Source organism: Boleophthalmus pectinirostris, unplaced genomic scaffold (assembly GCF_026225935.1).
Source record: "Boleophthalmus pectinirostris isolate CB_2022bp ecotype Guang Dong unplaced genomic scaffold, ASM2622593v1 HiC_scaffold_4, whole genome shotgun sequence".
Classification (NCBI taxonomy): domain Eukaryota; kingdom Metazoa; phylum Chordata; class Actinopteri; order Gobiiformes; family Gobiidae; genus Boleophthalmus; species Boleophthalmus pectinirostris.
Genome location: NW_026571353.1, coordinates 37,538,328 through 37,603,327, shown reverse-complemented (window position 1 = coordinate 37,603,327; position 65,000 = coordinate 37,538,328). Strand labels below are relative to the sequence as shown.

The following is a 65,000-nucleotide window of genomic DNA, read 5'->3' as shown; positions in this document are numbered from 1 at the left end:
AAACAAACATGACGTGGTTTGATGCTCACTTTTTTTGAAAATCCTTCCCAGTATGAATTTGGCGATGACCGGAAGTCTGAAATTCGTGATGCATCTATTATCAATCTGCCTGTTATATATTTTTTGTCCACTTGATGGTGCAGTGGAGCAAATGAAGCACCTTGAAGCGTCGCCTCAAGAGTCGAGCAAATGGAGTTAACGCTTCAGTGCTTCGTGGGGCTTCATCTCACCGTCACTAAAAATAATCATGTCCGTGTTGTTTCCAGACGAGTGCGTTCTCAGCGTCAACAGTCAACTGCGCCACATCTTCGACGCAGAGCAGAGTTCGGCGCCCAGAGTCTTCGTCACCGTCTGCGTCCTCCTCATCCTCTCCGTGGGCGCGGCCATCTTCTACTACCTCCAGTACGTCCGCCTCCGCTCCGCCGCGCCCGCGACCAAAGGGGGCGGCTACGAAAAGCTCTCGCCCAACGGCACGCTGGCCTCGCCCACCACGGAGTTCGACGAGCAGAGCCGCCGCATCATCGAGTGCGACGACGACGACGACGATAACGGCGAAGACGAGGACATTGTGTACATGTCTCAGGACGGGACGGTCTACAGGAAGTTCAAGTACGGGCTTCTGGACGAGGAGGAAGTGGATCTGGAGTACGACGACGAGAGTTACTCCTTCAGGTGAACACCAGGGGGCAGTGTTCAGGTTTAAACAGGCTGCGCTCACGGGACGGCAGGAAAATCTCGCGAGTTTAACGTGAGCTGCAGGTCAGAACTCTCTCGTGGAGTTTTTGCGTTAATCCGTGTGTCATTCGTTCATTCGTTTTTCAAAATAAAACCAAAAATAAGAAAATGAAAAAACAACGATTTTCTTCATTATGTGACTCCAAAACCAAAATGAACCGTTTCCCATTTCTGTGGCTTAAACTGTGATGCTGGACTAAACCAGGACTAAACCAGGACTAAACCAGGACGAAACCAGGACTGAAACAGGACTAAACCAGGACTAAACCAGGACTGAACCAGGACTGAAACAGGACTAAACCAGGACTGAAACAGGACTGAAACAGGACTAAACCAGGACTGAAAACAGGACTAAACAGGACTGAAACAGGACTAAACAGGACTAAACCAGGACTGAAAACAGGACTAAACCAGGACTGAAACAGGACTAAAACCAGGACTAAAACAGGACTAAACCAGGACTAAACCAGGACTAAACAGGGACTAAACCAGGACTGAACCAGGACTAAAACCAGGACTAAACCAGGACTAAACCAGGACTAAACCAGGACTAAAACAGGACTAAACCAGGACTAAACCAGGACTAAACCAGGACTAAAACAGGACTAAACCAGGACTAAACCAGGACTAAAACAGGACTGAACTAGGACTGAAACAGGACTAAAACGGGACTGGATCAGGACTAAACCAGGACTAAAACAAGAATGAACCGGGACTGAGCCAGGACTAATAAAGGACTGAGCCGAGACTAAACCAGGACTAAACCAGGACTAAACTGGTCTCAGTCCTGGTCCCGGTCTGGTCCCAGTCTCAGTCCTGATCACCCGACAGTCTACACAGGCGCACCTCCGGGCCTGTCCTGACACTCCTGGTTTAGTCCTGGTTCAGTCCTGGTTCAGTCCTGGTTTAGTCCTGGTTCAGTCCTGGTTTAGTCCTGGTTCAGTCCGGCATTGCAGTTTAAGTCACGGAAACAGCATTTCAACATTTGTGGATCAGAAGTTTGGAGATTTAGATTTAGATTGTAGAGTTCTGTAGACCTCTGCCTCCGTCCTCAGACACGGCCTGTTTGAAGTGAAGCTCAAAAAAATACCTTAATTTGAAAACATGTGATTTGTGACGTGTTTTCAGTTTGCACTCCTCATTCAAGATGGTATTTTAGGTTTTATCCATTAGAAATACATGTTTAAATATACAAATGTACCGTCACACTTTCTTTTAGGACAATGATATTACAGACTGTTGAATTGTACTCATATAAAGTAGCAGAGGTATTTAGTTGTGAAATAAATGACCATTAGTTTTAAATCAGGGGTGTCAAACTCATTTTGGTCCAGGGGCCGTATCCATCCTACTTTGATCCTAAAGGGGCCGGATCAGAAAACTCATGTCATATAAACTCCAAAAATAACAAGAAGTTCAAATATTTGTGCAGAGAAACACAAATCTATTACAGAAATCTTTTTAAATTGATGAAGTATTTCTTAGTAAATTTTTCTTGGAAAATCCTGCACTCAGCTCCACTTTTCTCATGTTGGACATTTTTCTGATGAGAGTGTCACGGTCAACAGTCAAAACGATCGTCCTTTAAGAGCGTTTGGAAAGAGACAAGTCTTCATTTGTGCTGCTCTGGTGGGAGGGGCCACGTACAGAGACGCTGGAGACGCTGCTGTGATAAACACCACAGAAAATTACCAATATTTTAATACAAAATATAATTTAAATATTTTAGTAGAAAAAGGTCTTGGAGGGCCGGATCCAGCCCCCGGGCCGTATGTTTGACACCCCTGGTTTAATCAGTTATCGTCAACATTCTCTGGGTGAGTGAATTAAACTAGAGCAGGAGTCTCCAACCTGTAGCTCGAGAGCTTCAGTATCTCTCCACCCTCTTACAAGAAGCTCGCCAAAGGATTTCTGAATTGTACAAACTGTACTGAATAACTCAAATTTGTGTTAATTTGAACTTTGTGCACTAATAAATGGATAATGTTCTTATGTTTTATAAGAATTTAACTGTACCACAAGTGGAGCTGGGGATCATTAAGAAGTTGCCGATACGGTACACACCTCGATACACAGGCTGATACGATACGATACATATTTCAATACAGTGCACTTTTCAATTCCATACAATTCAATAATAATGGCTGTGATATTAAAAGTCTTTGTTAAACCACGTCTTGTACAAAGTTCATATGAAACACAAACATTTTAATCATCAAAACTGTAAAATGTCAAATGTGTCACATAAATGAATTTCTTTCCTCTAAACAAGCAACAAAACTGTAGCTGGTAAAATATATCAAAAAATACTCTTGGTGATGTATCGATACATCAGCCCACCATATCAATACTGTATCATCACATTAAACGGTTCGATATATCGATATTTCAATATATTTGCACACCCCTAACCACAAGACCTGCCCTCCTACATTTACAGGTAAAATGACAAGTTCTTTTTTCGGCATTTTCCTTTTGTAAACGTAGCTCACCGGACACAAAAGGTTGGAGATCCCTGAACTAGAGGCACTGCTCTGTAAGATATACTTTAATCTCAGCTTTTTTTTTTTTTTTTTTTACACAATCTGACCATAAAGAGCTGATTTAGCTGAAACTACAACAGATACATCATCATTTTCTTTAAAATAGTGAAATCTTATTGTAATGACATTTTGAATCTTGTTTTGTGACACTTCATCATCATTGTAAAACTGCAATTCTGTTTTAATAAAAAATAAATAAAGAAATACAACGAGAGGTTTGTTTCCTAAATACTTTAATCAGAGCATTCACGTTTAAAATCTAAGATCCAGACTTTATCATTTATATAATTATTTACAAAGTTCAGACAAATGTACAGAGTTAAAGTACGTTTGGTGGAGTCTCTTCAAACGTCTGGAAAACGTCTTGATATAAAATGTATTTAGTGTCAGCTGCTGATTGGAAATGACAAAAAAAAAGACAAAAAATAAATGTAAAATGAACCAATAAATAATGTCACCAAAGCAGCGTACAGTTGCATAAAAGACAAAACAGAAAACAGACGATCATCAGAAGTGTAGAGAGTCTATGACAAGCCAAACTGTTCACATTTACACATATATTTAACGCATTTAACACCTTATTTGACGCGTATTACAAGCTTATTTGATGCGTCGAATTATTCTACATATAATGATCCTCCCACTGTTTTTCCCAATCAATGAATTTAAAATGCTTTCAGCCAATCACTGACCAAGACAAAGAGTCCAGAACAGTCCAAGCAGCAGCAGCCTGAGTTTGTATGTTTAATATTGTCCTGCTTTGACAATTGTAAACAGACAAAACACGCATCAAGAATCTCGGACTTCCGGTCATCGCACTGGGAAGGATCCTCCGAAAAAGTGAGCATCAAACCGTCGTGTTTGTTTTCCCAGTGGGATGTGTCTATTGACAAAGTCGATCTTTTCAAGTCTTTTGAACCATTTCACTTTTGTTTCTGGTTCTGATATTGTCATATTTTAGTTTTGGGATTCGGACATCGTAACTGTGTGATTGTTGGATCCTAACAGCGGAAAACAACTCGAGAAATGTGTTTGCGAACTCCATAGATGCAAAAGTGAATCAGATGTGTGTGACTCAAACCTCTGTTCAAGCTGTTTCTCTTCCCAACAGAATTGAAAAATAGTGAAAGGTGAAGGCGATGGGCAGAATTGATCCACAGGAAGAACCAAAAAGGAAACATTTGTCTGTCTAAATCAGGGGTGGGCAAACTTTTTGACTCGCGGGCCACATAAGGTCCTAAAATTTGCCTGAAGGGCCGGACAGAACACAGGACATGACGTGTTAAGAGCTCAGCTGCATTATATTCGTATTTACGCTTATGTAGGAAGCGCACTACGACATCGCCGTGAAAGATCAGCAACACACAAAAATCAACAGATCCGCTCCACTGCACACCACAGGCGAAGGTGAATTATGAGGAATTAAATTTTACTAATTAACAGGACTTTTGAGACGTTCTGTGGGTTAAGTCCTATAACACAACATCTGTACAGTTCTTGTTTTTGATTTTTACCAACTCAAAATGGAAGCAGTGCAAAGTTATATCTTGAACACCACTACTTCACTCATGGTCCGAATAACTCCTGTAAGAACACTTTCCCATAATGTATATTTATATAGTGCGCCATCTACTGGGAAACGCCGGAAATGCATGAAAAATAAAACATCAACAAGGTTTATTATTGTAATTTATTCCAGTTCGGTGGGCCGGATTAAAAGGTTTAAAGGGCCGCATATGGTCCCCGGGCCGTAGTTTGCCCACCCCGGTCTAAATCATCCCGAGTTTACAGTGAACATTTTGTACATGGAGCACCAACAAAGTAAAATCCTGTTTGTTAATGGAGAGGAGCAGAAGACAAACAGGCTGAGCTGCACTTTGTTCTTGTGGTTTTACAGAAACATCACGTCTTGGTCTCTTTGCAGTGGAAGGTGTTTCCTGGTGAACAGTTGGTGCCTTTCACTTTGGCATAGACTTTTTAAATTTGTAACCGAGGTTGAGTGAGGGATCAGGATTTTGCTGACTAGAAATTGGTAACTCTCCGGCATTTTTGTTTCGTAAAGGAGCTCGCTGGAGAAAAACGGTTGGACACTCCAGTTTCAGACTCGCTCACGGTGGGAAGAGGAACCAAGTGCTGTTACTTCAATAAAAACATTACTCAAGTAGGAGGAAACATGTTGCTAGAAACGTACGACTTCTTTAAACTGTAGTAAATAGAACTTCTAATGAAAACATTGAGAATAACTTATAGTTCAGCTGTTATGTAATCATATATATGTGTGTAAAAATACAGATTTGTGCTATAATGTGCTTAAACGTTCTTGTAAATCTCTTAAAACACAAAGTACAGAAAAGCAGCGTTAGGCTTTTGTTTACATAAGTGTGATGTGTGGATAGTGACTTCTTTTCCCCTCAAACTTTGCATAAAAAGTTTCAAATCAGTCCATTAAATTAAATATAATTTAGTAATTATAACTAAATTTAACAAAAACGCACTTAAAATCATTCTATTTAAGATTCTACTAAAGGTTTTTTAGGCTTCATATTTGTCTTTCTGACTGTAAATGTGCAGCGACGTTTTTATTTGACAAGTAAAAACATAAGAAAACTTATAAATTTAGTTGAAATCACGTTTAAAATGTTCAAAATAACGTGTTTTTTAACGTAAACTTTCAGACTTTGAGAATTTTCCCAGTTCGATGTCATTGGTGTGTTTTAGAACGCTCCACTTTTTGTCATTTTTTTCAACATATTTTTCAACTTTTCTTCACTAATCGCGTCTTTTTGATTTGCGTAAAACTGTCATTTATAATACTTTTTGTATTTCTATTATCCCGACAAATTACGCAAAAATTTGAAAATCGTCCAAACTCAAGTCAAATGTTTTTTAAGAGTTTTGAACCATGTCGTATTATTATTATTCCTTCGACAATAATGTTACAGAGGAGGTTTCTTTTGTAGATATCGAGACACGTTTTTGAAATAAAGACATTTCTGTTCCAATTTTACATTAAAATTGCGAAAACAGAAACCGCCGTTGAAACTTTCTCCGCACCGAATCACTCCTGGACGAACGAAGGATCAGTCAATATAAATATAATACTTCCGAGTTACTAAAGTTGTATTTTCATTCATGCACGTTTGATTAATTCTGTCAGTCATTGCTTTAAAAAAAAAAAAAATCTGTTTGCACCTACCACCTATCCCCGCCCACAGCTCTGTACTGATTTTCCATTTGTAAATTCAAACTTTGGCTCATACACAAATGATAAAAACAAAAAAGTCGGTTTACCACTTCTTTTTCCACAATTAAAAACATCGTAAACGAAAATCTGCTGCTTGTGACAGCGGCGAAAAGGCAGCGACAACGGAAGAGAATTTAACTTAGGCTATGTTCAGACTGCAGGGTTTAAAGCTCAATTCGGACTTTTTTTGTGAAATCAATCCACATTTCCAATTAAACGCGACTTGTGATCTCGAGCGTGAACTTTAAACGCCCCAAAAGAGGAGATTTTAAAGCTGCTGTCGAGCCAGAACACGTACAGATTATTTGTTTTAACGGGACAGTTCGGAAGTTTGGACATAAAACCAGAGTGTTGGAGACGTCACATGTGGAGACACTTTTTAAAATATTCCATCCAGTCCTTGTATTTGCAGAGGTCACTGGTGCTAGACTAGTGCATGTCAATGGTCATAGTTTATCCTGCCACTAAAAACAGTCTTACCCACTCCACAAAACACCCGAGACAAATCTGTTATTACACCAGACTGTCCATGTGAATGAAATAAAACTATAACCTTGCGTCGCATGAATCGTCGCATGTTGAGGGACTATTTTCTCATATATCAGTCCGCACAACTCGCTGCTGCTGCTGCTCAGACATAAATCCTTCAAATACAAAGTTAGTTTTACTTCTAAAATTATTCTACCAACACAGACATTCACATGGACAGTCTGGTGTAATGATAGATTTTCTTCGGGTGTTTTTGTGAGGAGAAAAATTCAGTTTGTCGACTGGACAAAAGTTAGTTTGGTTGAAGACGTTTCGCAGCTCATCCAAGCTGCTTCTTCAGTTCTGGTCAGACGCTGGTGGACACTTCCTTATATCTGTCTGCAGGGAGGAGTGAACTACACTGAAACTAACACACCTACTTGTTTACAGTTTCTGTTAGTTAATTAGGCCTACTGACCTGTACAGGGTGTTTTGTGGAGTGGGTAAGACTGTTTTTAGTGGCAGGATAAACTATGACCATTGACATGCACTAGTCTAGCACCAGTGACCTCTGCAAATACAAGGACTGGATGGAATATTTTAAAAAAGTGTCTCCACATGTGACGTCTCCAACACTCTGGCTCACTAGGAAATGAGGTCCTATGTCCAAAATTCTGAACTGTTCCTTTAAAGGAGGAGATTGAGGAGAAGGATGAGGTTTTTGGGGTTCATGGCGTTTTGTGGGGCACCAGCAGCAACGTCCGTAGAAAGGATCTGTACTTCACTGACACGGAGTTTAGACACAATTTTCGTCTGACGAGAAGAACGTTTGTGTACATTTGTGACGTGTAGGTGTGGTGAACGTGACCTGTCCGTTCACACTGAAGTCGCGTGTCAAAAGATCGGATGTGTATTGGTTTTAGGAGCACATATCCAAGTGTCCTGGGTCGCATTTAAAAAAAATATATAAAAAAATCGGATCTGTGTCGTTCAGACTGTCATTAGAAGATCAGATACAGGAGCATAGAGGCGGATTTGGGTCACTTCAGGCTGCAATCTGAACGTAGCCTAAAAAAGGTGCACTGTGTAACTTTTCTGGTCTCCATGGAGATGTTAAAACTTTACGTGCGTCAGGTTTGTCAATCTGTAATGGTTATGTATCGTTTTGTATTTTGCTTTTGTATATTTATCGGACAGAATCTTAGAGCTTTTAACCGTAAAAAGGGTTCGAGTTGGGCCCGGGAGAGATCTCTAGATTACTCAAACATGTATGGGTGACATCTAAAAACGTCTTGAGGCAAGTTTTTGATGAAATAATGTGGTAAAGAGCTCAATTTCGCAATTTTCCTGAAACCTCCACCTGAAAAGTTCCACGGTGCAATTTAACACGACGTCAAAAGGACCAGTTTAATTTAATTAAAAAAAAAAAAAAAACACAGTTTACAATGAACAAAATGTGAAATAATAATTTACATTTTCAAATCACTGAACACCATGAAAAAGATCTGATTCCAGTTCTCATTTATATTCGCGGATCATTTCCTGAAAAAAAGGTCCGAAAACATGAACAAAACCGTCAGCTGCAGGTGAGTGCTCGTCGCCATGGAAACGTCTGAAAGTAAAGCCACGGCGGCGGTCGAGGTCAGGAGGAGGAGGAGGAGGGTGGTGGTCAGTGTCCGTTGATGATGCTGCTGTTCCCGGCTGTAGTGGCGGCGGACGGGCTGTGGGGGGCGCTGCTGAAGAAGTTGTCGGTCTTGAGTTTGAGGTGCTCGGGTTGGTCCAGCTTCACTTTGGCCTCCTCGATGTCGCCGTTTATGGCCGAGATCAGCGCGTCTGCGGGCGAGAGGAGAGAGAGAGACGCCGTTACAGTGTGTGAACGTGTTTAAGACTCAAACGAATCACCGTATCGGAAACGATCTGCGTCCAGACTAGGGATGGGCATTCGATGAAATTTTCTTAAACGATTAATCATTAACGTTTTTATATTAAAATGATCATCATTATTATTACTATCTGCACTACTAATCTGCATAAATAAATTCAACTTTACGACATATAAACCTAACGACTCTAGAGCCACATCAGCCCGTTTGACATTATAATGTGTTTAATTCAGTTTTGTTCAACTGTCACAGAAACAAAACTTAAAACCACATCGCTAATTTTCATAAACTAAGCAAAGATAAAACTCCAGCTCTTGTGTCGCTGATGTGGTTCATTTCTGTTGGATTAAAAGACATGACTCAGGTGAATACAGGTTAGTGTGACCAGATTTGCGTTTGTCAAAAACCAGGACACCGTACGGGGGGAGGGAGGCGGGGCCTCGTCATCCACATTGTGCGACTCTCACCTGGAAAAACTTTTTCCCACTGGACACAGAAACATATGTGCTGCTTTATACACTGTGCACATGGACTCACACTTGTCCCAACGCAACGGAAAGTGTGGAATTTCTTGTACAAATCATCGTTAAATCCACATTTGTGCTTCGGTTACGTTGCAGACTGATCGACCACTGTTTGTGTCTCGCTCCTTCTGATGCAGAGACACATGTACACACCTGTTTGGTCACGACTACACACAGCAACTTACATTCGGTTTGTCGATTAAAATTAACGTAATCGATGAAATTCTTAATGATCAATTATCGATTAATCATGCCCATCCCTAGTCCAGACACGTCGTTTCTGTGTCGGTGAGCCTTCCCTACATCGTGCTTCAAAATGTTCCTTCAGCGTCTCTGGTCCAATCCCCACACGTTTATCATGACAGTTAGGATGTGTTCAAATTAGAGACGGGCAAATAAGTCGGAGCTCCGGAGCACGTCTCGCTCTTTCTGAAACAAATTGTTCTGAAGCTCTGCCTCGGAGCTCGTCTCGCAGCAGCCGCTCACGTGACCAAAGTGTAGAAGCATCGGTCCCTCCCCCGACTGCTTCACTCTGCATGTCAATCACTTCAGTGTATCGAAGCGTTTGATTGGCTCGGCGAATGTTCCGCTCTGCGATTTGTTCAGAGCACTTCTGTGATTTGACAAGCGCTAAACTGCTACAGTATAAAAGATGCACCAATATTTCTTAAAAACGTTGGGTAGTGAGGAGTATTGTGTGACGTTAGTGGTGATTTTGGCGATTTTTGGCATTTTGTTTCATTTTCGATGGCGTCTACAAGTGGAAAAAAGTGATCCATGGTTTGGCATCACTTTGATTTAATTCCACCGAACAAGGCAACACCTATTTTCTTATTTACAGCATGTTATTTATGTTGCTCTGTACATATTATTTTAAATCATCATTATTGTTGTTGTTAGGTACGGTGTCGCTCTGCACACAACTGTTGTCTTATGTGGTTCATTTCTGTCGGATTAAAAGACATGACTCAGGTGAATACAGGTTAGTGTGACCATATTTGTGTTTGTCAAAACCAGGACACCGTACGGGGGAGGGACAGGTGGGGACTCGTCATCGACATTGAGCGACTCTCACCTGGTAAAACTTTTTCCCACTGGACACCGAAACATACTTCATCGATGCTGAGAACACCTGCGTGACAATGGTTAAATTTGTCCACTAGAGGTCAGTGTTTCTCCGAGGCCTCAGACATGTTGAAACATTTGAGACATTATTGCGCCTGACGTGTCACTGCTTCACGAGGCTCCGTTCGCCCGTCACTAGTTCAAATGAAATGAGACGTTTACTCCACTGACTCCACGTCTCTGATTAAAAATACACATGGAGGATTTTTGACGGACACCGCAGTGGTACAAATGACTTTGTACCAGCTGTTTTAAGCCGGTCTGACCTCGCAGCATTAGGATTCGTTCGCTCGACAGTAGGTGGGTATTTTTTTATTTAATCAATCGCTGCTGTTTGGTCGAGACGTATGTAATGCGCCGGAACGCTCAGTAATGTCCAAGTAATTGCTGGCTTCACAGCTCGTCTAGTGTATTCTGATTCCTGACCTGGTCACTGGAGAGAAATTAAAAACCTGACATGAACATCAACACTGCACAAAACTTTATCTGTAGGTGGATTTCAGTTTTGCTCGTGTCTCTCGTGGACATGTTCAGGATTTGTTAAGTAAATTGGTGATTATTAAAAGGTTTTAAAATGGCAATTGTTCTACAAATTTCAAAGAAATACCGGACGCACGCACTCGATGTACACTGGAATGTGTGACACGGCCGTACGCACGTTTGACCAGATGAGCAGGTCTAAATGAGGCGTTACCGTGAGAACTTCACAGATCTGACCTGTAAATTGGCCTCGTGGCATCACCTGCTTGTCTCCACGGAGATACAAAAGTTAAAGGACATACTGTGGAATATTCCAGACAAAGAAATGACACAGAAACAAGCAGCTGTCAGATCCAGTTTGTATCTGGATGAGGAGGAGGAGGAGAGGAGGAGGAGGAGGAGGAGTATTTACCTAAAGAGTCGAAGCTTCGTTCTGGTCTGATGTATCCGACCAACACCACACTCAGCACCTCCCCGTAGAAGTCTTCTTTAAACGTGTGGATCACATGAGTCTCCTGCACAAACACACAAACACACGATCAAACCTGGGGCTGTACAGTTAAAGCTTTTTATTTAATCTTTTCTCCATTGTGTTTGTATCGATCCTGCGTCTGACTGGATCATTTGTCACATGTTCCCCTCCTCTGTTCTCCGAAGCTCTTATCTCTCACAGACACAACTGCAACTGAAGTCTACACCAGAGCTCAGAGCGACTCACACTGAACATCACGACTAAACCCTAAACACTGATATGTGCTGATATAAAAGAACAAATGTGCGAGGTCGGTCTGTCCCTCACTGCCCTGGACACGGCAGGATCGTTATTCAAAGATGGATTACTTTTATTTAAATTTTACTTTTTTCAACCATCGCCGACACATTTTCATACTTGAGATCAACTCATAGTCACTTGTTACATTTGCATTATAAATTTGAGTATTAAGTAATCACAGTATAATTTAATTTCTCCTAGGACCCTTCTAAATCTCCCTCTGGATCCGTCCGTATGAAATCAGCTGTTTTGTTGTCTTCCCTTATAACAAGCAATTCATGTTTAAGGCTATTAAAGGTAAAGGTAATTTAACCTTGCCAACAGCTGGAAAAGTCCCTAAGTTCCACCAAAAATGACCCGTGAGAGCTCATTGTCAAAAATTCCGTTTGAAATGAAGGAAGTTAATAGTAGATGTTTTTATGACTTTAAACTAATCAGAATTTGCCAAAGTTTCTCTGGTAAAACATGTATCAACATCTAACTGTGCCCACACGGGGAACCGAGGCTCCAAAGAAGGGCCCAAAAAGATCACATCTGGTTTATGACCATATTTGGGACTCTACATCATCCACATGAAAACTCAGAAAAGTGTGAGATTTGTGTCAGAAATGGTCATTCTCTCAAATATTCAGGTTCAGCAGTTAGTGTGTAAATATCTGCTTGGAGTAAATAGATCTTGGACAGGAAAAATGGAAAAAAAAATGACCAAACCAAGATTTTGAGGGCCACCCTTAATAAAAATACCCAATATTTGACAAAAGATTTCGTATCTTTGACCAAGAATCTACACTAATACACATGTTCATCTTCCTAGCTCTTTTTTTTAATCAAGTTATGGTCTCTCAAACATGTTTATAAATTAAGGTTTCCAAAAAAGTGAGCATGGTCCCAAAATTTCAACGGACTATAACTCATGAACAACTGAAGGGATTAAGGTAAAATTTTAGATTCTTCCATGTGGTAATTTTAGACATTTTTTTCAGCCAAATCTGAGATGGATCATAGGGGAGGGCGGCTGATTTCATACGGACTGACCCAGCTCCTCGTGTGAGAAACAGGACTGTGTTTACGTGTAAGTCTGTAGACAGACGCGAGCACATGATCCTGAGTCTGATCCTGGTCACAGACGTGGAACAAACTCTGGAGTAAAATTCTCAGAGGAAAGAGACTCTGAGCAAACGAGCTAATCTCTGACCCTCGTGGATTTTATAATGTGGACATTTTAAATCATAATGCTGATGCAAAATTATTTCATAAAAGAAACAAATCCACTGACTTCCATGTTAAAAGCTCTTTATGAAATCTTGTCTGCTTGTCTGATAATTTACTTTTTTTTTTTACCTCCTCTTTGATCAGTCTCTCATGACACTAACTACATCACACATGACTTTATAATTCTGACCCTCGAGTCAACTTCAGATTTTCCAAACCACATGGAAAATCTAAATATTCTCTGCTCTTTTAGTCCTGGAGTTTCCAAAGACACTGACTAACTTTACTATTTAAATGGTGCATTATTTCAAAGGTTTAGTCACACTTATAAAATGAGAAACACACAGACTGGGCCCTGAGGGATTATTCTACACACACGAAGTCTGACGCATGAATAAATCCAGCTCAAATACTGTTCTACTATCAATACTTCTCTGTGTGGTCGTGTAAGTGCACATAGAAGCGTGGTGCGTTCACGGACCATGGACTTCTTGGTGTTCTTGTAGTACGGGTTCCAGCCGATGCTCATGACCATCTTGTAGACGTCTCCGGAGCCCACACAGGCCCAGCCGTAGTAGATGCCCGTGCTGATGTCTGCGGGCAGGTGCTCCACCACAGAGTCGGGGAAGTTGGCTGAAAACACAACGTGACAATTGTGACGGCGTGATTAAAATACACAGTTTAACATTGGTCAGAATCAAACTGCCTCTGTAAAATTTAAACATGCTGGACAGAGACTCGTACAAAAATCATGTTATTGTTGTCAAATTTGAGTTTGCAATTTGAGCAGCCCCTCTCAGACCGTTTTTTCAGTGCACCTGCAGCACTAAGAGAGCACACAGAGTAGGGATGGGCATGATTAATTGATTAATCGATAATTGATCATTAAGAATTTCCTCAATTACGTTCATTTTAATCGACAAACCGCATGTAGGTTGCTGTGTGTATCGTGACCAAACAGGTGTGTACATGTGTCTCTGCATCAGAAGGAGCGAGACACAAACAGTGGGTCAGTCTGCAACGTACCGAAGCACAAATGTGGATTTAACGATGATTTGTACAAGAAATTCCACACTTTCCGTTGCGTTCGGGACAAGTGTGAGTCCATGTGCACAGTGTATAAAGCAGCACATATGTTTCTGTGTCCAGAGGGAAAAAGTTTTACCAGGTGAGAGTCGCTCAATGTCGATGACGAGTCCCCGCCTCCCTCCCCCCGTACGGTGTCCTGGTTTTGATAAACGCAAATCTGGTCACACTAACCTGTATTCACCTGAGTCGTGTCTTTTAATCTGACAGAAATTGAACCGCATCAGCGACACAAGAGCTGTAGTTTTATCTTCGCTGAGTTTATGCAAATTAGTGATGTGGTTTTAAGTTTCATTTCTGTGAGAGTTGAACAAAACTGAATTAAACACATTATAATGTCAAACGGGCTGATGTGGCTCTAGAGTCGTTACGGTTTATATGTCGTAAAGTTGAATTTATTTATGCAGATTAGTAGTGCAGATAGTAATAATAATGATGATCATTTTAATATAAAAACGTTAATGATTAATCGATAATCGATTGTTAATTCTTCCGACGATCGATTAAGAAAATTTCATCGAATGCCCATCCCTAACACAGACATAAGCCACATGGGAATAGAAAAGAAAGTACGATCATTTAATGTTGAAAATCACATTCTGTTGTCTAAAAGTGTTTTTGTTATCATCATGGTACTGGAATCAGTATTTGAGTATGAAATCTATTCATTTCAAACAAGACACTGTGTGATTTGACAGTAGCTGAGGGCCTGTCCACACCACAACTTTTTTTGATAGTAACGGTGAAGTTTGTATTTGCTTTGGTCTTTCGTCCACATGGAGGTGGGCGAAAAACTGTTTTTTTGAGAACGGGATCTAGAGTGGAGAAATCTGAAAACGCTGGCGTTGTATTGTTGCGTGGACGAATAAACCGCAGCTTTTGGAAAACGATGACGTCGCGACCCCGTCATCGTCAGTCCTCCGATGCAGCGAAGGCAGCCCTTGAACTGGCCTCTGCGGATCACAAGACTATTGCCGAAATGTGACAGGTGCAGACTACAGGGTCGCTCCCGTCGCCCAACAACCGAGACTCGCCGCTAACCCTAATGTTAACAACACGCACCACAGATTACACACACGGATCAAGAACAAAGACTACACACTGGTAATTAAACTGTTGGATTTTGAGACCAAGTTACTCTAAATTCTCATCAAAATCTTATGGCTAAAAAAAAAAAAAGGCTATATTTCTGGGACACATCTAAAACAGACTAAATTACCTAAAGTTAATAAAATGGTGATGAGATCTGTATTATTAAATATTATTATCATTGTTAACAGCGCCACATACAGGTATGGCATGTGTATTACTTTGTTTTCACTCAGTGCTCCATTGTCGTGTCGACGTGAATATTTATTGATCCGACACGTGTGGGGACGCAAAAAAATAAAAATATCCAGGAGCGTTGTCGTGTGGACGTAGCCTGAGCCTTTCTCTGACGGAGGACAGGAGTCTGTGTGTCTGTGTTTACCACTAATTACATTTACTGTGGTCAGTTTGATAATCAGTAATAACAACCTCAGAGCAGATGCAGAAATGTAATTAAGAGTTTTATCACAAAGATTGGGTCGTTTTAAAGGGGTTAAATGCACGAGAATGACGTTGACATTTTGGGGCTTTATCAGTTTGTAAATAAAAAAATAACCACAGCGTTGACTTGTCGGCCAGTGAAATTAAAATTAAAACGCTGCTCTCAACTGTACGGAAGATTATTTTTGTTTCATTAAACTTTGAATGCTGTTGAAATTCTCACTTTGAATGTGAATAATTTTTTATCTGAAATTTTACATATACATTTTCAGTGTTTAAAAAAAAAAAAAAAATTTAAAAATCACCTTCTAAATATTCAGCAGAGGTTTTGATGAGGTTAATTCAGCACCATTTCTTGTTTTTTACTAAATTAGATCGGATCATTTTGGATTGATTCCTAAGGTCTTGGATCTTTCCTGCACATTTTCATTCACTGCAAATTTTACACTGTTGAATTTTGGCTGTCGAATTTGGGGGCTTGAAAATATTAGTGCTGAATATTTACAAGGTGAATTTTATATTTTGAATTTTTAAAAACGCTGAAAATGAATACTTCAGAATAAAAATGATCCAAACACTTATTTTCAGAGTTTAAAAATTCAAATTCAAAATCCGAAATGACAAATGATCTTCCACATAACTCATTATCCAGATGATTCATTTGTCATCATCAGTTTTCTTCAGTGAAACACCGGCTGAATGTCTGAATGATGCAAAATTACAATCGTTGCCATAGTGATTAAGAACATAACTTATTGTGTATTGCTACATAATTTTATTTTCTGAAAGGGAGAAACTAAAGTCCTGAAAATGTTGCTTTTAACAGAACAGATCGTGAGTCTCAGTGTCTGTGGCCGTGACTCGGTCTGTGTGTTTAAAGTGAATTAGACGTAAGTGCATTTGGAAGGAGCAGGGACTGAGGAAAAATGATAGAAAATGCTATTTATGCTACAATGATTATGGTTTATTTATGTGCTTTATTTTACTTTATAAACATACAAATTAAGCCTACTATTACCAGAGACAGGCACTTACACTTATTTATTTATTTATTATTACAAGCAGATTAATTATAAATCAGAAAAATAATTTACCCAGTTAATTAGGGATGTAATAAAACCTGAAATATCGTGATATCGTATCGTCAAAAGTCTCACAATATATCGAATTACAAATTCCTTTGCTTAAATACATGGTTTTATAGTAGCAACAGTTTATAAACATAAGAACTACATATCCCATGATTCATTTCAGTGCAGACAACATGAAGAAATATGTTTTTAGTTGAATTTTTGGGACTATGACGGTAATAAATCACCCCAAAATCTTGTCAAGGTATTTTAAAAGCAAAAAAAGTGTCCCATCTACAATTATATCAGCCTCTCAAAAATATCGCAATAAATATCGTACCGTGAGATGCATGTCGTGATAATATCGTACTGAGAGATTTTGATATTGTTACATCTCTAGAATATGACAATAAATGTTGTAACAATTGACTGGTCAAAGCATTTTATAAGTCTACTATGTATAATATGATAATATCGTGAGCTTTCCCAACAATATCGCAATAAATATCGTACTGTGAGGTTCATACAGTGACAATATCATATCATATCTTTACACCTCTACAGTTGATATATAATTTTGATTTGTAATCATCTGCACTCTGTGTGATTGTTACACATTTACCTGAGTAATGTTTTACAGAAATTGTACTTTTCCGAATCATTTTCTAGCAGCATACTTTTACTCCTTCATGAGTAATGTTTAACATTTGATAAAAAGTTGTTCTTCCTCTTCCCACTGTGAGTGAGTCTAAAGTAACAAAATCTTTGTGTGACAATATGAAATGATTTATGTTACTTGTGGCTCCTTCACATATGATTTAGACTTGGACAAACTTTAGACTTGCACTTTAGTTTGTCTCATTTTTGTGTGTCTTTTGAAAATACACGATTTTGTGAATTATTTAATGTTTAGTTCTTCAAATTACATAAATGTTAAAGTAGAAATCAGATGTTATGTGAAGATAGTTACTCTTTTACTTGAGTAGTACTTTTCTCAAATACTTTTCTACTCTTACTTGAGTTTCTTGGACATCCAGTTTGTACTTCTACTTGAGTAATATTATTTTGAAGTAACGTTACTCTTATATAAGCAAAATATTTGGCTACTTTACCACCTCTGACCAGTAAATATTTCTTTTAGAGTAGATTGTACCAGTTACAACACTACTGCAATATTCATGGGTTCATCTTTCATTTATAGGCAACATTTTCATTTTTAGTATTTTTAAATTGTTAATCTCTATGGCAACGGTTCTAATTGACTTCATCCATCTGAAGTCCTTGGATAAACCCGGAGCCTCCGTGTGCCCGGGCGTGCGCGGACGTCATGGCCGCGGACGGAGCTCTGTGCCCGGGCTGTCTGTGGAGGCGGCTGGGGGAAGGGGACTCACCGGTGGGAATGCCCAGCTCCTTGCTCCCTCTGCCGAAGCCTCGCACCACCTCCCCGCGGCAGAAGTACGGTAGACTCTTCATGCCTGTGCCCGGGTCCCGGCGGTGGAAGAGCGCGGCGGTCGGTGCCGATGACCTCGAATGAACGACACCAGGAAGTGGCGCAGCGCAGCTCGATCCGACTCGCTGGGACTCGGCTGTAGTTATAAGGTGAAGACACGGGATTTTACGCGTTTTTCACACCGATGTTCAGTGATTATTGACCCGGGGAGCTCCTTCACCCGCGACGACCTTGGAAACACGCCGAGCTTTTACACAACGGCGGCGGGGGAACGTTCACCTGTTGGCTACTGAGGCTAGCTCCAGATATCCGCGTAATAAACAGGCTGCTTCTGGACTAAAACGCCTTTAAATAGTCCCCGTGGTCCCGTCAGCGCCGCTCGGTGCTCTCGGTGTCTCTGGTCCCGTCCTCTGGTCCTGTCCTCGGGTCCTGGAGTTGGACTTTTGCGGGTCACAGATCGGTGATGTTGTGACACGAACCTAACGTGCACCGCCGCCGCTGCTGGTTTTACATCCCGGACGCGTCATGACGTCACGCATCACGCGGCGCAAAGGGGGCGGGGCTTTGAGGAGACGTGACTCAGCGTAAATGTGAATGAAGAATCGAGAAAAAAAAAAACTGGAGAAAAATATAATAAAATCGATTTACAGTGTTGGGGAGTAACAGATTACATGTACCAGAGTTACTTAATCAGAGTACAAATTATGAGTAACTGTATTCAGTTACAGTTACTGATTCAGTGAGTGGTAATTGGATTACAGTTACTTTGTTGGAATAAATGGATTACACAGAGGTATTTAGCTGTTTTCACATTTTGGGCTAAACCAGGACTAAACCAGGACTAAAACAAGTCTAAACCAGGACTAAACCAAGACTAAAACAAGTCTAAACCAGGACTAAACCAGGACTAAACCAAGACTAAACCAGGTCTAAACCAGGACTAAACCAGGACTAAACCAGGTCTAAACCAGGTGTAAACCATGTTGTGTGGACCGTGTCTCCTCGTCTTCTATCAATAATATTTTTAGTAAAGTCTGGGCTTTTTATTTTCTTTTAGCAGACAAAACATCTTATGCTATAATATCCTCGTCTTTGCTTCTCTACAGCAAATCAAGTAATCCAAAGTATTCAGATTACATTACTCACTTTAAGTAATTTAATGGATTATGTTACAAACTACATTTCGGGATATTTAATCTGTAATCTGTAGGGGAATACATTTTAAAAGTCACCTTCACAACACTGTCGATATTGATAAGTAACACATAGCAATTTATACATTATTTAATATTAATACATTTATTAAATATATATTTTCATAAATAAATGATCAATATGCCTCAACAAACAATGAATCAAGAATCATAAAGTGTGTAAAATCTCTCAGCCGCCCAGAATTCATGGCAAAGGAGAAATTAATTTCAGCAACTGGACAAACTTTTTCGAAAACGGTCGAAAATGTTTCGCAGCTCATCCAAGTTTCTTCTTCGTGTTCTGAAGTACAGAAGTTCAAGACAAAGTCAAAACTTTTTATATCACATTTTTAGTTGATTGATAAACTTCTTCACTTATCACTGAATCAATTATTTATTTGATTTATGAATTTGAATTAATAATTTATAACTTTTCTGTAAACCAGACCTGGGCATTGTACAGCTCAGGGACCACACACGGCTCTTTGTTTGACTCTGACCGGCCCCTTTAAAATAATTTGGGATTACAAAATAAACATACTTTATAATTTTACCTCATACATGGACTAAAGCTGCATCGCTTTTATTTTAAAGGTGTGTTTTTAAATGACATTTTTTGTAAGGCTGCCTCACTTTTTGCTAAGTCATCTCTTACCAGTCTGACCAGAAATACTATTGAGTTATAATACAGTACAATGAGTGAAGTATTTTGGCTCGGCCCTCTACAATATTTTCCGTTTATCATGTGGTCCCATGGAAAAATAATTGCCCACCCCTGTTCTAAACTAAAGTAAAAATAAACTAAAGTTGTTTTTAAAGGTCAACATATTCTGCAAAATTGACTCTTGTGAGCTTTAAGTCATGTGCTTTATCTAAAACAGGGGTGTCAAACATACGGCCCAGGGACCGGATCTGGCCCTTCAAGACCTTTAATCTGGCCCTCGGCTGATTTTCTACTAAAATATTTTAATTATATTTTCTATTAAAATATTGGTAAGTTTCTGTGGTGTTTATCACAGCAGCGTCTCCAGCGTCTCTGTACGTGGCCCCTCCCACCAGAGCAGCACAAATGAAGACTTGTCTCTTTCCAAACGCTTTTAAAGGACGATCGTTTTGACTGTTGACCGTGACACCCTCATCAGCAAAATGTCAAAAATGAGAAAAGTGGAGCCGAGTGCAGGATTTTCCAAGAAAAATGGACTTCATCAAATAAAAAAGATTTCTGTAATAGATTTGAGTTTCTCTGCACAAATATTTGAACTTATTGTTATTTTTGGGGTTTATATGACATGAGTTTTCTGATCCAGCCCCTTTGGGAAGTAGGTTGGATATGTCTCCCCTGATCTAAAACATACTGGGAGTTGTGTTTTGTTTCATTCACAAATGTTTGATAATTCCTGTGTTATTATGCTGTACTTTCTCAGAAGACTGAAGTTCATCTGCCAGAAGTTCCTGCTGATGTTCTACCAGACCGTCATCTCCAGTGTCCTCTTCAACGCTGTGGTCTGCTGAGGAGGAGGAAGTCTCAAGAGGAAGGACGCTGGGTGGTTGGATGAGCTGGCGAGGAAAGGCTGGATCTGTGTTGGGTGCAGAGCCTGACTCATTCACATCATCATGACGCAGCACCATCAGGGAACAGGAGAGCACCTGTGGAGAGAGTCTGTTGTCCTTGTCCTGCTCTGCCACACGCCTGTACAACGCTTCACTGTAACTGAACTGATGTTATTCTTATTATGTTATTATTATTATGTATGTACGGTCCTTCGGGATAATAAAGTATTTCTAATCTAATCTCCAAAACTTAAAATGTTCTGTTGCACCCATAGACTGTATGTATAAATGAACAGTGTTGGGAAGGTGATTTTTAAAATGTAATCCCCTACAGATTACAGATTACACACACCGAAATGTAGTTTGTAACGTAATCCATTAAATTACTTAAAGTGAGTAATGTAATCTGAATACTTTGGATTACTTGGTTTGCTGTAGAGAAGCAAAGATGAGGACATCTTCACATAAGATCTGCTAAAAGACAGGCTTAGTCCTGGTTTAGATCTGGTTTAGACCTGGTTCAGATCTGGTTTAGACCTGGTTTAGACCTGGTTTAGATCTGGTTTAGACCTGGTTCAGATCTGGTTTAGACCTGGTTTAGACCTGGTTTATTCTGGTTTAGACATGGTTTAGTCTCGGTTTAGTCCTGGTTTAAATCTGGTTTAGATCTGGATTAGACCTGGTTTAGTCCTGGTTTAGTCTTGGTTTAGTCCTGGTTTAGACGTGATTTAGTCCTAGTTTAGTCCTGGTTTTAGACCTGATTTAGTGTCCGGCAATGAGTGGAATTACCGAAAAAAAAAAAAAAAGGGATATAGCCCAAAATGTGAAAACAGGAAAATACCACCGTGTAATCTATTTATTTCAACAAAGTAACTGTAATCTAATTACCACTTACTTAAACAGTAACTGTAACCGAATACAGTTACTCATAATTTGTACTCTGATTACATAACTCCAGTACATGTAATCTGTTACTCCCCAACACTGTAAATGAACATATCTAACCCTCTAGTCACTGCATTCCAAGTGGGAAGTGAGCATGGGTGCGCTTCTGGCTCCATCGACTCTGGCTCCATTTCACTTTGAATTGAGAAAGTGTTGCCCTCTCTCTGTAACTGCTGCTGTCAGACTCATCGTGTTGGTCTTAAAACGTTACGCTCTACATCATCCCGGTGTTTTTATTTCTCCATTTTGTCCATAAGTGATTTTTCATTCGTACACAGCAAAAAGTGGAGGTTTAAAATGTCATGGTGAAATAGTTGTTTTTAACACAAAAAGTGTTATTTTAACTATTTGAAAGTTAAATGGGGGTTCGAGTTGGGGTTATTTGCCAGAGTTGACATGGTTGATTGATTAATTCAACTTCCCTTAGTGTTAATTTAGCGTTAATTTAACTTCCTTTAGTGTTAATTCAACTTTCTTAGTGTTAATTCAACTTTTCTTAGTGTTAATTCAAATTCCCATAGTGTTAATTCAACTTCCTTTAGTATTAATTTAACTTCCACTAGTGTTAATTCAACTTCCCTTAGTGTTAATTCAACTTCATTTGGTGTTAATTCAACTTTTCTTAGTGTTAATTCAACTTCCACTAGTGTTAATTTGGCTCCTCCACCCACCACTTCAAACTGCGGCGAGAGAAGACCAGTTTGAACCAGTTTCATACATAATTTCATCTTAAATGAACTGAAATAAAGTGTAAAAATAAAACAACTCTGTGTGCTGTTTAGGTAAATCAGGATAACTCTACACAGTGTTATCCGTTTACTCTTAAAACATTAATATAACTCTTGATTTCGGGGCTAAACAGGAACTTTGGTCCAGTGTTACTTAATGAAAAAATGTTAAATTAACTCAAGAACAGACTGGACTCATATAAACCCTGAGAAAATGTTAAAATTGTTTCTGAGAGAGTCAATTTTAACACTCCACTTAATAATATTATAGTAATATTTTACTTTTTGCAGCTCCAAATTCACCTCATAATCGCTGGCCTCGTGACTGGAGATTTGACTGGAGCCACTCACTCAGTCCACTTTTTTATACAGTCTATGGTTCCACCTTGTGATGTCATGAAGTGGTAAATAGTTTAAGTTAACAGCTCCTTTCACCTTTTGTTTAGTCAAGATTAACAATTTCAGGACTGATATTATCCAAATGATTCCAGTGAAGGTGTACAGAGTTTAAAATCACAGTGGAGCACTTCCTGTATCACCACATGACATCACAAGGTGGAACAGAGTGTTTTTGTATAAATCGTTTTGTGAAATAAAACAGAGTGTGAGGAGGGTCACGAGTTTAATGGTACTTTTACATATTTACACGTTGTTATCCTGTCAGACCACACGTGCCTACAGTGTCTTCGTCTGAACCACAGGGGGCGCACTCACTCACTCAAACACATGCATCTGATCAGCTCCAGCACAGCGCCCCCTCCTGGTGCTCAGCCCTCAGTACAAGCTCACAGTGATTCAATATAAACCCAAGTATCACAAAGTCTGGGGCAACTGGACGGAAAACACAACGCAAGAAGTCGTACGGATCTTTACTTATTTTCATGATTTTAAGTTACGGCTCAAGAAAATCCGAACTGGACCAGGGTTGTGATGCTATCTGGAGGCTCTGCTCTGTCTGAGACTCAAGTTAGACTTTAATCTGAGTTTTATTTTAACACAATCTGACCAAAAAGTGCTGATTCAGTGTGAACTACAACAGGTGAATTGACTCGTACGCTTAAACAACAGCCAACAGTTTTTTTACTTAGTCACTTTCACTTTTTAGTAGAAAATCAAACTCCTAAACAGGACCATGAATATTGAACATTTAACTCTGATTCTGAATGGCAGTCGAAAAAATTTTAAGTGTACATTTTCCAAGTGTTTAATATTCAATGTATATTAAAAAATCACCTTTAAATATTGAAACAAGATGTCTGAATTTTAGTGCTTCTGCCTTGGCATCTAGGATCTTTGCTGCAAATTTTTTTCACTACAAATTTTACTCTGAATTTTGAATATGAGGGCTTGAAAATATGTGATGGATATTTAAAATAAGGCTGGGAATCATTAAGTTGCCGATATGATACATACCTCGATACAGTGAGCTTTTGATTCGATACGATAAATGTCAAATCAGTTCAATACGGTTCAATAAAAAATAAAGGCTAAATCACAGCTGTGATATTAGAAGTGTCTGTTAAACCACTTCTTGTGCAAAAGTTCATGTGAAAATGTCAAATGTGTCACATAAACAAGTTTCCTTCCTCTAAACAAGCAACAGAACTGTAGCTCTGTAGCAAAATAATTTATAATTTTAAAATAATTTTGGCGCTCCACATCGCTGCAAACTCAGGATGATTTCTTAGGCAGCCAAATGTTTCATTTTTGGTCCTTCCTGTGGATCAATCCTGCCCATCGCCTTCACCTTTCACTATTTTTCAATTCTGTTGGGAAGAGAAACAGTTTGAACGGAGGTTTGCAGTCACACACATCTGATTCCCTTTTGCATTTATGGAGTTCACAAACTTCCGAAGCCTGTTTCTCGAGCCGTTTTCCGCTGTTTGGACATCCAACAATCACACAATTACAATGTCCGAATCCCAAAACTAAAATATGACAATATCAGTACCAGAAACAAAAGTGATATGGTTCAAAAGACCTGAAAAGATCGACTTTGTCTGGGAAATCAAACTTGGCGGTTTAGCCGTCGAACAGAGAAGCGAGTTGGTTCTTGGTTTGGTAAGTTGGCGAATCACTGATCTCTAACTCATTGCGTTGTGTTTTCAGCCCCGGTTTTTCGTTGGGTTCTTCAGTATAAACAGAATGGAGACAGACTCATGCTTCACAAACGCACATCACATTTACAGTGCAGTGGTTTTGCAGCAGTACACGGCTGTAAACATCGGCTAACACCGTTCCACAGTGAGACATGAGAGAGACGGAGAAACTCGGAATCTGGACGTAAAACGGCAGCCAGTCCCGTTAGTCTGTGAATGAAGCGTTAGTATGGGGTTTCTCAAACTGTGGTATCGCTCCCCCTTAGTGGTACCCCGGGCCCTGTGCAGTTCTGGGACAGGTTTTTAATAGGCTGCGTTCACAAGATATCACAATATTTTTAAGAACCGATCATTTAAACTGAGCTGGAGGACGGGTTACAGTTCTCAGATCACAGATTTGTTGACCTGGTTTATGGTTCATATTTCTGTAATTACTGGGCCTATCCACATGAAACAAAAACTGACGCAAAGTTCAACGTCTCATCTGTCAAAATAAAAGCACAAAAGTCAAATTATCTTTTCACAACAGCTTCAGAAAGTGGTGCCATTCTTCAAACCCAAAGACGTGATTGTGGTCAGTTTAAAGCAGTGTTTCCCAAAGACTGGGTCGCGATCCTCAGGTGGGTCGCAAGAGATTTTTTATTTTTTGGGTCGCCTTGTCCCGATCTACATGTAGGTCTGAAATATACAGTTGTGTACAGTCGTCCTTCGCTATATCGAGGTTCACCTTTCGAGGTCTCGCTGTTTCGCAGATTTTTTTTGGTGCAATTTTGTATGCTTTTTTTGCGCATTACGTGTGGGTAGTAATTACGGGTGGGTCAGGACTAAACCAGGTCTAAACCAGGACCAATCTTGGACTTAAGAGAGAGAACAGTGAGGCAGGGTGTCCACAAAGCGCGATCGGGCAATTGCCGCGCTTACTTTTGTGAGGTGTGGAGCTCTGCGTGTGTCACCTCCGAGCCCGTCCCGACAGTGAGTCCTGTTTCAGTTCTGGTTCAGTCCTGGTTCAGTCCTGGTTTAGTTCTAATTTAGTCCTGGTTTACTCCTGTTTTAGTCCTAGCTCAGTCCTAGTTTAGTCCTCCTCTTCAATCCTGAAATCAGGCCTAGGTTAGTCCTGGGTTAGTCCTGGTTTAGTCTTGGTTCAGTCCGTGGCATAGGCAGCGCAAAAGTTTAATGTAATCCCAGGTTCACGGGCGGGTGCGGGCGGGTGCGGGCGGGTGCGGTCCTGTACTGTGCGGGTGCCGGTCTCCAAAAATGGACCCGTACAGGACTCTGCGCTGTAGGGTTCCATTACGGAATAACTTAATTTCTGTTTCGTTAGATAAAGAAGGAGGAAAATAACAAAAGGACGACAGCAGCAACAAGTTTTAAGAAGGATGTAAAAAGGGTTGTAATTGTCCTGTGTGAGAAAAGTGTATAAAGTTTGTGGTGAGGGGTTTTACAGACTTAAAACAGATATAATAATTGTAAAATATAAAGTTGAATACTTCGTGGATTTCACCTATTTTTAGAACGTAACCCCCGCGTTAAACGAGGGACCACTGTACATGGATCTGTGACCTTATCATTAGTCTCCTCCTGCACCCGGACTGAAACACGCTACAAAAAAACAAACAGGCCCACCTATCTCATTAGAAATGCTGAAATGTTAAGACATGTTTTGTTTAATTTCTAATCATTTTGTAATTATTTTATTGACTATTTTAGCCTAATATTGCTGGTTCAATTGAATGTTGAAAAGAAAAAGAAATGGGCTAAGTTTAATGTTCAATCAGGCGACTTATGGATCCTTTTATTGCTGCTTCGACGACTGTTTTTCTTTGTTTAAAACTTGAGTAATACTAATTGTTCAGAGAGACACTAAAATATCCTCATTAATGTTCAGTAAAGGTCAAATCCACTTTTATTTTGTGATGTATGATAATGTCGCAAAGGTTTTTGAAATATTGGACCCCAGAAAAAAAAAAGTTTGGGAAACACTGGTTTAAAGGATTTTAAGCCGCAAGATGACAATGACAAGTTTGTGGAGCCAATTCCAAACAAATAATGAAAACGTTCAACATTTGTAGATCTGAACGTTTGGGGATTTCTTTCAAAAATATAAAAATTTTCAAGCCCCTTCCCTCCATTTGAAATTATGGCATCAAATTGTGAACGCAACCTATTTAAACACAAGTATATTTTTCTTTTTTTCATCCAGAACTGCTTAAGCCATGGTTCAGTCCTGTTTAAGACCAGGTTTAGTCCTACTTTAGACCTGGTTTAGATCTTGTGGTACTCAGAAACCCAAATATTTTCTTCGGTAGTATTTGGTGTGAAAAGTCCGCGGGCCGTACAGTTCTAGATGCTACAGAAGGGGATAGCTCCACCGCGCGGCTCTGACTCGTATCCGTGGTCGCCGTGGTGGCCAGGCACCCTCGTCGCCGTGGTAACCGGACACGCCCCCACAGCCCCACGCTCAGCTCCACATACAGACTCCGGCTCGTACGCGGGGGGACGGTCTGCTCACACGGCCGAGCTCCTCTTTCTGTCCGACCTGTGACACAAACAACACTTAATAAACTATTTACTACCATCTTTTTCAGGTATTGTGATTAAATATGATTAACATTTGTAAACAAACTAGAGTCAGACATCTTAGGGAAGTTTAGGGCTGGGCAATTCAAGTTTCTGTACTTGATTTTGACTGTGTTAAAAACGTGGAAAGCAGAATTAGTTTATTTTAAACAGTTTGCAGTGGTCCAAAGTTCTTCCTCACTTACCTTCTGCATTCAGAGCATCATAATTATTCAACACCGTTTGTTATTAGACTTTTTTCAGACCAGGAGTTTGTTTTCCAGGGTATCCCCAGATTTGACTACCCCAAATTTAAGACTTTTTAAAGACCTTTTTAAGGCCACTTAAATGAAAACTAAGACCAACATCGCACCCATTATGCGGGCGACAAACACCAATTATAATGACCAAACAATTACTGGTCCTATATCTAGAATCTAAGAGCCACTGTGGATTAAACCTGCACTTCCCCATGATCCATCCAATGTCTTCCTTCCTCCACTCTACTGACTTTACTGACTGTTTACTCATTGCCGCCGACACCAGAAACCGAAGTATTGTTTGCACATACTCCAAATTAGACGTTTATTCACGTTATGTGATTTCACGTCCGTTTTTTTCCCCCTCCCTCCGTTTAACATCACACTGCAGTCCGGTTGTGTTTACAAAAAATAGGCTAATGAAATTTTAAATTTTTGTGAAAGAAATAAGACCTGGACTACATAATTTAAGACTTTTAAGGCCTTAATTTACGAACATGAAATTTAAGACCTTTTGAAGACCCTGTTGTTACCCTGTTTTCATACCTGACAGTTTCGACTGCTCACCAGTGGTTTTCTTCAGGTTACGTTTACACTGAAACGAATCACCGTATCGGAAACCATTTGCATCCAGACACGTTGTTTCTATGTCCGCAGTCAAAGCCTTCCCTATCCACACAGTAACGAAGCATAAACGTGGGCAATTAAAAACAAGGAAGTGGAGCACCGTGTCTGAAGTTGCAGCAGCTGATGTCGAGCCGTGGAAGATGACAAGCGTGAAAACATTTTTGTGTCTTTTTGTGGACCAATGACGAGGTTCAGTTGTTAATGAAACTAACACTGGATTTTAAGACAAGCATGGCGGCTCAGAGTGTAGATGACCGATGACATGAACCCAGCGAATCATCAAGGCGCAAGTCACAGTGACGTGGTCCAACAAGGACGGCAACTAGAGCTCCTACATCAGCGTATCAACGTTTTCAGGCGTCCACACGGTGCCGGATCAGATCTGTACTCAAATGAATTCGTGGGAGCTGGCGGCACCAGATCGTTACGTCTCTGGAGCCATTTTCCATCGGATTAGTGTGAACGAACACTGCATCCACAACGAAAACGTGGGCATGTTTCTGTATTTCGACTGCTTCCTCCTTCTGAAGCGTGTGGACGCTATCCTGCTGTTTCCTTCTTTACTTTGCTTTTTAATCAGTTTCCCTCCTCCAACACCGGATAATGTGTCTATTTTTGATTTTCTTTCAAGTTAACCAAGACTTTTACATTCAGGACTTCTCACATTTAACAAATAATTTGATGAGCCAGCGACATGTCGGGGGAAGAAACCAAGGGAATTCTATCTGTGAGCGCTGTCAGAAGTATCAACAAGAAATTAATGAGCTACAAGCACGGATATTTGCTTTAGAAACTGAACAAGGACTTCATCAGACGCTACTAGTGACTTCCAGTGGTGAGGAGCCTGATGTGTGTTTTATTGCGAGACATGGAGGGTTTTTCGTATATGACATTACATTTATGCTCCGGTTCCGTTCTATCTTTTGGGTGGACGAGTAATTGACCAGCCACGTCACAGCAACATCACGTAACCACTCTGAGGAAGACCGCTAATGAGCAGTCGAAACTTTCAGATATGAAAACAAACTCTTGGTCTGAAAAAAGAACCTAATAACATAACCAAATAAACCTCGTTGGACTATTCACCACCTTGAGTTTACAAGAGCTTTTCATAAACTTCACTGACCAGCAGATTTTTGCCCTCACACTAAAGTTAACAACATCTAGCATGCTAACAGCGCACTTCCTGAAACTAAATGCTTTATAATCATACGCAGACAGTACACAGCTGAATTATTTTGACCTCCAGAGCTGCTTTAACAAACGAATTACGCTCGAATACATGAAAAAAAAAAAAAAAAAAACGGGTAGAGGGCCATTTTTAATCACTGTCATTTTTAATCGTCGTGCGGTTTTGGAGGAAGTAATTTAACGATTTTTATGACCGAATGTTAATATTCAGAAAATCACACGATCAAACTCTGAGAACGAGCGATATGAGGGAAGATGAATGTTTTTTATTGCCCAGCGCTAATTAAACCTGCGGCTCTAAACCAAACAAAAGGGCTCTGTGTTTGCTCTTTACTGTTGACTTACTTGCACGTTGTTTCCTGTAACTCTGCATCCAGTCTGGTTCAGCAAAAACAGAGGGAGAGAAGAAAGGGAGAGGGAGAGAGGGAAGGGTTACTATGACTAAGAGGCACTCGACTAGAATCACAAAGCCAAGAGACGAAACAACAGAACCAGGAGCCAGAACAAGAGAAGATAGACGTATAAAAGTCACCGTGTTAAACTAAAAGAGTGGACCTGAGACTGAGGGACCAGGAGCTACAGAGAGTTAGTCCAGAGTTTGTGAAAAAAACAGCTATAAACGTGTTATATTTGAGCTGTTTTACCTGGCACCTGCTCCTCTGTCATCGTCAAACCTTCAAAATTAAATGAAAGAGCGGGTCATGTTCGTGTCAACTTACAATGCAGTTTGTTTTGTGACCGTGGTGTCAGGGGTGTCGGGTTCACAGGCAAAGTCTATGGGCCTTAAGGTCAACACACACACGGACGTTGACACTGATGTGGAGTAAAAGAGCTGCCTCCGTTATTTTCTTTGAGTGTGCACACACCGGGCGCTATGTTCCCTTGAATGAGTGTAGTGGGTTTGCTGTTTGTGTCCCTCTTTACAATAGCTGAACATTTTTGAAAAAAAAACAACAACAACTGCTATTTTAATAACATGTCGTATTAGGGGCTGACTATGACGGTGCTTTCTCCAAACGAGCTCTGAGGCTACGTTTATATGACGACGGTCTGAACAGAAGACGCAAACTTTTTATTCCACGTTTAGATGCACTTTTACACGGAAAAGTGTGTGGAATTCGATTGTGTATTATGCATGCCAGGCGGCTCGGTAGTGATGCCAGGTGGTGATGTATGTGACTTAAATGTGTATGTGACGTGAGCAGATCTGACCAGAGTTTTGCGTCTTGGGCAGTGTAGACAGAAACACTATGGCGGAGCGTATCCAACTTTTCCACTCTGGAGGGTGGTTTAAGATTTTTGCGTTTTTAAGCCCCCAGCACACCTTCTAAACGACTAAACAACAACACTTCCAATAATATATTTGGTTGTTTTTACCCGCAAGCGTTCTCAGGTATACAGGCCTTGAGACAGCTGCAGTACTTCTAGAACACTGCAGATCAGGTCCTGACTTGGACCAGGAAGTACGAGCACATGTGTCCTGAGCTCAGGTCTCTGCACTGCCCCCTGTGGCTCAGAGACTTTAAAGCAGCTCTGCTTGTACAAGTCTCTCCATGGCCGAGCACCAAAGTCCATCTGTGACATGTTAGTGCCACAAGAACCATCTCGCACTCTGAGGAGCTCAGGGACCGACCTCCTGCTGGTGCCCAGAGTCAGAGTCAAAGGCTACGTTTATATGATGAGGGTCTGAACAGAAGACATGACATCGTGTCTTCACTTTTTATTCAGCGCTTAGACGAGCGTATTCAGGAGGAAAAAGGTGACGCAAAAGTGTGTGGAATTGGATTGTGTATACTTGTACTTAAAACAACAAGGGCATCTTTGGACATACGAAAGTTTTCACGTCACGCATTTTCATCAAATTGTCAAAGTAATTTGACAGAGGTAATTGCAGATCCTTCTCTGTTCAGTAATAGTATCTCTGCAGATTCTGTACATTTGTTAGGAGCCTCCTGTAAGTTTATTAGAGCTGACAGCAGCTTGAAGGTCTGACGCATGGGAATAATATGACATGTTTGTTTCTGTGTCCTGTATGTATGTGACGTAAACATGTACACGACCTGAGCACATCTGACCAGAGTTTTACGTCTTGGGCGGTGTAGACGGAAAAGATACGACGGAGCGGATTCAACTTTTCCAATCTGGAGGGTAGTTTCAGATTTTTGCATTTTTAAGCCCCCAAAACGCCGTCACCGTCTAAACGAAAGGCAGTTCTGATCGTTTTTACCAGTCTTTATTCTACAGTTTTCCTGAATATGTGAGACAGGCCTCTGCTCTGACCCTGTTTAAATCCAGGCTCAAAACGGTTCTGTTTAGCTGAACTATAAACTATGAATTGAAAGGTTTTCATTTTTCATTCCGCACTCTTCTCTCTCATTTAATGTCTCTCATGTTTTAATTTTATGATGATAATTTATGTTTTGATTTGTTTGCATTGTGATTTTAATGTATTTCTTACTCTGTAAAGCACTTTGAATTACTCTGAGTATGAATTGTGTTGTATAAATAAACATGCCTTGTCTACTTTTCGGTACAGGGTGCACGTGGTGTGGGGTGGTGTACATGGGGAATACTGCCGTGTGCACTGACCTGATGATACTGGGCGGGATGTGCACGTACTCCATGGGGATGATGTGGCCCAGCTCCTCCAGACTGTGCACGTACCGGATCTTACTGCTGAACTTTGAACTGCACAATCACAAACACAGAGTCAGAGTCATTTAAACCTTCATTTAGAAAAAAATATCACCATTTAAATCCGATGGGGTCACCTGATAAACGGCCGTGTGATTCCCAGTAAAGTCCGGATGAAAAACGAAGGGTGCACGATAATAAACATCTTCAGGTTCTTCTTCAGTCTGAGAAAAGAGACACGTTTGAACCTCTTAGAGTCAGCTATAATCTCCCATAATGCCCCCGGTGTTACCTCCTGTCGATCATCTGGTAACACTTCTTCATCCAGGAGAAGCCGGGGGTCCGCCTGCGCGGTGTCGCTCCGTTCAGATACACGATCATGTAGTCCTCCGCCACCATCAGCTCCAAAGTGCTGATCACGTACCTGACACACAGAGGGGTCAAAAGTCTCAGGAAGGTCAGAGAGGGTTCAAGAGTCTCAGGAAGGTCAGAGAGGGTTCAAGAGTCTCAGGAAGGTCAGAGGGGAGGGTTCAAGAGTCTCAGGAAGGTCAGAGAGGGTTCAAGAGTCTCAGGAAGGTCAGAGAGGGTTCAAGAGTCTCAGGAAGGTCAGAGGGAGGGTTCAAGAGTCTCAGAAAGGTCAGAGAGGGATCATGGGGAGGTCAGAGAGGGGTCAAGAGTCACAGAAAGGTCAGAGGGGAGGGGTCAAGAGTCACAGGAAGGTCAAAGAGGATTCAAGAGTCTCAAGAAGGTCAGAGAGGGTTCAAGAGTCTCAGGAAGGTCAGAGAGGGTTCAAGAGTCTCAGGAAGGTCAGAGAGGGTTCAAGAGTCTCAGGAAGGTCAGAGAGGTTCAAGAGTCTCAGAAGGTCAGAGAGGGTTCAAGAGTCTCAGGAAGGTCAGAGAGGGTTCAAGAGTCTCAGGAAGGTCAGAGAGGGTTCAAGAGTCTCAGGAAGGTCAGAGAGGGTTCAAGAGTCAGGAAGGTCAGAGAGGGTTCAAGAGTGACAGGAAGGTCAGAGAGGGTCAAGAGTCTCAGGAAGGTCAGAGAGGTTTCAAGAGTCTCAGGAAGGTCAGAGACGGTTCAAGAGTCTCAGGAAGGTCAGAGAGGGTTCAAGAGTCTCAGGAAGGTCAGAGAGGGTTCAAGAGTCTTAGGAAGGTCAGAGAGGGTTCAAGAGTCTCAGGAAGGTCAGAGAGGGTTCAAGAGTCACAGAAAGGTCAGAGGGGAGGGGTCAAGACTCACAGGAAGGTCAAAGAGGGTTCAAGAGTCTCAGGAAGGTCAGAGAGGGTTCAAGAGTCTCAGGAAGGTCAGAGAGGGTTCAAGAGTCTCAGGAAGGTCAGAGAGGGTTCAAGAGTCTCAGGAAGGTCAGAGAGGGGTCAAGAGTCTCAGGAAGATCAGAGAGGGGTCATGGGGAGTTCAGGTGCCACAGAGAGGTCACCATTTGTCCAGGAGTGGTCCATGATTGGCAAAGTTTAATCTGGACAAAGTTGTATAAATATAATTGAGAGGTAAGGTGTAAATTATAACTCCTCAGGCCTGTTTTGATTGAAAACCTAATGAAATGAATGAATGTAAAGGATGGTTTGTTTATAACCCGGAATTTATACCAGGAGCGTCACAGAGCTGCATACGTGCGTACTTAAAATTAAAAGCATTAATTTACACCAGAGGCGGCAGAGCTGCTCCTGTGACTCCAGCCTCTGTGTATTCTCACGCTTAAACACTAAACTTTTTAAATTGCTTATGTATTCATTGTTGATTGGGTGAATTATGTTTTAAAAGTTGACAACAAGAGAAACGATCCTTTGTAGCGATAACGAGCTCACATTAATTAAGCCGCTCACCTTTTAACTCTCTGTGTCTGCACCACGCGCCTTTTCCTTCAGAAGTTGTTCTTGTAAAGTTTCTGTCTGACATTGTAAAGTGTTTTATATTTATCCTCCAAGGCTGTAAACTTTCTGTAATCCATCACAAGTCATTCCCTGAGCTCCTGATGCAACACGACTGTAGTGGTTTTAGAGAACGTATTTTGAAAGGGCATCGGAAATTTATTTTGACACCACGTGCTTATTTCCTGTCGTGCTTCTTCTAAAAAACCTGGAGGCACTCTGATGCTGAAAAATTAGAACTCCAACCTAATTTGAGTGTATGAGAATGACACTGCGGGTGTAAATTGTCTGATCGGTTAAAAATGGAAAACAATATCTGTGCGTATGCTGTGCTGCTGCGCTTGCGCACTGTTACGCTTTGGTATAAACTGGGAGTAACACTCACAGAAAGAGGTTTTCCATGACGTAGTTGTAGTTTTCACAGTCGCTGTCCGGGAGGAAGCAGGCGGCGAACACGATGATGGCGTGTTGGTCTTCATAGTAACCTGAGAAACACAAGAGAAAGCGGTGTAGATCTTTAGTTTTAGCTTCTCTGTTTCTCATTCTGGCTACTCTCGCTCTGATTGGTATAAGATGGTATAAGAGAACATGGTCCTTGCACACACACACACACGAGAACTGCACATGGACGGTGGGCTGTCCTTTTGTGCTAAAGGCTAAACGAGTGATACTAGTTGATCTAGGCCCTGTCACTCAAACTGGACCCCCATCTTGGTTCTGGCTGTTGTGTTTTTTTCTGAAGACAGTGATGTTAAATGGGAGTATGTATCTGTAAACTTCCTGCTCTTCACATTGAAATCTCTCCATAACTTCATTCAGATCCCTCCCACCTGAGCTTCTCCACATCGCCACGCCCCGCCCGCTCACTCTGCTCCTCCTCCCTCCTCTCTCCAACTCTCTGTTCTGCTCCTGGCCTCTGCAACACTCACTCACTCCCACATTTCAAATCCAAATTCAAAACAGACCTACTCAGACTGGCCTGTTTCGTCTACTACGCCACCAGACCAGAGCTGCACTGTCCCACATGCTTTTAACTGTATGTATTTTAATTGTATTGTATTAGTTTATTGTTGTGAGGTGAATTTGAGTGTCCAGAAAAGCGCCTAATAAATAAAACGTATAATTATTATTACTTCAAATGTGTATGTCTGTTAACGTGGGCCAGACTCAGGTCACGCATGATAAACAGGAGTTAGTGTGCTACTGTGTATTCATTATATTGTGTATTTATGTGTGTTAGTATATTTATTGTGTATTAGTATGTCAGGGTTTCCCCAGGTTTGACAATCCGAAATTTAAGACTTTTTTGCGACTTCTTGAAGACCACTTAAATGAAAATTAAGACCAACATCACACGAAAAACACCAGATCCAATAATGCAATCCAATAATAATCCAATAATTCTAATAATGACCAACTAACTACTATATCTAGAATCTAAGAGCCGCTGCGGATTAAACTGACACTTCCCCACGATCCATCCAAAGTCCTCTTCCACTCTACTGATGGTTTATCGTTGCCACCGGTGCCAGACACTCACATGGATCTCCAAATTAACTCATGGAACTCCAAATTAAACCTTCATTCACGTTACTTAATTTCACGTTGTTGTCTTGTTTTCCATTGCACTGGTTGAGTTTACAAAAAATAGGCTAATGAAATTTAAGACCTTTAAGAAAAAAATAAGACTTGGACAACAGAATTTGACTTTTTAAGGCCTTAATTTAGGAACATGAAACTTAAGACCTTTTTAAGACTTTTAAGACCCAGCGGCTGCCCTGTATGTTAAAATGTGAATTATTTTACAGTGTATGTGTGCGTTCGTGTGTTGGTGAGTCAGTGCACAGTACCTCCGTGTGAGATGACTCTCTTGTACGGCTCAATGCTCTTCATGTCGATGCGATGTTCCTGTTCTCCGATCAGAACGCTCCTCCAGAGGCGACTCTCTGCACTCTGCCCCGGGGCAGACGCAGCAGCAGCAGCGGCCGCCTCCTCAGACTCTCCTGTCACACACACACACACACACACAGGGTCGAGGGTCAGAGGTGAGGACTACGGGGTCTGTACTACGACACGAGACAGATTAAAGACTTGTTGGGCACATCTTTATTAACCGAAACAAAGCATGAAGCCGAGTAACTACAAATTAAGAAGCCATTTTTGCTACTTATTTAGAATTTATTATTACCATTTATATTTTGGCTCTTTGTTATTATATTATATTATGATGTTTGAGCTACTGTGTCCAAGTCATTTTCCTTGTGGATCAGTGAAGTTTGTCTAAGTCTACGTTCAGGCTGCAGCCTGAAGTGACCCAAATCTGATTTTTTCACTCCTATGCTCCTGTATCTGATCCATTAATGACAGTCTGAACAACACAGATTCATTTTTTTCCAATTGCGACCCAGACCACTTGGATTTGTGCTCCTAAAACTGATACACATCCGATCTTTTGACATGCGACTTCAGTCTGAACGGTCAGGTCACATTCATCCCACCTACACGTCAGGCTCAGAGTCTCGTCAACGGAGGGAAAACAAGGTTAGCGAGTTTATTAATATTTAGGGGGATCGCTGTATTCAGACCAAATTCGAGGCATCTTATCGGAACTGGACGTTTTTTTGAAATGATTGCCAAAGAAATGCAGACGGTCCTAGCTCCAATGTCAACAAAAAATAAAGAGCCTGCGAGTTAAATACAAGGAGACTAAAGACTCAAACAAACGAAGCGGCCGTGGACGTGTAACCTGTCCATTTTACCAAGAACTGGAGCGTATTTTGGGAGACGACCCCAGCGTTTAGGTGACTTCCGTAAACACTGAGCACGCTCGCTGTGAGTGATGTGGTCGTGTCCTCCAATGCACATGCGGGACACTTTTGGGCCATTTAAAGTTCACACTTCAGATCACATACAAGTCGCATTTTATTGGAAATGTAAATGACCTCGCAAAAAATCTGATTTCACAAAAAAAACAGAATTGAGCTTTAAGCCCTGCAGTCTGAACGTTCAGATTGTCATTAAAAGATCAGTTACAAGAGCATAGAGGAGAAAAAAATCTAATTTAGGTCACTTCAGGCTGCAGTCTTAACATAGTCTAATACTTACGACTCTATAAGCCATGAAACAACATAAAGACACTGTATACTTGTAAAAAAGTTGGACTAGTCTAGACCAGAACTAAACCAGGATTAGAACAGAACCAAACCAAGTCTAGATCAAGACTAAACTGGCCTCAAAACCAGGAGTCTGAGTGTGACCACAGCACACGTCTGATAACTGTAGCTGTCACCTTGTTGTGCGTCGAAGTCCACAGAGTCGGCCTCGTCTGGAGTGTCCATGTCGTCCATGTTCAGGTCCAGATCGTCTCCGGTCTCGTCTCCGGTCTCGTCCCCGGTCTCTGAGAGGAGGGATCCTTCGCTCTGTTCCAGCGACACGTTCAGAGGAGGAGCGGAAAGTTTCCTCCTCTGACCCGAGCCCCCGGAGACATCAGCTGAAGAAGAAGGATCTGAACACAACAACAACAACAACAATAACAACAACAACAACATCTGAAGTGCGTGTGACAGGTTTTGATGATTCTAAGTTTGATTCTAGGTTTGATTTAATTTGCTAGGAATACCTGCTCTAAATATATATATAAATCAAGAAGCAATTTGTAAAGAAAATTTGAAAATTAAGTGGGAAGTTTTATTTTCGAGAGTCCGACCTGATGACACAATTTACACGGAATATTTTTAATAGTTAGTTTAAAAAATTTTATTTTTTTTTTCTGATACTTTAAACATTATTTCAACAAAATAAAGGTGTTTTCTTCTATTTTTATTTGTTTAAAAAAAAAAATTCTGTGGACATAAAGGATTTTTAGACCACTTTAGACCAAACCTTATAGCTTACAGGGTATTTTCATGAAAAACTTCCAAAAGGAAAATCAATTTAGCAATAAAGATTTTGAACTCACTGTAAAACAACAACCTCAACTGGAGCAGAAAGGCAAAGCTTTAATGCTCAGTCTACATTCTGACTCTCTCCTATGGTCTGTACGCTGGTACAGACCTGGAAGATCTGCAGGAAGTGTCTGGGGTGAGGGAAGTCTGGGAGTGATTAATGTTACAGCCAAATCACTGAGACTGACTCTTAATTTCGTGGATGCCATTTGGGGATCATATATCACTGAAAAGATGAAACAGTATTTGAATTGTCCTTCTGTGGAACAGTCTACACAAGGACCTGAAGACCTGAAGACCTGAGGTCTGCTGTGACTGTGAGGGTTCATATTTTCAAAAGTAAACTCAAAAGGTATCTTTTTAATTTAGCTTTTAATTAAAACCTTTACTTGTTTTAAATTAAAGATAAAATTAAAGATTAGATCTCATCAGATCTCAGAAGCTCAGAGGCTGGGTCTGGTCAGGACTTGGATAGAGACACTGGTAAAATCAGGAGCCACAAGGGGGCGCCAGTCACAAAAATCAGTCATTGTGTCCTTAGGCAAGACACTTCACTCACATTGCCTAGTATGAAAGTGGTGTGTGCATGAGTGATATTGGTGTTGGTCAGAGGGACTGATAGTGCAGATTGGCAGCCTCACTTCCATCAGTTTGTCCCAGGGCAGCCGTGGCTACAACAGTAGTTCACCATCACTGAGTGTGGAGTGAATGAGTAATGCTCTGTAAAACGTCTTCGTGGCAAATGTCTGTGAAAAGTGCTATATAAATAAAGACTTACTTATTATTTGACTTTATTTTTTTATCACATCTTCATCTAATTTTAACTCAGTATTTTACTACAACCTTTAGGAGCTTTATGTTTTATGTTTCTGTCTAAATTGTTGTAATTATGGGAACAAAACAAAACGAAACAAAACAAAAAACAATGGGGTGGATTTGCTGTTGTTTTAATTTTTCTGTTGCATGTGAATCACTTTGTGTCACATTTCAAATGTATGAAAAGTGATATATAAATAAAGTTTGATTGATTGTGCAAAGTGTTTAGTGTTGTATAGTAGTGTCGTGTTATATTGTGTTGTATATTGTAGTATTTTATTACCACAGCCTCGTCCTTCCTCTGCGCTCCTCTTTAATTATAAAGCTCTTTGTAAACACCGGTTCAAAGGAGCCTCATAGAAATCATCATTATTCATTTATTCAACATTTCATCTTTTCAATTTACAACTACCGAGGATTGAAAGCCCAGTCATCTCTGTGCTTCTGTTAACGATTATATAAGCACCAGGATTTATGCTACGGGGAGAAGACAAAACAAAACAAACACAAAAACAAATACTGTATAATAATGTTTCGCTGATATTGTGCTTTTATTTTAGTCTGTTTTTTCTTGATAGCATCACCTCTTTGTCTCCATGGAGATAGATATTATACTTAAAGTCATATTACAGTCAGAAAATAGTGTAATATGGGTGTTTTAATGCTTCTAGAGTTGTTTACAAAGTGCACCGTGACCAGAACTCCACTTTTTAAACACAAATCGCGAATCTAATCCCGATACTTACAGCTTTCCGCGGGAGAACTCCACGTACCTTCCTTGTTGTCCACCTCCTCCGGGTCCTCCCTGGAGCCCATGTCCGCGCTCTCTCCCTGCTGCGTCTGCCTGTATCCGGGGGCAACCACACAATAATGACCCACCACGTAAACAACCGCCGCCGCCGCCACCACCGCCAGATACACGAGCACACACAGCACCAGCCCCACCAGGAACACCATGGACGGGACAGGGGCCGGGGAGCGTGGCCGGGGAGTTTGAGCCGGAGGGGGAAAAAAACGGAGACACTTACTGGTTTTGTGGTGCACGTGTGGGACGAGCGGGAACAATGGGAGGCTGTGTGACCCGGGGACCGCCCACTCACGCCGCCTCATTAGCATAAAGGCGGATAACAATAGAGAGAGGGGCCAGAGTGGAATCGGGACGTCACGTGAGAACCATAACGGATACTCTGGGTGCAAATCTCAGCCAGGATTTGTGCCGTTAAAACGAGCATTAAGTACGAGGTTGGAGGTGATTTTTTTTGTGTTCCAGATTTCAGAGAGAAACTTGATTATGCAGAAATGTGGCAGGGTGGGGTCGGGTCTAAAGCAGCGAGGAGCATGAGCAAACAGAAGTGTCATGATAATGGCTCATAAGAATATGTAAATATGCTCTAATAGTGGCGCTGTTTGGTCTGTGCAGCGTCGTTCTTTTGAATTTAAATTAAGGCGAAAAACAATAAAATGGGAAAAACAGTTTGTTATTTCATTTTTCTGTTTTAGTGTCAAATAAAAGACTCATTTCAACCTCTATTTCCAATATTAAATTTAAAGTTTATTTCAAATAACACCAATCAAAAAAAAAATTCATTGTGCCTATTTCCATTTTGATATTTTATTTTCTCTGGTTTATTTGCCCCGGATGTTATGCTGCTCAAGTCAGGCTGGTGCCACCTAGTGCCTCCGCTCAATTTCATTTCTCTCCAGCGCCGAGGTCAAAATCAAAATACAATATAGACAGTGTGCAAAAACGTAGGAAGTGTGAGTTCGGGCACCAGCCAGTCAGCAAAAAGTCATATATTCAATGTTGTTAACAATTCCCGAGATCGAGGATTTAAAGCTGGAACAAAGAGAATGTTTGGTGAATTTTATCAAGGGGCTGGATGTTATTGTCCTTCTTCCTACGGGATTTGGGAAAAGCTTAATATACCAGTTAGCCCCATTATCGGCACATGACATACGTCACGACCAAATAGCAGCAATTGGTTACATGATAAAAAGTACCCGCCTACCGTCGAGCGAACGAATTCTAACACTGCGAGATCAGACGGTTTGTACGAAGTGAAACCAGCTGATGAATGAAGTTAACGTTATATGTGAATTCAGTGTCACTGAACAAAGGAGAGTTTATCGCTGCCTCCTGTTTCTCGTCAAAGAGTTTAACAATGACTTTCTAAGATGTGAAAGTAAATGCAACACTAAAAGAAGCGCACGTTTGTTCACAAAATGAGCCCATTACAGCTCTTTCCAGCTCTGCATCGGTCCAGTCCTTTGCATCTTAGGTTGTATTTTTCACAAACTCTTTGAATCCTCATTTCTGAGCACATCTTAATTCCATTTTGCTTCAGTGTGGAGGAAAATTTTTGCATGTGTCTTTCCTGCTCCAAACAACTCTGTGATGTATTTAATGTGGATCTGGATGGCAGCCACGGCCTATAACAGACATGTCAAACTCAGGCCAAATTTGGCCCGTGATATGATTATATTTGGCCTGTGAGATCATATCAAATATGTATTAGACCTGGCTGCCGCCTATGGATCGACTATAGGGACATTATTTATTTAAAATGTCATTATTATTTTATATTTTGCTTGTTCTGAATTCAATGTTTAAGCAAATTTATTATTATTCATTTATTTTAATAAGAAAATGTGTGCAGATGTTGTTAAAAATTTTCAATATTTTGTTTGGCCCACGACTTATTCGAGTTTTTAATTTTGTGTTAATTTGAGTTTGACTCCTCTGGCCTATAACATCCCCTGATACAGACTGAATCATCCAAAAACTGAGGCACGATGACTGGTTTGACTGGTGTTATTTGAAATAAACTTTAAATGAAATATTGGAAATAGAGGTTGAAATCTGTTGTTTTGTAGTTCGACACTAAAACAGAATAATGAAACAACAAACTGTTTTCCTATTTTATTGTTTTTTGTTCTTAACTGAAATGATTGTTTCTCAGATTGTCCATTGAAATGAATGTGATGAAGTGTAGTTTAGAGCATTTGGAGGCAAATGTGGATTCTATTTTTCAGATTAAAAACAGGATGAACTGACCTGGAGAGAAGGAAGTGGACGTATCCATCTGACACATATCGGGCGTGGTCCCCTCTGCCCGGGTGCTCCCCCGGGTGCTCCCCCGGGTGCTCCCCCTGGGTGCTCCTCCCCTGCGTAGTGGTCGGGGTGGTGCAGGTCCTCGGGGTGGTGGTACTGTGGCGTGTCCCCTTCAAACGAGCTCTGTCCTGGGTAATGTCCAGAGCTGTGGCCCACGCTGACTCTGGGCAGGACTGTGCGATCAACACAAGTTTAATCAGGATAACAAGTCGTGTTCCAACCAATACAAGCATCAGGAATTTAGAACTTCAGGTCATCACGCAATGCATTCAGGAAAGGATCCTCCCAAAAAGTAAACATCAAACCGCCATGTTTGTTTTCCCAGTGGGATGTGTCTATTGTCAAAGTCAATCTTTTCAAGTCTTTTGAACCATATCACTTTTGTTTCTGGTTCTGATATTGTCATATTTTAGTTTTGGGATTTGGACATTGTAATTGTGTGGTTGTTGGATCCTAACAGCGGAAAACGGCTATCGGAAGTTTGCGAACTCCATAAATGCAAAAGTGAATCAGATGTGTGTGACTCAAACCTCCGTTCAAACTGTTTCTCTTCCCAACAGAATTGAAAAATAGTGAAAGGTGAAGGTGATGGGCAGGATTGATCCACAGGAAGAACGAAAAAGGAAACATTTGTCTGCCTAAATCATCTCGAGTTTACAGTGAACATTTTGTATGTGGAGCAACAACAAAGTAAAATCCCGTTTGTTAATGTAGAGGAGCAGAAGACAAACAGACTGAGCTGCACTTTCTTGTTCTTGTGGTTTTACAGCAACATCACGTCTTGGTCTCTTTGCAGTGGAAGGTTTTTCTTGGTGAACAGCTGGTACCTTTCACTTTGGTGTTGACTTTTTAAATTCATAACCAAGATTGAGCGGGGGATCGAGATTTTGCTTTGTTGTCGCTCCACATACAAAATGATCACTGCAAACTCAGGATGATTTCTTAGGCAGTCGAAGGTTTCCTTTTTGGTTCTTCCTGTGGATCAATCCTGCAACATCACCTTCACCTTTCACTATTTTTCAATTCCGTTGGGAAGAGAAACAGTTTGAACAGAGGTTTGAGTCACACACATCTGATTCACTTTTGCATTTATGGAGTTCGCAAACTTCCGAAGCCCAGTTTTCCGCTGTTAGGATCCAACAACCACACAATTACAATGTCCGAATCCCAAAACTAAAATATGACAATATCAGAACCAGAAACAAAAGTGATATGGTTCAAAAGACTTGAAAAGATCGACTTTGTCAATAGACACATCCCACTGGGAAAACAAACACGGCGGGTTGATGCTCACTTTTTCGGATGATCCTTCCCAGTTTGCATTGCGCGATGAACGAAAGTCTGAAATTCGTGATGCATGTATTACAAAACTTGCGATCCCCCACCAAAAAAGTTACATAGTGCACCTTTAAACATTGACCACAAAACATCCATCCTTGTTTTTCCACTTTCTATCAGCCGTACCTCTGGCTTCGTACTGTCCGTCGGCGCAGGAGACGCTGGTGAACTCGGCGTACACCTCCCCGCCGCGCTCTCGGGGCTTGGGGCTGCTCGGGTGCTCGGTCCTCTGGTCGATGTGGTGGTAGTTGTAGCCGTACTGCGTCTGAACAGGGGGGGCGCTGTCGCTGTCTGCCCACTGGAAGGACTCCTCTCCCTGGGTCTGGAGCGGAGTCTGGGAGGGCTCGTCCTGAACGCTACAGACGAACAGAGGAGGGTTATTCTGAAATCTGTTTACATAATACAATGACCTTCATAAAGTTCAAAATATCCTGTCTGCTTTTTGGATCGATACAAACATGATCTGAAATGCCTGGGATTCTTCTTAGTTCATATTTCAGTCTTTTAAATGTGAATGAGTCTGAACTGAATCCTACTTGAATCCCATTTTTCTATATTTTATTTTTACTTTTAAATACACATTTATATAATTATGCTTTTTTTAATTTATGAATTCTTGCATATATTACCATTTAAATGCTAAACCAGGACTAAATGTAGGTCTAAATCAGAACTAAATCCAGGACTAAAACCAGGTCTAAACCAGGACTAAACCAGGACTAAAACCAGGACTAAACCAGGACTAAACCAGGACTAAAACCAGGACTAAACCAGGACTAAATCTAGGTCTAAATCAGAACTAAAACCAGGACTAAAACAGGACTAAAACCAGGACTAAAATCAGGACTAAATCTAGGACTAAAATCGAGGACTATACCAGGATTAAAACCAGGACTAAACCAGGACTAAAACCAGGACTAAACCAAGGTCTAAACCAGGATTAAACCAGGACTAAACCAGGACTAAATCTAGGTCTAAACCAGGTCTAAACCAGGATTAAAACCAGGACTAAACCAGGACTAAAACCAGGACTAAACCAGGACTAAATCTAGGTCTAAACCAGGTCTAAACCAGGATTAAAACCAGGACTAAACCAGGACTAAAACCAGGACTAAAATCAGGACTAAATCTAGGTCTAAACCAGGACAAACAGGACTAAACCAGGACTAAAACAGACTAAACCAGGTCTAAACCAGGACTAAACCAGGACTAAAACCAGGACTAAAACCAGGACTAAACCAGGACTGAAACCAGGACTAAATCTAGGTCTAAACCAGGAATAAACCAGGTCTAAACCAAGATTAAAACCAGGTCTAAACCAGGACTAAAATCAGAACTAAAACCAGGTCTAAACCAGGACTAAAATCGGGACTAAAACCAGGACTAAACCAGGACTAAACCAGGTCTAAACAGGAACTAAACGAGAATTTATCCAGGACTAAATCTAGGTCTAAACCAGGTCTAAACCAGCACTAAAATCAGGTCTAAACCAGGTCTTAACCAGGCCAAAATCAGAACTAAAACCAGGACTAAGTCAGAACTAAAACCAGGACTAAAACCAAGACTAAAATCAGGAGTAAAATTAGGACAAACACCAGGACTAAACCAAGTCTAAAATCAAGACTAAAACTGTGTCTAAACCAGAACTAAACGAGGATTTAACCAGGACTAAGATCAGGACTAAAACCAGCTTCAAACCAGGACTAAACCAGCACTAAACCAGGTCTAAACAAGGACTAAACCAGCACTAAACAGGTCTAAACAGGACTAAACCAGACTAAAACCAGGACTAAACCAGGACTCACTAAACAACTAAACAGGACTAAACCAGCACTAAACCAGGTCTAAACAAGGACTAAACCAGCACTAAACCAGGTAAACAGGACTAAACTAAAAGGACTAAACAGCTAAACTAAACAGGTAAAACACTAACACTAAACAGGACTAAACCAGCACTAAACCAGGTCTAAACAAGGACTAAACCAGGACTAAACCAGCACTAAACCAGGTCTAAACAAGGACTAAACCAGCACTAAACCAGGTCTAAACAAGGACTAAACCAGCACTAAACCAGGTCTAAACAAGGACTAAACCAGGACTACTAACCAGGTCTAAACAAGGACTAAACCAGGTCTAAACAAGGACTAAACCAGGACTAAACCAGCACTAAACCAGGTCTAAACAAGGACTAAACCAGGACTATAAAAAGGGCTAAACCAGGACTAAAATCAGGCCTTTTTTTGTGTGCATATATTACTATTTAAATGCTAAACACAACTGCTGAACAATGATGTAAAGTTCCTCCCAGCGTCTCTTCTGTGTCTGTGTCTGTGTGTGTTTCTCTCAGACACACACTCACACCTGCTCGCAGACCTGTGGGAGCGCCCCCTCTCTGTGTGGGGGTCTGCAGCTCTAATGAAGCGCGTAATGCAAATTTACTTTAATGAAGCGAAACACCGATAAACACAGGAGGCTCCGAGCCCTCTGAGACGCACAAACACACACACACACACAAACACACACAGGCACAAACACACAACACACACACAAACACACACACACAAATACACACAGACACACAAACACACACACAAACACAAACACACACATGCACAAACACACACACACACACACACACACACACACACATGCACAAACACACATACACGCACAAACACACACACAAACACACACACACAAATACACACAGACACACAAACACACACACAAACACAAACACACACATGCACAAACACACACACAAACACACACACACAAATACACACAGACACACAAACACACACATACACGCACATGCACAGACACACACACAGACACACACACACAAATACACACAGACACACAAACACACACATGCACAAACACAAACACACATACACGCACATGCACAGACACACAAACATACACACACACAAACACACGCACAAATACACACACACAAATACACACAGGCACAAACACACACACACATACACGCACATGCACAAACACAAACACACATACACGCACACACACACAAATACACACAGGCACAAACACACATACACGCACATGCACAGACACACAAACATACACACACACAAATACACACAGACACACAAACACACACACACACGCGCGCACACACAGACACACAAACACACATATGCACAAACACAAACACACATACACGCACATGCACATGCACAGACACACAAACATACACACACACAAACACACGCACAAATACACACATAAAGACGCACATACACCCACACACACAAACACCCACATGCACGCACATGCACAGACACACAAAAACACAAACACACACGCACAAACACACACAAACACACACAAATGCACACATAAAGACGCACAAACACACACGCACAGACACACACAGACACACACACACACACTTTTTCTCACTATAAACAAACACATGCAGTGAAATATCTTTTTTTTGTAACACTTTATAAAAACTACAGCTTAATTATTCTAAATAAAACATGGTCACAGACCTGTATCTGATGTTTTTTTTTTTTTTTTTATCTAATTAAGTAAAATCTGTTTTGCCCCAGTGCAAATATGAAAATGGTGAAGACATAGACATAGACATAGTTGTGCTGAACTGTTTCAGTACAGGACGTTCGGTGCAGGGCCGTGTATGAGTGAATTGGCACAATTTGTCAATTTGTGTGTGTTTACATTCCACCACTACATGTGCAGCGACACGGAAGACTCGGCTCTTTAATATTCATGAGGAACTTGTCTGTGATTGGGACAGTGTTTCCCACAGTGCTTTATAGTTAGAGCAGCCACCTTGACAACAATTGCCCCCCGCCTTGACTCTGAACCATGTGAATCCTCTGTACTTCAGTCGTCGTACTTCAGTCCTCACTCTCGCCTTTCGTGGCACAAAAACTCCGCCCCCTTCTCTGCCAGCAGATCTGCACTTACTGCAGACGATGTCGACAAGTTCTTTTTTCTGGCCAAAAATCTGAAGATTGAGTAAAACTTCATGCTGGAACTGTTAGTGCTGAGATTTACTTTTTGAAAAATTTTGTTTACTGTTTATATGGAATTTATTTTAATAATATTACCGCCGTCAAAGCAAACACGTCATGATGCCAAATCAACACTAGTGAGTGGGAGCGTCAAATCCGGCGAGTGCGCAAACCTCCAGCAGCTGACACTTACACTTATACACGATCGACACAACTAGTCTAGCCCCCGAGAAAGCCCGAAATCTACTGAAATCCCACAAGACTCGGACAACAGCCAGGACAGCGGCTCTTTCGGCAGGAGACATGCGCAGCACATAACGATATTCCCTGTATAAAAAAGTGGACTAAGTCAGTCTCTATATTATATTAAATCTAGGTCTAAATCAGAACTAAATCCAGGACTAAAACCAGGTCTAAACCAGGACTAAACCAGGACTAAAACCAGGACTAAACCAGGACTAAACCAGGACTAAGCCAGGACTAAACCAGGACTAAAACCAGGACTAAACCAGGACTAAATCTAGGTCTAAATCAGAACTAAAACCAGGACTAAAACCAGGACTAAACCAGGACTAAACCAGGACTAAAACCAGGACTAAACCAGGACTAAAGCCAGGACTAAACCAGGACTAAAACCAGGACTAAACCAGGACTAAATCTAGGTCTAAATCAGACTAAACAGGACTAAAACAGGACTAAACCAGACTAAAACCAGGACTAAACCAGGACTAAACCGACCAGGATCCTGGACTAAAACCAGGACTAAACCAGGACTAAAACCAGGACTAAACCAGGACTAAAACCAGGACTAAAATCAGGACTAAATCTAGGTCTAAACCAGGACCAAACCAGGACTAAACCAGGACTGAACCAGGACTAAACCAGGTCTAAACCAGGACTAAACCAGGTCTAAACCAGCTGAAAATGGTCTCAAAATGTCAATATTATCGTTTATCACAGGGGTGTCCAAACTTTTTTCATCAAGGGCCACATCTCTAAACACAGAAGAAGCAGAGGGCCGATCGAGGGCCGTAGACTGGAGCTCAACACAGTGAATAGTTGAAATATGTGCAGGTTTAACACGTTAGAATGAGCCGTCAGTCTTTATTTACGCTAAGATCCTTAAAACCACACACTTAATGTTAAATATTAGGCTTTCTCAAGGTAGATTTTCAAAAAACTTGCAGTAAAAAGTTAAATTTTTGATTGATGGACCAATTCACCTGGAAAAATTTGTCTGAGGGCTGCATTTAGTCTGGACATGTCTGGTTTATCACAATTTTATCACAATTAATTGTCGAGCAAAATCTGTTATCATTTGTTATTTGTTGCTTATTTGAGAATATATTTAATTTAATTTATTAGTATTACCAAGCAGCACTTTGCATTTATTTTATTTTCCCGTTAAAACAAATTGTTAGTTTAATAAAAACACAAATAAACAACAAGCAAATAGTTTTACATTTTGCACCCAAACTGTACCGAAAACGAACCGAACTGTGACCTCAAAAAAAAGTGGACGTCAATAACAGCATTTGGGTCCAGTCAAATGCAGCTCAGTGAGGCCTGCAGCCGCTCTAGAGCACTGCAGTCTTTGTTCGTGTTTTATTAAAGCTATAGTTTCGTTTACTTTAGGTTTAGAATAACTACACTTTCAATAAATAAATAAAGCCTTTGTCCCTCGAAACCAAATTCTTCGTCATAAATCAGAACAAATGTGTTTTTCTTTAGACAGATTCCCACAGAGATCTCAGACATTTGGCGTTCACAATCCATTAGGAGAGAGAAGAAAATATTACTATCACAAAAGAAGATATTTACCCAAACTTCCTCTCATAAAAATACAAAACCTCAAGATGGGAGATAAAAATAAGAATCTTGGTTTTTGGGATTAACCTGAAAACACAAATTAAACTGTATTTTTGTGATCTGTCAGGACTGGGTTAAAGTGTGTCTGTCCAGGTTCAGGAATCACACAAAAAGTGAATGGTTTAGTCCTGGTTTAGTCCTGGTTTTAGTCCTGGTGAAGTAATCGTATAGTCCTGGTTTAGACCTGCTTTAGACCTTATTCAGTCCTGGTTTAGTCCGGGTTTTAGTTCTGGTTTAGCCCTGGTTCAGATTTGGTTTAGTCCTTGTTTAGTCCTCGTTTAGTCCTGGTTTAGACCTGTTTTATTCCTGGTTTAGTCCTTTTTTAGTCCTAATTCAGTCCTGGTTCAGACCTGGTTTAGTCCTTGTTTAGTCCTTGTTTAATCCTGGTTTAGTCCTGGTTAAGACCTGGTTTAGACCTGTTTATTCCTGTTTTAGTCCTGGTTCAGTCCTGGTTCAGTCCTGGTTCAGTCCTGGCGTAGTCCTGTTTTAGTCCTGGCTAAGTCCTGGTGGAGTCCTGGTGTAGTCCTGGTTTTGTCCTGGTTTAAACCTGGTTTAGTTGTGTTTCATTCCTGTTTTAGTCCTGGTCTAGACTTGTTTTAGTCCTGGTTCAGACCTGGTTCAGTTCTGTTTTAACCCTGGTTTAGTCCTGGTTCAGTTCTGGTTTAGTCCTGGTTTAGTCCTGTTTTTGTCTTGGTTTAGACCTGGTTTAGTCCTGTTTTAGTCCTGGTTCATGAGTTGTAATCTGTGATTTATGTTCTGTAGGTGATTCTGCATCATTTTGAGTAAAAAAACACCAAATATTACAGATTTTTACTTTATGCACCTTTATGTTTGTACCAAAAGTGAGTTGAAAGTGAGAGAAACTGAACTGAGAAAAGTTACACAATGCACCTTTAACCAGAACTGTATGATATAAAAAACAGTCTCTTACCGTGGCAGCTGTGTTTGGCCCTTGGATTGCTCCGCCGAGTGTTCTTTGGTCTCCTCCTCCGTCTCCTCGTCCTCCTCCATCAGATCCCCGGAGAAGGGCAGCGCCAGTCCCCTCTCTTTCTCCGCAGGGGGCGCCGCTTCGCTCAGGGACGAGTCTGTGTACGAACTGCTCCTGGACACGGAGCTGTCGGTGACGGCGGGGGAGGCGAGATCGGAGCTGCCCGGAGTCTGCGGGGTCTGGGGCGTCCCTTGCGTGGAGGTCTGGGAGGTCCCTTGCGCCGGAAACTGGGGGGTCGCTTGCGTGGGGGTGCGCGGTCTCCCTTGGGTGCCCTGCCTGTCCAGATTCTCGCTCCAAACCTGAACGTCACCCAAGGGAGACTGCCCACCCTCATCCGAATCCTCCATGGAGATCTGCGAATGCACGTAGACCTCCTCTCTCGTTTTTAGAAAATGGTCGGACGGATATCTCAGCGAAGGCGAGGTGCTTCTCGGCGGAGCTGTTTGTTTTTCGTCCTCTTGCGACAACTCAAATTTACTCAGCGATTCCGGCTGGTTTCCGCTCACTACTTTGGAAACTTTCACCGATTGCTCCGGACTTACGGACTCTTTACGATTATGAGCCGCCTGAGCTTGCAGAATCGTCGCCGCGTACGACAACATGCTAAAAGTCTCCATGGATTTTTTCGTCTCTTTCACGACAGGTCTCACTCTCTCCGCTTCCTTCACCGTTCCCGATACGATAATACTTTCCATTTCCAATCCTGACGAAGAATCGCCATCGGAAGAGCGTAGTTCGTCCCTGCTCCCCGCGTGTAAACTATCAGGGCTCATTTTAAACGCATCCTTTTCCGTGACCGAACCGGAGCTGACGGTTTTCGACAGGAGATTTTCGCTTTCGACAGCCAGGCCTTGATTTGGATCTTCTTTCGTTGACTTGTTTTGTTGCGTTTTGGAAATGAGCTCATCCCAGTTGTAAAGGTTTGCCGATACAGACTGGTCGGTTTGTTGGTTCACTTCGACAAGCATGAACGGAGAGTGACCATCGGATTGTTCGGAGGTTTCGCTGTCCTTCTTAACTCTTTTGACATCCTCTGAATCTTTAAGCCCTTCGTACGTAAACACTTGGTCGGAACGCGCGGTCGCTTCTTCGCTTTTCGCTTGGGTGACGCCTACGAACGGGCTGGACTGCGCTTCGAGCTGGATCAAATCGACGGCGAGGCTCGAATCGGGCGAAGAGCTCAAACTCCAAGTCGCACCCCCTCCTAGATTATCGTATTCCGAAGTCGACGTGACCATACTTGGAACCGGCATCTCCCACGGGTCGCTGACCTGATTCGCGTCGCTGTTCGCGTTCTCGGTTTGGTCGACGTCCCACTTGTCTTCGCCGTCTTCCTGATCTGCGTTTTCGATCACGATTTTAACATTAACTTCGTTGCTTTGCACAGTTTCGGGATCTATCGTTTTGCTTTCAGCCGCGACGGGTGAGGTTTCCGCGGACGCCACTTGGCTAATGTCCTTTCCTTCGGGACTGGCGATCGTCGAGGAGCTGTCCTCTCTGATCGTTGTATTCCACATCGCCATTCCCTTGTCCACCTCTAGAGGGCTCTCAATGGAAGGATTATTGCTCACTCCGCAGAAGGAACCGCCTGAATTTTCCGACAAACAATCCGGCGTGTTCAGACTGTCATCTCTTATCGTCATATTCCACATGTCCAGCGACTCCGGGTACGACGTCGTGGTCCCGCTGTCCGATTTCAGAAAACCTTTTTGCTCCGAGTAAGTCCAGAAATCCAAAAGCTCCATTTGATTTTTCCCTGTTTTTTTATTCTCGTCCTCATCTTCCTTAGACGTGTCCGGCGTTAAAGTTTGAAGCAACTCTTTCTTTTTCGCTTTCTTTTCTCTGGGAGTGGTAATTCCCGTTTTCCGTTTGACCACTACCTCCTCTTCGGGCGGGGTGAGCTGCAAATCCTCCAAAGTTACGGAATTCCATTTGGCGTTAATAACGCGATCCGGGTTCCAGTTGTCGTGCGATTCGGTTTGTTCGATTATTAAGCTTAGCTGCGGCTCCAGTACTTTCGCTTTAGAGTTTTCCGATTTTGAAACCTCCTCTTTCGCATCGGCGTTGGTTTCGTTGTTCTTAATCACTTCGAGAACGTTCTGCGGGCTTTCACACGCCTTGGCCACGTTCCAGGAGCTGTTGTCGCTCGAGGACAGCGCCCCCTGCGTGTCAAAGCTGAACTCGTCCCAGGTTTCGGAGAGGGACGAGGACACGCTGTCTTTGTGCTGGAGGCCGTTGATCCGCTCGATGACGTCTTCGGGGAAAAATCGGACGCCGCAGCTGCTCGGGGGGCGGCTCCCGACCAGGCTGTTGACCGGAGTGGGCGGGACGACGGTCTGAATGTGGAAGTCGATGGAGGAGTTTCGACTGTCCAGGCCTGACATGGAGGTGGGAGCGGAGAAGTCCACCAGGCTCAGCTCCTCCATCTCAGAGCTGCTGGGACGTCCTGCCTGAGAAGAAAACAAAGACTGTTATTTATACCATGGGCAAGATTCAGGGCAAAGTAAAGTACAAGAAGGCGCACTATATCACTTTTTTTTTTTCTTTGTTTTTTTGCTGTAGTTTAATTCAGGGTATGCATGCTGAAGTAAATTAGCCTGATTCAGCAACCAGTTTCATTTTGCGGAAACCATCTGACCTCACAGCATGAGGATTCATTCGCTCGACGGTAGGCGGGCACTTTTTTTCATTTAACCAATTTATTTGGTCATGACATATTTAATGCGCCAAATCCCGTAGGAAGAAGGACAATAAAGTCTCTCCCCTCAAGAAAATTCACCAAACATTTTCTTTGTTCCGGCTTTAAATTCTCAACCTCGGGAATCGTTGCCAACATTGAATGTCTGTCTTCGTCTACATCCATCTCGACCTCTTTGTTTACTTTTGTGCTGTTCCACAAAAGGGACCCAGACAGGGGCTTGAGTTTGACGTTATGGCTTCACAGCTCTTCACTGATTGGCAGGTGCATGGTTTACAACTTCCTTGCAAACCGTCTAGTGTATATTCCTGACCTAGTCGCTGGAGAGAAATGAAATTGAGCGGAGGCACTAAGGCTACGTTCAGACTGCAGGGCTTAATGCTCAATTCCGATTTTTTTGTGAAATCCGATGTTTTTGCGAGGTCGTTCACATTTCCAATTAAATGCGACTTGTTTGTGACTTCAGTGTGAACGGTAAACGGCCCGAAAGTGTCCCGCATGTGCACTGGAGACACGACGACGTCAACCCCATGCGTCAACCGCAGCGAGCGTGCTCTGTGTTTACGGAAGTTGTCCAAATATGGTCGCGAGCATTGAGCACCTGGCGATTTTACAGTTCCGGTTTCCGCCTGCTTCAGCGCAGAATAGTGACGTTTGTCGCTTGATAATGACGTGTAGGTCGGATGGATGAGCTTTGGCCGTTCAGACTTTTAGTCGCATGTGAAAAGATCAGATATGTATCGGATTCAGGAGCACATATCCAAGTGGCCTGGGTCGCATTTGAAAAATTCGGATCTGTGCCGTTCAGACTGTCATTAAAAGATCGGATACAGGTCACATAGAAGCCAAAAAATCGGATGTGGGTCACTTCAGGCTGCAGTCTGAACGCAGCCTAAGTGACACCAGCCTGACTACAAGTAAATGTGATCAGCGGTAAAATGAAGACTGCAGTCGTATGTGCTGTTTTGGAATCATCTTGAATTTGTCGCCTCGTCTCTTCTAATCGCATGTACCCAGTGCGCTCGGAGTTGTGTGTCAGTGGGGAAATGATGAAAACTGAGGTGTGGTTGTAATTGTTGATTAATCAAACATAACGAAACACTACAATAACATTTAGATGAAGAAAACTGGGCCTGGGAAGTTGTAATCTTCCTGGTTTGTGAGAGTTTGTGTGTAAGCGTGAACAGAGACTATAGCGCTGTGAAGGAGGAGAGTCCCAGCACGGGGAGCAAACTCAGAGACTCAAAGCAGCATCAAAACCGAAACTGAAAATAACTAATAACACTTTTCAATATGTTGTTTTTCAATACGTTGTTTTTGGCAAATATAGCATTAGATAGTCAAGAAAATATTGTTGCAGCTTTCAGTTAATTTTTTAAAATATTTTTTAATCTGTATCACTTTTCTTGAGTCCTCATTAGGGATGGACATGATTAGTCGACTAGTCATTAAGAATTTTGTCGATCACGTTTGTTTTTAATCAACAAACTGAATGTAAGTTGGTGTGTGTAGCGTGAGGAGATGAAGCTGCGTCTGACACAAACACTGGATTTGTGTCTCATGGTCCCACGTTTGGGCTCTGGCTCTTTGGCGACACTGTACCTCTCAGTGAGTGTGTTTATAGCACATCAGTGTCCCGGGTTTTTTGAGTGTCTTGGTTTCGTCATGGTGCTTGTAAACGCAGTATCCTGTTGAGTGTGCATGAGTCCAGAAGACAAACACTTTTCAGTCTTTTCATCACAACAGCAGCCAAAATAAATAAAGTGACCAACATAAATAAAGTGAAATGATGTTAAATAAAGAGCTGCTCTAAACCTGCACACGTCTGATCTCTGAAAACATGAACCATCTCCAACACGACACACACAGAACACACTCACCATCATCATCATCACCATCCCTGTCACAGAAAGAACACTCATATTCCACTGAGTCGTGTTCTTTAGTCCAACAGAATCTGAACCGCATCAGTGCACAAGGAAAGAGATGTTTTTATCAGCGCTTATAGTTTATGCAAATCAGCCAAGTGGTTTTAAGTTTCGTTTCTGCAAAATGTAAACAAACGTGTCAAAGCTGCATTAAACACATTATAATCTCAAACGGGCTGATGTGTTTCTACAGTGGTTATGGTTTATATGTTGTAAAGTTTAGTTTATTTATGCAGATTAATAATAGTAATAATAATGATGATAATTTTAATATAAAACGTGAATGATTAATCAAAAATCAATCCCGACGATCGATTAAGAAAATTTAATCGACTGCTCATCTCTATTCCTCACACAAATCTGCTTTCACCTTCCCCCATCCCTGCCCACTCTGTACTTTTGCAAAAATGTATGCTTTAAAATGGTCTTGTAGTCATTTTTAACAATGAACACATGTAAAAATGAAAACACGCTGGTTGCCATGACGATAATGCAATTATGAAGAGGTGGGTCTTATCAGTATTAATAGATCAAATGAGTCAATGAACCAATTTGTATTATTAAAATATTTTTCGATCATAATTTTAGTTTGACCCAAAATGTAAAATAAAGACCCACCTTCTCTATGTTGTAGTTTCATAATAAATATCCTCTCAAAGCGTGTGGATGTCTTACTATGGAACATTCCAAGATATCTACTACCATGGAGACGAGCAGGTCATCCCCCCCGCCACCACCATCACCAGAAAAGTTACAGAGTACACCTTTAAATAAAAATCACAGACTAAATGCAGTAGAATATAAAGCTGTACCTGGTCTGTGTCCGTGTTGGGAGCTCCGCTGTGCAGAGGGTCAAAGCTGAACAGATCCACGTTGTCCGTCTTGTTTCGGTTGGCGCGGTTCCTCCTCCTCTCCGGGGCGACGGGGGGCGACAGAGAGAGCAGGCCCAGGGGGGAGGGGTTCCGGAGGTACTGCCCGGGTCCCATGGGCGCCGCCCCGCTCAGGAGGTCCGCCATCGGGCTCTCGTCGCTCAGAAACACAGAGCTCTCTTTGGAGGATCGGCTGCTCCGGATGGTGGTCAGGCCGCTGTCAGGACTCACCAGCTCCACTGGCCCCGGCCCTGGGTCCTCCTCCGCCTCGGCCCCCTCTGCCCCCTCTGCCCCCTCGGCGCCCTCCTCCAGAGCCCTGAGGAACAGCAGGGTCACGTATGAAGCAGGGATATTTATTTTGAAAGACATACTTCTGACCTTCTTAGTTTTTAATCACAATGTTGATCTAAAACTACTTTAAGATCACATGTAACTTTCTGGGAATTAAATGTCAACAGTATGATTCCAAGGAAACAGAAAGTTAAAACCACACTTCAAAACATTCTTCACGGAGATGCAAAAATTTTATGCCATACTGTGGAAGATTATAGCCAGAGGAAAAATGCCATGGAAACAATCAGATGCAGAGCCAAATAAGAGTCAGGTCTGTGAAGATGCAGGGCTCAGTCTCAGTACAGACGCATGTTTTTCTATACTTTACAGTGCAATAAAAACACCCATAATGAAAAAAAAAAGCTTTTATTTTAGCCTATTTTTGGCAAAAAAAAAAACTGAAAGTCACCATGCTGATATGCACTACATTTATATGATGGTCTGAACAGAAGACACAAAAGTGGCGTCGCGTCTTCACTTTTTAGTCCGTGTTTAGACGAGTGTTTTCAGGAGGAAATCTGTGTTCATACGGTGATGCAAAAGTGTGTGGAATTCGATTGTGTATGCATGCCAGGTGACCCGGTGGTGATGTATGTGACATAAACGTGTACACGACGTGAGTAGATCTGACCAGAGTTTTGCGTCTTGGGCAATGTAGACGGAAACGCTACGGTGGAGCGTATTCAGATTTTTTTTCCCCTAGATTTTTGCATTTTTAAGCCCCAAAAACGCCGTCACCGTCTAAATGAAAGGTACTTCCCATAAAATATTCAGTTGTTTTTACCCGTTCTCATGTAACCAGCCCTATAGACATCGAGAGCTACAGTCAAGATTCTCACTCTTTTCATTGACAAAATTTCAAAACTTTTCCATGACTTTTTCCAAGATTTTCCATGACTTTACGGCACCTACATGTGATGAGACTTTTAGAGCTAAATATGAAATGTTAACTCTTTCCACTCACCTTATGGTTTGGGATTATAGATTTGTAACATTCAAAATCCTGTCAGTGCATTTATTGTCGTCTCTTTTAAACAAAAGACGCAGACGTTCGGAAATCATCAGAATAAAAGAGAATTTAACAGAACGCTCTAGTTGTGTGAAAGAGATACTAAAATTCCATGACTTTTCCAAAGCTTTCATTGAATTTACAAAAATTCCATCACTTTTCTAGGCCCGGAAAATGGCATTTTCAATTTCCATGACTTTTCCAGGATTTTGTGGGAACCCTGTACAGTTGACACTCGTGAGCTGCAGATTTTTTTTTCCATTTGTGACAAAATGGCTACATGATGCTGCCAAATCCTAAACATATCACCATTTAAGTAAATAAAAGTATAAAAAGCAGTAAGTTCAGAGCAGAGAGTGTACAGTGGTGGTGAAAACTGGGAAAGATTGGAGCAATAACGTCTTGAATACAAGATAAAAAAGACGACTCAAACATGTACGAATCACTTCAAAGACAACTTCAGAGGATCAATGACAAGGAAAGAATTATAACATGGTTAAAAGTTCTGAAAAGTTGATTTAGATGAACACGTGACCTTTGAGTTTCCTCACCTGTTCTCCGCGCCCTCTGCCCCCTCGCCCTCCCCTCGCTCCACGTCTCCTCCGTCCATGTCCGTGATGCCGGAGGAGCTCTGGGAGAAGTCGATGCTCCCGGCGACGCCCTCCGTGGACGAGGTGCGGGAGCTCGGGTGACAGGCCAGGACGGAGCTGCGCGCGTCCACAAAGTCCTGCAGCAGACTCTGGATCTCCTGCTCCAGAACGGGGGGCGTGCCGGGGAAGATGGTGTTCACTGGGATGTGGTACACCTGAGAACGCAAAACAGACAGGAAAGCGGCTTTAAAGGGGCCAAATTACGCACGTGCTCAGTGGCTGGTGGGCCTCTCGTTTGTGTTGACAGTTGTGTTGTGTATGTCTGTCATGACACAACTCGTCTTAATTTGAAGTAGGTTTTGATTGTTTTGACTAGGGGTGTGCAAAAATATCGGAATATCGATATATCGTATCGTTTAATGTGATGATACAGTATCGATATCGTGGGCTGCTGTATCGATATATCACCAAGAGTATTTTTAGGTGTGTTTTACTAAATTATTTTGTTACAGAGCTACAGTTTTGTTGCTTGTGGAGTGAAAGGAAGCTCGTTTATGCAACACATTTGATATTTTTACTGTTTTGATGATTAAAATGTTTGTGTTTCATATGAACTTTGCACAAGAAGTAATTTAACAAAGACTTTTAGTGTCACAGCCACGATTTAGCCTTTATTTTGTATTGAACTGTATCGAATCAATTTGAAATATATCGTATTGAATCGAAAGTGCACTGTATCGAGGTATGTATCGTATCGTGGCCTGTGTATCGAGGTATGTATCGTATCGTGGCCTGTGTATCGAGGTATGTATCGTATCGTGGCCTGTGTATGTATCGATGTATCGTATCGTGGCCTGTGTATCTGTATCGTATCGTGTGTATCTGTGTATGTATCGTATGTATCTGTATCGTATCGTGGCCTGTGTATCGAGGTATGTATCGTATCGTATGTATCGTATCGTGGCTGTGTATCGAGGTATGTATCGTATCGTGGCCTGTGTATCGAGGTATGTATCGTATCGTGGCCTGTGTATCGAGGTATGTATCGTATCGTGGCCTGTTGTATCGAGGTATGTATCGTATATGGCCTGTGTATCGAGGTATGTATCGTATCGTGGCCTGTGTATCGAGGTATGTATCGTATCGTGGCCTGTGTATCGAGGTATGTATCGTATCGTGGCCTGTGTATCGAGGTATGTATCGTATCGTGGCCTGTGTATCGAGGTATGTATCGTATCATGGCCTGTGTATCGAGGTATGTATCGTATCGGCGACTTCTGAATGATACCCAGCCCTAGTTTTGACATGACTTCATCATCTCACTCTAAGTCACTGAATGTTGAGGATCAAAAAACTTTACTTTGAAATGTTAAAATTCCCCAATAACTGTTGTGTTGTAACGATGCTGACGTTGACTTGTTGATACGGACGCTTTTTGCCTACCAATATGGCTGACGTGACGTTATCGTGTTTTCTTGCATGAATCGACGCATGTTGAGGGACTATTTTCTCATATATCAGTCCGCCGCTGTCGAGCTTTCTATCAGGAAATACAACTCTCTGCTGCTGCTCAGACATAAATCCTTCAAATGCAAGGTTAGTTTTACTTCTAAAATTATTCTATCGACACAGACATTTTACATGGACGGTCTGGTGTAATAATAGATTTGTTTCGGGTGTTTTGTGGAGTGGGTAAGACTGTTTTTAGTGGCAGGATAAACTATGGCCATTGACATGCACTAGTCTAGCACCAGCGACCTCTGCAAATACAAGGACTGGATGGAATATTTAAGTTAGGTTAGGTTGCTTTATTCGTACCCGTAGGTAAATTTGTTTAGCAGATTTGAGAGGCAGATTCCACATTCCACATTTCATTCATCCACATTACACGTAAAGTACAAAATAAAGTGTTACAGAGCTCCAGTTCAGAATGTTTTGGTTCCATAAACAATTAGTTAAATTCATCCATCACACTTAGCTAAAAACACAGTAAATATTAAATATATATAAAAGACAAACGTACTAAAATTGATAGATAAGATTACAATTTATTACTGATTTATATATATACATTTATTATAAGATTACAAGTACGACAGCAGCTGGAACAAAGCTCCTTTTAAAGCCTCTGACCTGAGGGCAGCAGCTGAAACTCTGAGTTTAGTGGATGTTGCTCGTCTTTTAAAATCCTCTGGGACGTCGTCTGTAAGTGTTTGAGTACAGAGAGTCCAGGCGGCTCTGAGGATGGACGATCATCTCACTCGGCCATTTAACCAACTGATTCAGGGAGTTCTTTTTTTGTAGTAAAGTCGCTCCCAAACCATGAGACCAGTGAAAAAGTTAAAACTGATTCCATAAATGTTTTATAGAACAGTGTCATGATCGTTCTGTCTACACGGTAGAAGGACGACCTCCTCAGACATAAAAAAGTGTCTCCGCACGTCTCCAACACTCGAGTCAGACTTGAGTCACTATTTTTAGAACTTGAGACTTGATTTGATAAAATGGACGAAGACTTGGGACTCGACTTAGGCTTAAAGGTCAGTGACTCGACTCAGTGACTTGAGACCTGTGACATGAGAAGACTTGATGCTTCTCCTAAACATATATATAATTCTTTTCTCTCTACAGTTGATAAATGCGGTGCTTCATTTTACAGGAACAAACTGGAACATGTCCCTCCCACTTCAGTTACTGTTGCCATAGTGACAAACAGAAGTATTGTGATATAGTTTCCTCAAATGTACTACAATAATATACAGAACAATACAGTAAAAGTGAGGGAACTACACAGACCATGATCCTCCCATTTCAGTGCAAACTACACGACAAACTAACTGTTATTAAGCCTTTTTTAATCTTAATTCTTTCTATTCTGACTGTAAAGATTCACACTCAGATCTTGTCAAGACATTTAAAAAGAAAAACAACTCTTGTATAAATACTCATATATAAATATACCATGACTTTTTAAGTACAGTTTAGTTTAAAAGTATTAAATTGCACAAATCAAAGCTATATTTGGTACTTTGGTTTAAAGACTTGAAATGACTTGACGTTCAAAGCAGACGACTTGGATTTAACTTGGATTTATGGGCCAGTGACTCGAGACTCGACCTGGACTTGCCTGTATTTGACCTGGGACTTGACTCGGACTTGAGACCAAAGACTTGTGACTTACTTGAAACTTGCAAAACAACGACTTGGTCCCACCTCTGAGGCTCACTAAGAAATCAGGTCCTACGTCCAAAATTCGGGACTGTCCCTTTAACAAAACACTGGCACAAGCTCTGGTTAAACGGATCTTTTATTTACCTGAAAATTGTTCTTTGCGTCCAGTTCCCCGGAGAGAGACCAGCTCGACGTCTCCTCCAGCTCACAGCAAATCTTCAACACAAAATACAAAACAAAAAAACCATCAAAATCATTATAATAACACGTGTTTTATTGATTAGAAACGGTGAAACCTCCTCGTGCTGTTTCTAGTCTCGGGACAAAGTTTGACTAAAGCTCTGCAGCGCCTGGAGGCTGGTCCGGTCACGTGACTCGTCTGGACCAATCAGGGAGCGGCTCGGTCCAGAGAATCTTGACGAAAAGCATCAAGTGTCAGCGACAAAAGACTCAAGGTGCAGGCGAGGGCTCAAATGGGTCACGCTTTTGTGCGAGACGTGTTTTATTTTTCACTAGTGAATTCCTTAAAGGTCGGGCGCTCCTGGGGTTTATTGTGTTTGTGAAGTTTGGAATTTTGCAGCGTTTTTAAAGGTGCACGAGGGAACTTTTCTGGCTCGTTTCCATGGAGATAGTATTGCTTTACGTGGAATCCACACCCCAAACGTAACATTTATTATATCTCGTTTCTTGGAATGCCCCTCGAGGTGTATTTTCCTAACAAATGTGCACTTAAACTTCATGTACAATTTTGTTAAAGTGACAATATGGAACTTTCTGAAGCTGGGAAACCAACTGAATAAACGGAAATAGAAAATTAAACCGTACTTCGGAGTATTTTAGGTTTTGTAAGCAGTGTTGGGAACAGATTACAGATTACATACACCAAAATGTAGTTTGTAACGTAATCCATTAAATTACTTCAAGTGAGTAATGTAATCTGAATACTTTGGATTACTTGATTTGCTGTAGAGAAACAAAGACGAGGATATTGTAAAATAAGATGTTTTGTCTGATAAAAGAAGCTAAAAAGCCCAGACTTTACTGAACCGTATTAAAAATATTATTGATAGAAGAGGAGGAGACCGTCCTGTTAAATCCTGTTTTAGACCTGGTTTAGTCCTGGTTTAGTCCTGGTTTAGACCTGTTTTAGTCCTGATTTAGTCCTGTTTTAGTCCTGGTTTAGACCTGTTTTAGTCCTGGTTTAGACCTGGTTTAGACCTGGTTAAGTCCTGGTTTTAGTCCTAGTTTAAATCTGGTTTTAGACCTGGTTTAGACCTGGTTTAGTCCCGGTTTAGACCTGGTTTAGACCTGGTTTAGACCTGGTTTAGACCTGGTTTAGTCCCGGTTTAGACCTGGTTTAGACCTGGTTTAGTCCTGGTTTAGTCCTGGTTTAGTCCTGGTTTATACCTGGTTTAGACCTGGTTAAGTCCTGGTTTTAGTCCTAGTTTAAATCTGGAATTAGACCTGGTTTAGACCTGGTTTAGTCCCGGTTTAGACCTGGTTTAGTCCTAGTTTAAATCTGGTTTTAGTCCTGGTTTAGCCCAAAATATGAAAACAGGAAAACACCTCTGTGTAATCCATTTATTTCAACAAAGTAACTGTAATCCAATTACCACTCACTGAAACAGTAACTGTAACTGAATACAGTTACTCATCATTTGTACTCTGATTAACATAATAACACCGATACATGTAATCTGTTACTCCCCAACACTGTTTGTAAAGACGTATTATAGGCAAAAGAACAAGATTTCCATGGAAACAAGCAGGAGTAGAACCACCTCCAGGTCAAATAAGAGTCAGGTTTGTGGAGATGCAAGCCCACTTACAATAATAACACGTTTTTTTGTGTTTTTCACTGTAGTAAATAAGAGCATAGGTTTACACAGGGACTTTGGGGACATGTCACAACTGATATTTGGGGAAGACAAAATATTCCCTACCAATATTTTAATAAACTAAAATATAAATTTATTCCGATATTTTTCCAAACTCTATAGAATTAATTGAACAGGTTTTAGTTCACATTTTGTTCTGAGACTGAGATGTTTTCAGCAGAGGTGGGACCAAGTCGTTTTGCAAGTCCCGAGTAAGTCTCAAGTCTTTGACCTCAAGTCCGAGTCAAGTCCCAAGTCAAATACAGGCAAGTCCAAGTCGAATCTCGAGTCACTGGCCCATAAATCCAAGGCAAGTCCAAGTCGTCTGCTTTGAGCTTCAAGTCTTTTCAAGTCTTTAAACCAAAGTATCAAATATTGCTTAGATTTTTGCAATTGATTTGAATTTTTAACTAAATTGTGCTTTTAAAAAATCTAAGTTTATTTATATATGAGTGTTTATAGAGTATAGAAGAGTTTTAGAAATGCAAACTTTTCCTTTATAAATGTCTTGACAAGATCTTCGTGTGAATCATTACGGTCAGAATATAAAGAATTCAGATTTAAAAGTGCTTCTCAAGTCACAGGCCTCAAGTCCGAGTCGAGTCCCAAGTCTTAGTCCATTTCATCAAGTCAAGCCTCAAATCCTAAAAATAGTGACTCAAGTCTGGTTCGAGGCCAAGTCACGACTTACAAGTCCCACCTCTGGTTTTCAGTGATATGACGACAGGGTTACACCTGCCGTTATTTCAATGTCTGAATAAATAATTATGATAACCCAATTTAAAAACTGATATTTGCTCAATATTTTACAGAGATGATACGAGTTTAATTTTTGATTTAATGCAGATATGTCAAACTCAGGTCTGGGGGATAAATTTGGCCCACGAGATCATATCAAACCTGTATTAGAGCTGCCCGCCGGCTACAGATCGACTATAGAGACATTATTGATTTAAAATGTTATTATTTTATATGATGCTTGTTCTGGATTCAATGTTTAAGCAAAACTAGTATTAAGCATTTATTTTAATAAGAAACACATCTAGAAAGATGCAGATGTTGATGAAATTTTTCAGTAAATATTTAGTTTGGCCCATGACTTAGTCCCAGTTTTTAATTTCGGCCTCTGTGAATTTGACTTTGACTCTCCTGAGCTAATGTTTTCAGTCTGTTTGTTTCCACAGGCATCAGTGTCGTCAGTAATAATGTATTCTTGTAAGATCACATTCATTCAAATCAGATGTTACTTTTTTACTTGAGTATTATTTTTAAAGTATTTGACCTCTCACTTGAGTATAATTTTGCCCGTTCTCCCCTAAACTCTGCCGCTCACCTGACTGAGGACGTCCGTGCTGTTGGCGTACACTGCCACCTGCTGGCGGCTGTGGCTCACTGCGTCAGAGATGGACAGGAGCAGGACCACAGCGTCGTAACCATGACGATGACAGAAAGACTTGAGCTGCTCGGCGAGATCAGGTCCCTCCTGAAAAACAACACAAAAAACCACACAATTTTATTATAATGTGTGTGATTTACTCGTCAAAATAAATCTGGTTTGATATTTTTATAAAAACATTCAGCTGTAAATATCTTGTCTTCTACAACTGTCAAAAAAAATAAATAAAATAAAACAAATTAAGAAATGATTAAGAAATATAATATTGAAATAACAGAAAGACGAAAGACAGAATTCACAATTAACATTTAATTTGTGTTTATATAGAACAACATCTGTATAAAACCAAAACACATCTGCATCAAGAAACTCTTTTGTGCAAAAAACAAAACAAAACAAAAAAACACAAAAAACAATATACCAATATATGACAGCCTTTTATTAAATCATCTTTTTACTGTATATTATGTTTACGGTATAATTTACTTTTAATTTTAATTAAACATAAGTGTTAATATATTTTTTTAAAAATTTAAAAATTGCAATATATTTCACACACAAAATAAGGTTTACAGCAGCATAAAAAAAGTTGTGAGCTGTCACTTAACTCAGATCAAAACTGGATTTAACAGATATTATTATTATTATTATTATTATTATTATTAATAATAATAATAATAATAATAATAATAATAAATCTCTCTTCTCTTTCTCACTTTTTTTTTTTTTTTTACTACATTTTTGCAGCAGCATCACTATTTTTCCACACAGATTTTTTTTTATACTTATTCTCAAAAGGAACATTACAAATGAAAACTGAAAATGAAAACATTTTAAGCACATTGTATTATTTTTACCGACAGCAGTTACGCTCTACAAAAAACATCTCTGTGGATTTGTTGTTTCGATGGTGAAAGTCCCGTGAACATGAGCTCCGTCCTGAACTCTGCTCGGATAAAACTGAAGTGAATCTGACGACGTCCTGGTGCAGAACAGAATCATCGACAGACACACGAGTCATTTACACATCTCCTGTTTCATTTGTGTGTCGTTACTGATCTTAATCTTCTTTTCTTATAAACCAGTTTTGTTACCACTTCACTATTTCAGTAATTGATTAGTTGTGGTTAAACTCATATCAGTGACCATTTTTCCATTTTTCCTCAGTGGTGTTTTTCAGATGCTGCAGTGTGATGATGTCCAGACGACACACGACACACGACACACGACTGCCTGCATCATTGTGCTGCCTAAAAAAATGATTTC

General features: G+C 41.1%; 3 protein-coding genes and 1 long non-coding RNA gene across 4 annotated transcripts in view; 2 read left to right on the top strand and 2 right to left on the bottom strand.

The window, feature by feature from the left end:
* The window catches only part of LOC129411333 (proprotein convertase subtilisin/kexin type 5-like), a 36,917-nt gene extending 36,008 nt beyond the window's left edge, over nucleotides 1-909 (top strand). The window contains exon 23 of the mRNA XM_055161970.1: nucleotides 267-909. Coding sequence (XP_055017945.1) covers nucleotides 267-676 — 410 coding nt within the window. The 3' untranslated portion in view covers nucleotides 677-909. The remainder of the gene's footprint in view (nucleotides 1-266) is intronic.
* Nucleotides 910-8,383: 7,474 nt separating this feature from the next.
* rfk (riboflavin kinase) lies at nucleotides 8,384-18,600 on the bottom strand. The gene is made up of 4 exons (XM_020926953.2): nucleotides 18,064-18,600; nucleotides 13,468-13,619; nucleotides 11,415-11,517; nucleotides 8,384-8,823 (listed from the first exon to the last, which is right to left on the bottom strand). The coding sequence occupies exons 1-4, from the start codon at nucleotides 18,143-18,145 to the stop codon at nucleotides 8,660-8,662; spliced, it is 501 nt and encodes a 166-aa protein (XP_020782612.1). The 5' UTR covers nucleotides 18,146-18,600; the 3' UTR covers nucleotides 8,384-8,659.
* A 32-nt stretch (nucleotides 18,601-18,632) lies between these two features.
* On the top strand, nucleotides 18,633-21,106 carry LOC129411221 (uncharacterized). The gene is made up of 2 exons (XR_008633194.1): nucleotides 18,633-18,915; nucleotides 20,740-21,106. It is a non-coding gene; the product is annotated as an uncharacterized LOC129411221 (long non-coding RNA).
* A 5,826-nt stretch (nucleotides 21,107-26,932) lies between these two features.
* On the bottom strand, nucleotides 26,933-39,503 carry LOC110162089 (protein prune homolog 2-like). The gene is made up of 10 exons (XM_055161969.1): nucleotides 39,320-39,503; nucleotides 37,076-37,291; nucleotides 35,637-35,789; nucleotides 34,172-34,271; nucleotides 32,199-32,330; nucleotides 32,044-32,130; nucleotides 31,862-31,960; nucleotides 29,917-29,946; nucleotides 29,618-29,650; nucleotides 26,933-27,174 (listed from the first exon to the last, which is right to left on the bottom strand). The coding sequence occupies exons 1-10, from the start codon at nucleotides 39,501-39,503 to the stop codon at nucleotides 27,144-27,146; spliced, it is 1,065 nt and encodes a 354-aa protein (XP_055017944.1). The 3' UTR covers nucleotides 26,933-27,143.
* Nucleotides 39,504-65,000: the final 25,497 nt, after the last annotated feature.

Excerpts from the sequence above, each read along its gene's own strand:
- rfk (XM_020926953.2), bottom strand. The coding sequence starts at position 18,145 with ATGAAGAGTCTACCGTACTTCTGCCGCGGGGAGGTGGTGCGAGGCTTC. Across the intron at positions 11,518-13,467 it reads AGAACACCAAGAAGTCCATG|GAGACTCATGTGATCCACAC; the intron begins GTCCGTGAACGC and ends GTGTTTGTGCAG. Across the intron at positions 8,824-11,414 it reads ACGAAGCTTCGACTCTTTAG|ACGCGCTGATCTCGGCCATA; the intron begins GTAAATACTCCT and ends TCTCGCCCGCAG.
- LOC110162089 (XM_055161969.1), bottom strand. The coding sequence starts at position 39,503 with ATGGTGTTCCTGGTGGGGCTGGTGCTGTGTGTGCTCGTGTATCTGGCG. Across the intron at positions 37,292-39,319 it reads GGAGGTGGACAACAAGGAAG|ATCCTTCTTCTTCAGCTGAT; the intron begins GTACGTGGAGTT and ends TGTTGTGTTCAG. Across the intron at positions 32,331-34,171 it reads GTCATGGAAAACCTCTTTCT|GTACGTGATCAGCACTTTGG; the intron begins GTGAGTGTTACT and ends TCTGTGTGTCAG.